Below are 71,239 nucleotides of genomic sequence, written 5' to 3'. Positions count from 1 at the left end.
CTGGTCTGGTGGTCTATAGCAGACTCCGACCACGACATCACCCTTGTTGCTCCCACTTCTCAACTTTATCCAGAGACTCTCAGGTTTTTCTGCAGTATCATACCGGAGTTCTGAGCAGTCATACTCCTCTCTTACATACAACGCAACTCCCCCACCTTTTCTGCCCTGCCTGTCCTTCCTGAACAGTTTATATCCATCCATGACAGTACTCCAGTCATGTGAGTTATCCCACCAAGTCTCTGTTATTCCAATCACATCATAGTTCCCTGACTGTGCCAGGACTTCCAGTTCTCCCTGCTTGTTTCCCAGGCTTCTTGCATTTGTGTATAGGCACTTAAGATAACTCAATGATCGTCCCTCTTTCTCAGCATGAGACAGGAGTCCTCCCCTCTTGCGCTCTCCTGCTTGCGCTTCGAGTCCCTTATCTCCACTCTCTGCTACCCCCCAACCTGACGGATTCCCCTTTTCAGCCCCCGTGGGGCCCTCCAACCTGCGCCACCCGTCCTCTCTGGGCTCTCTAAATCCCCCAGTCCCACAGTGCACTTGGTAACCCTACTCTCCTATACCCCTAATCCCCCTAGGCCCTTACCTTGGGTCCTCCTGGACACCCCAACCCCACTGTCCCGCCCCCACATATATCCCAGTCCTTCATTCACACGCTGAGCCAGTCCCTCGGGGCCCCCACTGCCCACCAAACTTCTCCATCCATGAGGCCCGGGAAGGGGGGGCAAGCTCCCAATTTGGCTGGGCTTGGTGTGTATGTGTGTGCTGGGCTCACAAAGGCGTTTTGCTCCTTTGGGGTGGGGTGTGGTTTTTGGCACAAGGTGACATGGTTTAGTAGCCCTGTGGATGCCATGTGGTGTCTGGAATGGGGCATGTGTGTTCCCATGATGCCCCTTCCCCTCTGCCTGCAGAGCTGAGGACAGACAGGTCTGAGGAGCAGAGCAGGAGTTCTGGGAAGGAGAAGAGCAATATGAAGATGGAGTCTAAGATGACATCAGGTGACTTCTGTGGAGGGAGACATGCTGGACAGTGCCAAGGACTGGGGAGACAACCAGGTGTGAGCCCAGGGCGCAGAGAGAGCTGGGGGAGGGTCTCTGTGTCTGTAACACTTCCCAGTCCTCTCTCACAGATGGAGTCCAAGAGGGATAGGAAGGAGAGGACGAGAGCCCCAGTACTAAAGAAAAATAAGGTGCATCCTAGCTGGGCCTGGGGCTCTGTGGGGTTAAGACCAGTGGAAGGGACAAGAGTCTCCTGTGCCGAGTGATTATGTTGGGTGCAGGTGCAGTGGGGTGCTTTCTAATTGTAGCTCTGACAACATCATGGGAAGGGGGTTCAGGGTAGAGCCCTGGGGTGTGGGAGATGCGAGAAGGAGAGCCTGGCCATCACGGCAGATTGTGATGATAACTTTTGTTTTTCCTTCTTGTGTTGTGTTTGGCACCAAGGGAAAAGAAGTGTGTGGTGGGGGTGGGGGACAGAGTCCGTCTCGGTGGTGAGATGGAAAGCGAGCGAGAGCGCAAGCGTTGTTGATGCCAGGCAAGACCTGTCCAGCTGGGAGCGGAGCAGCTGTCACTGTCTGTGAGATCAGTGTCTGGTTTGGTGAGGGCTCTGGTCACAGCCCCCCTGGCTCCAGGCAGGGACTTCCCATTAGCTGGGTGTGGGTTTGTTTAAAAAAAGAACAAAAAAACAAGAAAAAGGGTTTCCTGACTAGCTGTGGATTCAAGGGAGTTGATGTTGCCATTTGCGGGGGCTGTTCATCTCTCTGGCCAGTAGTGGTGTTTGCTCCCTAGCAGTAGTTGGGTTCATGAGGGTGACTCCTTGTTCTGAGTTTTGTTCCTTCCTCCTAGGTTTCTCTCTCTCTCTCTTCTCTGTGTTGGCCAACTGACACTCCAACACTCTCTCTCTCTCCTTTCATGAGCACCTGTCATGTTCAGTTGCCTGCATCCTCTTCCTCTGCGCCTCCCCTCCCCCCCCCGTCTCCTATGGACTAATCTGGGTCTATCTGCCTATCAGGGTTGGAAGAGCCCTCAGGAGGTATCTAGTTCAACTCCCTGCCTAAATCAGGCCCAATCCCCAACTAAATCATCCCAGCCAGGGCTTTGTCAACCCTGACCTTAAAAACCTCTAAGGAAGGAGATTGCACCATCTCCCTAGGTAACCCATTCCAGTGCTTCACCACCCTCCTAATGAAAAAGTTTTTCCTAATATCCAACCTAAACCTTCCCCACTGCAACTTGAGACCATTGCTCCTTGTTCTGTCATCTGCTACCACTGAGAACAGTCTAGATCCATCCTCTTTGCAACCCCCTTTCAGGTAGTTGAAAGCAGCTATCAAATCCCCCCTCATTCTTCTCTTCTGCAGACTAAACAATCCCAGTTCCCTCAGCCTCTCCTCATAAGTCATGTGCTCCAGCCCCCTATTCATTTTTGTTGCTCTCCACTGGATTCTTTCCAATTTTTCCACATCCTTCTTGTAGTGTGGGGCCCAAAACTGGACACAGTACTCCAGATGAGGCCTCACCAATGTCGAATAGAGGGGAATGATCATGTCCCTCTATCTGCTGGCAATGCCCCTACTTATACAGCCCAAAATGCCGTTAGCCTTCTCGGCAACAAGAGCACACTGCTGACTCATATCCAGCTTCTAGTCCACTGTAACCCCTAGGTCCTTTTCTGCAGAACTGCTGCCTAGCCATTCGGTCCCTAGTCTGTAGCGTTGCATGGGATTCTTCTGTCCTAAGTGCAGGACTCTGCACTTGTCCTTGTTGAACCTCATCAGATTTCTTTTGGCCCAATCCTCTAACTTGTCTAGGTCCCTCTGTATCCTATCCCTACTCTCCAGCGTATCTACCACTCCTCCCAGTTTAGTGTCATCCGCAAACTTGCTGAGGGTGCAGCCCACGCCATCCTCCAGATCATGAATGAAGACATTGAAGAAAACCGGCCCCAGGACCGTCGCTTGAGGCATGGTCTCTGCCATACTGGGAAGGATGCGTACTGCCTGCCAGGCTAAGGGGGTTGCTCTTCCCACTCCTATCTTTCTAGAGAGCCTTCCTAGCTGTAATTGGGTCACAGCGTGAGTGGCCAGTCATGTCTTTGGGGCTGTGGGATCTGAGACTGAGAGGGGTGGGCTCACGCTCATGGCTTTGGGCACAGGAGAAGTGGGGCTGGGATTAGAGATGCCTAGAACCCCCCTTATCACCTCCTAGCTCCATTACTGCATCACCCAAAAGCCTTGCTCAGGGTCCACGCCTAGTACCGGGTTTCCGATGGTGCCCTGGCCCTAGGGTGACCAGACGTCCCGATTTTATCGGGACTGTCCCGATATTTCCTTGTTTGTCCCGCGTCCCGACCGACATGCGGTCGGGACACTGGACAAACAAGGAAATGCGCCGGAGCCTGGAGCCCGGAAGTGCTCGCGCCCCCCCCCCCCACGCCCCGACTCCACCCCCTCCTCCCCCGATTGGCTCCCTCCCCGAATCCCCGCCTCTTCCCCAGGCTCACCATTCCTCCCCCCTATGCAAGCGCTGGAGGGAGGCCTGGGAGACTCAGGGGAAGCGCGGGACCAGGGTGAGTAAGAGTCCGGCCTGGCCCCGAACAGGCAGGACTCAGTCGGGTGGTAGGGAGAGGAGGGGGGCGGCCCGCGGGGCCAAGCGGCGGCTGTTGTTCTCCCCCCCGGGCAGCGGGACACAGGAGCAGCTGCTGCTGCAGCTCCTACTGCCGCGGGGGAGGAAGCGGCCATGGCGCTCGGCGGCTGCGGCGCCCCCGAACCCCCCGAGCCGGGGCCTGCTGCGGGGACCCAGCAGTGCGCACGCTGGGCCCAGCCCCTGGCCAGTCGCGTCTGGGCTGCTGCCCAGCTGGTGCTATCCCGCGGAGGCATCGGCAGCCCAGCCCCGTTCGTTCCCCTGCGGGACCCGAGCGGGACGGGGGGGCTGGGGCCTGCTGCCCCCGCTCCGGGGCCGCCGCGGGATAGCACCAGCTGGGCAGCAGCCCAGACACGACTGGCCAGGGGCTGGGCGCAGCGTGCGCGCTGCTGGGTTCCCGCAGCAGGCCCGGGCTCGGGGGCTTCGGGGGCGCCAGAGCCGCAGCCGCCAAGTGCCATGGCTGCTTCCTCCCCCGCAGCAGTGGGAGCTGCAGCAGCGGCTGCTCCCGAGTCCCGCTGCCCGGGGGTGAGAACAGCCGCCGCCTGGCCCCGCAGGCCGCCCCCCTCCTCTCCCTACCACCCGACTGAGTCCTGCCTGCTCGGGACCAGGCCGGACTCTTACCCTGGCCCCGCGCTTCCCCTGAGTCTCCCGGGCCTCCCTCCAGCACTTGCGGAGGAAGGGTTGTTTGTTTGTTTGTTTGTTTGTTTTTTGCCCCCCCCCCCGCGTCCCGATATTTGACTTGGGTGATCTGGTCACCCTACCTGGCCCTGCCCTCTCCACTTGTGATGCACCCTGAGGCCCCCCTGCCCACTGGCTCCTCCCCCCCCCGCTCGCTCCTCTCAGCTGGCCAGGCCCAGGGCTTCTCTCCGCCCCCTGCCCCCTCCTCCCCCCCCACTGCCACTGCTCGCTCCTGTCCGCCGCGGGTGGTGAACGCTATAAGGGTGAGGCTCTCTTCTCAGGCACTAGCTCTCCTAGTTCAGGACATGGGGCTCCTTCCTCTGCCCAGTCTCTCCGAACGACCTGTGTCTTGTGGACATGAGCCTGCTCCTGTCGCCAGGTGGCTGACAAAGGAGTCTCCTGCCTGGGGAGGCTCTGGCATTGTGATGCAGGCACAGTGCAGCAGGCAGTTAACACTAGGGCAGTAGTTCTTCCTTCCCAGAAACAGGAAGTACGTGCTTGCAAAAGGGGACAGCCCCCCCAGTGCAGCGCAAGGTCAGTGTATCTCAGCAGGGAGCAGCAGGAACTCCTAACCCTACATGGGCTGGGATTGATACCTGCCTGGCCTGGGCCCCTAGAGGTGTGAGAGCCACGTGAAGATTTGTTTGTGGCTTTTCCCCTTCAGGGGGCCTAAGGAGCTCTTTCTCCCAGAGCTGCATGGGAGGAAGTGAAGGCTCAGCCCTGAGCTGGAGGCTGGCAGCGATATTCTGTTCAGGGCTGGGTGGGAGAAGCAGGGCCGGCTTTAGGCCGATTCAGCCGATTCGGCTGAATTGGGCCCCGCGCCAAGAGGGCCCCGCGCCGCAGCTCTCCACCCCGCCCCCAGCTCACTTCCCCCTCCTCCCCTCCCCTGAACGCTCCGCCCCCTGCTCCTCCCCCGCCCCTGCTTCTGAAAAGAAGCAGGGGCGGGCAGGCAGCACCAGATAAGCTGGGGTGGTGGGGGGTGTGAGAAGGGTTCCGGGGAGGCGCGGCGCGGCCCAGTCCAGCCCCGGCCGAGCACCTCCAGCCCCAGCAGCTCCGACCCTGGGGCGCCGGTCCGGCCTGCTCGGCTCGGCTCCGGCCCAGGCCCCGTGGCCCGGTTCGGGCCCGGCCCGTGTCCGACCCCCCAGCTCGGCTCCGTCCCGGCCCCCGCAGCTCAGCTCGGCTCCGGCCCGGCCCGGCCTGGCTCTGCTCAACTCCAGCCCGGCCCTGGCTGAGCAGCTCGGGCCCAGCCCCCGCGGCTCGGCTCCGGGTCCGGCTCGAGCCCGGCCCCGGCTGAGCGGCTCCGGGTCCGGCCCGGCCCCCGCGGGCCCGGCCCGGCCCCCGCAGCTCGGCTCCGGGTCTGGCCCGGCTCGGGCCCGGCCCCCCAGTTCGGCTCCAGCCCGGCCCTGGCTGAACGGCTCCGGGCCAGACCCAAGCCCCACGACCCCGGCTGGAGCTCCGGCCGGAGCGGGGCCCGATTCCTGGGGGTGGGGCTTGCGGCAAGCCATGCCCCCAGGAATTGGGCCCCGCTCTTGCTAAAGCTGGCCCTGGGGGGAAGCTCCCCGCGGTGAGGCTTAGAGGCTCTCTGCTGCAATCGGGCCTGTGAGATATTAGTCTTGCAGTATTTGTTCAGTGCTGATGGATTGGCTGTAGGAGCTGTGTCTGGGGAGTCCCCACAGAACTGCCCGGCGGAAAGAGGGGGCTGTTCAGTTCTGCTGACTTTGCAGCTGGACGCAGCCTTTTGGGTCCTAGTGCCGGTGGTGTTCCCCGTCTGTGTGCTGGGAGGGGCCATCCTGTTCTCTGTACAGCAGGGAGTGCATGTGCTGGGGCGGGGTGGGGAGACTGGGGGAAATAAGCAGTAGGGAAGGAAGGGGGTGGGATGGGGAGGAGATGGGCAGTGGGGAAGGGGTATGGGATGGGGAAGAGAAGGGGATGAGGGATGCGGGGACAGGGGAGAACCGGGAGCCCAGCATGCAGCATCCCCTTGGCAGCAGCTGAGGCTCGCCCATTAAGCAGCCCCATCGAACCCTCCCCTGACTAGCCCCACCTGCCCTGCATCTGTACCACCCACCCACAGAGCCCCAGCTAGCTTCACTTGGACTCCCACCCCAATGAGCCCCACCTCCCCTGCACCCGCCCTCCCACTGAGCTCCCCACACCTAGACACCCCCTGCTGAGCCCCAAGCACCTTCACCTGGACCCCTCTACAGAGTCCCACTGCCCCATCAACCCCCAACGAGCCCCTGTGTATCCAGATCCCCCACTGAGCCACCTGCACCCCGACTGCTCCACCCAGAACCCTGTTAGCCCCACCTGGATCCCCCCACACTGAGCCCCTCCACACTTGGATCCTGACGGGCTGAGCCTGCCTCCCACACCTGGTGCACCTGGCGCAGAGGGGCAGTGCCCAAAGGTGTTTCTGGGGCAGGCCCATCCCTTACAATGTGTCAGGGTCGGGTGCAGCCTCACTGTCGAGTCCCTGTCCTGGGAAGGGAGGTGGGAGGCTGCAGGGTGATCTCCCACCTCCAGGCAGCCAGTGGCCTGGGCTCCCCCTGCCAGGCTGCAGCTTCCACGTTTATTTATTGACAAATAACATTTGCAGAATTTTAAAATAGTGCACAGAATTTTTAATGTTTTGGTGCTGAATTCCCTCAGGAATATGGAGTGCTGGGGAGTTGTGGGGGGGCTGTGAGAGAGGCACTAGGCAGTGGGGGGTGCTGGTTATAGGGCTCTGTGGGCCAGAGGGGCACTGGGCATGGGAGTTGCCAGGCATAAGGGGGAGGGGGGAATGGGCGGGGGGTAGTATGGCAGAGCACACTGACAGCTGACAGCGCACTGGCGTGGCCACATTTGCGGCACTTGCAGCAGCATTGGGAGTGGTGCATTATGGGCAGCTATCCCAGCATTCAAGTGACTGCAACGTGCTTTTCAAATGGGAGGGGTGGGGTGGAGTGTGACAGGGAGTGTGTTGTGTGTATGTGGGGGGAGAGAGAATGGGGTTTTGGGGGGCTGAGCACGTCAGCATGCTGTCTTGTAAGTTCAGACAGCAGCAGACCCCCCCCTCTCCCCTGCGTCTCTCTCTCACACAGCATTGCACAGTAACGGCTTGCATGCTGGCTGTCAGAAATGGGGCTTTGAAAGGGCATTTCCGCATTCCTACAGGAATTCAAAACAGTGACAAGAGTGGCCACTTGACTTAAGGGGATTATGGGACGCTCCGGAGGCCGATCAGAGCGCAGTAACGCAACACCTCGTTCACACTGATGCCCGGGCGTTGTAGCCAAGGCGCAGCAAACGTTATTCCTCTCACCGAGGTGGAGAACCAGGCACGCTGTAGCCACAGAGTCAGAGCGCTCTACGTGCCATGCCAGTGTGGACGGGGAGTGAGCTAGTGCACCCAGGCTCCTTTATTGCGCTGTAACTCGCAAGTGTAGCCAAGCCCTGAGTGAGCAGTCTGTGCGTCAGGGTCCGCACTTGTGAACACACCTAGCCAGCAAAGGAATTCCTGTAAGCAGGAAGTTTCCGTTTTCAACCTTCTAGGCAAAAGGTGTGTGTGTGGGCGGGGGAGGGGGGGGGAGGGGAGAAGAACCCAATCCTGCTAAAGGGAAGAATGAGTGTCCAGCCTTGAAATTGGTAGCAGCTGAGAATCTAAAAGCTAGTGTCTGTGTTGATGCAAATTACCTGGCTGGCAGGGAGAAAAAAGACTTGCTAATAGCTATTAGCACAGAGAGCCCACCCAATCAGCCAGTGAATTCTGTTAAGCAAGAAAAATCAGGGTTTGATCCTTCAGGACAAGGAGGAAAAAGAGAACTTGATTTTGCAAAGGAAAGCCACAGGTTAACCCTAAAATGCCAAAAACCCAATGGTTTTGGGCCAAAGGTGTGGCATGACAAAAATGATTGTAAATGGACACTTGCAATGGATTTGTTGTTATTGCTAATGGTAATTTTTGTAACTAATGTCTTGCTATTAGCAAGAACTGAAAAATGTACAATGTGCCTAATCTTTTGGAAAATCCCTTGAACATGTTAAGAGTAATACATAAGAACATACTTTATGTTCAAAGACCTTGTTATCCTAATGTTTCACAGTTAATGCCTGTAAACAGCATTGGAACTTTTCACAGGGGAAAAGACATTCCAGATCTGATGTGCTGTATGAAAAGGGAAACTAAGGCACACTACCATATTGCTTTCACGGCTAAATGCCAAGATTCCTATACTACGAACAACATTAATATCTACATTGGCTTGATGTTAATTGGGTTCCAAACATTTGCCAGAGCTTTTATGAATAAAGTAGCTATGTTCTTTAGCTCTTGGCAAGATCACATGAGACATACAGGAACCATGCTGCAAGAGCAGATTCAATCCACTATTGTTCTAACCAAGTTTTACCTTGAGTTTGTAAAGAGATTCAATCATGTTATTGAACATGACTTTGATAAACCATTTCTGTTATACACTGGTACGGCTTCTAACCCAAGACTAGCTGTAGTGAGACAGAACCCAGGATGGGGAGCTCTTGGGATGCAGTTAGGGATGTTTGTCATCCCTTCCTGCATCAACTTTGCATTTGGGGTGTGACGTTCTTGACATAATCTGTAACTGTATAGATCACTGTTGCAACCACTGTTATATATCTGCAGCAAATATTGTATAAAGGTTGTCGTGTAAGGGGTCTATGGAGAGGTTATGGTTTGTTGGTTATGATTATGCTGTCTATATGTGTGTTTCATTTTTGTAGTTAAAGTTATGAATATTGGCTTTATATTGTCTGTATTTCAAACTTATGCTATGCTTCTGGGAGACACCCCAGACAAGTTGGTGTCAGCTCTGCCTAGCCTGCTTGATGGCCCATTAAGGACCATCAGCTATACAACTGACCCATTGAGAGAAGGCAGATACACCTTGTGACTCAGCAAAGTATGCAGGGACTTGCCCATGTGACTCCAAACTCCATTTTGCTGTAATTTTCCACAGTAAGGACAAAGAGGTGTCCTTGCACCTGGAAGAGACTATAAAAGGCAGATGCCTCATCTCCATCTTGTCTTCAATCCTGCTTCTTACCCGTGGAGGGACTTTGCTACAAATGGAAGCTCTACACAAAGGACTGATGACCCATCCCAGCTGGGGATGTTCCAGAGACTTGATTTGAACCTGCAGTTTATTCCATCATTGCTACAAGCCTGAACCAAGAACTTTCCCATTACTGTGTGTGTAATTGATTCCATTTAACCAATTCTAGCTCTCATCTATATCTTTTTCCTTTTATGAATAAACCTTTAGATTTTAGATTCTAAAGGATTGGCAACAGCGTGATTTGTGGGTAAGCTCTGATTTGGACGTTGAGCTGGGTCTGGGGCTTGGTCCTTTGGGATTGGGAGAACTTTTTTCTTTTATTGGGGTTGTCAAGGCTGGATCCCCACTTTGAACTTTAGGGTACAAATGTAGGGGCCTGCATGAAAACTTTTAAGCTTAACTACCAGCTTAGCTCTGGTTCCGCTACCACCATTTTAATTTTTCCCTTTCTGAGAAGCCTTGAAAAACCTTCACCAATTCCCTGGTGAATACAGATCCAAACCCCTTGGATTTTAAAACAAGGAGAAATTAACCATCCCCCCTCCTTCCTCCCACCAACTCCTGGTGAACACAGATCCAATCCCCTTGGATTTAAAACAAGGAGAAATTAACCATTCCCCTCCTTCCTCCCACCAACTCCTGGTGAACACAGATCCAATCCCCTTGGATCTAAAACAAGGAGAAATTAACCATTCCCCTCCTTCCTCCCACCAACTCCTGGTGAATTAAGATCCAAACCCCTTGGATCTTAAAACAAGGAAAAATCAATCAGGTTCTTAAAAAGAAGGTTTTTAATTAAAGAAAAAGGTAAAAATTATCTTTGTAAAATTAGTATGGAAATTAACCTTACAGGGTAATTAAACTTAAAGAGCTTAGAGGACTCCCCTCTAGTCTTAGGTTCAAAGTACAGCAAACAAAGATAAACACTTTAGTAAAAGGTACATTTACAAGTTGAGAAAACAAAGGAAAACTAACACGCCTTGCCTGGCTATTTACTTACAAGTTTGAAATAGGAGAGACTTGTTTAGAAAGATGTGGAGAACCTGGATTGATGTCTGGTCCCTCTCAGTCCCGAGAACGAACACACTCCCAAACAAAGAACACAAACAACAACCTTCCCCCCCCCCCCCAAGATTTGAAAGTATCTTGTCCCCTTATTGGTCCTTTAGGTCAGATGCCAGCCAGGTTACCTGAGCTTCTTAACCCTTTACAGGGAAAAGGATTTTGGAGTCTTTGGCCAGGAGGGATTTTATAGTACTGTACACAGGACAGCTGTTACCCTTCCCTTTATAGTTATGACACGCCCCCCAAATCACAGATAGTGTTGGACATTTGGTTTCACACTGGCTGTGATTTTTTTCTGGAGTTTTAGGAGAAAACAGAGTTAATAAGACACATGTACCTTTAGACATACTACTGATTATATAAAAACTAACAATATGTTTTATTTTAAGAACAATTGTTAATCAGTTAACTCTGGGAAACTTTTCCGGGAGAGTGCATTAGCCACTTTGTTAGAAGCTCCTGAAATGTGTTGTATTTTAAAATTAAAATTTTGGAGAGCTAAACTTCACCGAAGAAGTTTTATGTTATTTCCCTTGGCGGTATGAAGCCACTGTAGCGCAGCATGGTCTGTTTGTAGTTGGAAACGCCGTTCCCAAACATATGGGCGTAGCTTTTCCAGCGCGTACACAATGGCATAGCATTTCTTTTTGCTGATTGACCAATGGCTTTCCCTCTCAGACAGTTTCTTACTGAGAAACACGACAGGATGGAATTTTTGATCCGGTCCTTCCTGCATTAAAACTGCTCCCACGCCTCGCTCAGACGCATTTGTGGTTACTAGGAACGGTTTGTTAAAGTTTGGGGCCCTTAGTACAGGGTCAGACATGAGTGTTGCCTTAAGCTGGTTAAAGGCCTTTTGACACTCATCAGTTCACTGAACTGCATTTGGCTGTTTCTTTTTGGTTAGGTCTGTCAGCGGGGCGGCGATTTGGCTGTAGTGGGGTACAAATTGCCTATAATATCCAGCCAAGCCTAAGAAGGATTGGACCTGTTTTTTAGACTTTGGAACCGGCCACTTTTGGATAGCATCCACTTTGGCCTGTAGGGGATTTATAGTTTCTTGACCCACCTGGTGCCCCAGGTAAGTTACTCTGTTTTGGCCTATTTGACACTTTTTAGCCTTAACAGTTAGTTCTGCCTGCTGGATGCGCTCGAAAACTTTTTTCAGGTGCTCCATGTGCTCTGCCCATGAATCAGAAAAAAATGGCCACATTACTGAGGTAGGCAACTGCAGATTCTCCCAATCCCGCTAGGAGACCATCTACAAGTTTTTGGAAGGTGGCGGGTGCATTTCGCAACCCGAAAGGGAGTACATTGAATTCATACACCCCTGCCTGGGTGACGAAGGCTGACCTTTCCTTAGCGGGTTCATCTAGTGGTACTTGCCAGTACCCCTTGGTTAAGTTTAAAGTAGAGATGAATTGGGCATGTCCCAATTTCTTCAATAGCTCATCTGTGCGTGGCATTGGATAGTTGTCAGGACGAGTTACAGCATTTAGCTTACGGTAGTCCACGCAAAAGCGTATTTCCCCATCTGGTTTGGGAACTAGAACCACTGGAGATGCCCATGCACTCTTAGTGGGGCGGCTTATACCCATCTGTAGCATGTCCTGGATCTCCCTTTGTATAGCAGTTTTGGCATGAGGTGACTCCCGGTAGGGTGGGGTTCTAATAGGGTGAGCATTACCTGTGTCAATGGAGTGGTATGCCCGTTCTGTCCAGCCTGGAGTGGCTGAGAAAATTGGTGCAAAGCTTGTGCACAGCTCCTTGATCTGCTGTCGCTGCAGACGTCCAAGGGTCGTGGAGAGGTTCACCTCTTCTACGCCACCATCCTTTTTTTCTTCGTAGTAGACACCTTCAGGCCACTCCACGTCATCTGTTTCCTGGGCTGTAAACTGGCAAACGTTTAATTCTCTGGAATAAAAGGGCTTAAGAGAATTAACATGGTATACCTTAGGCTTTATGTTGGAGGTGGGGGAGGCTATGAGATTGTTAACAGCTTCTAGGCGCTCCTGGACCGTGAATGGTCCTTCCCACGATGCTTCCATTTTATGGGCCTGGATTGCCTTTAAGACCATGACTTGGTCTCCTACTTTGAAGGACCGTTCTCTGGAATGTTTATCATACCAGGCCTTTTGCTCTTCCTGAGCATTCTTTAGGTTTTCTTTAGCAAGGGCTAAAGAGTGTCGGAGGGTGCTTTGTAGGTTGCTTACAAAGTCTAGAATGTTAGTTCCTGGAGAAGGCGTAAACCCCTCCCATTGCTGCTTTACCAACTGTAATGGCCCCTTAACCTCGCGGCCATACACAAGTTCAAATGGTGAAAACCCTAAACTGGGATGTGGTACAGCCCTGTAGGCAAAAAGCAACTGCTGCAACACTAGGTCCCAATCATTGGAGTGTTCATTTACGAATTTACGTATCATGGCCCCCAAAGTTCCATTAAACCTCTCCACCAGGCCATTGGTTTCATGGTGGTAAGGGGTGGCAACCAAGTGATTCACCCCATGAGCTTCCCACAGGTTTTCCATGGTCCCTGCCAGGAAATTAGTTCCCGAATCTGTAAGGATGTCGGAGGGCCAACCTACCCTGGCAAAAATGTCTGTTAATGCCTGGCACACACTTTTAGCCCTGGTGTTGCTTAAGGGTACTGCTTCCGGCCATCGGGTAGCAAAATCCATGAAAGTCAGTACGTACTGCTTTCCTCTGGGTGTCTTCTTTGGGAAAGGACCCAGAATATCCACAGCTACGCGCTGAAATGGGACCTCAATTATGCGTAGTGGCTGGAGAGGGGCTTTAACCTGGTCTTGGGGCTTTCCCACTCGTTGGCACACCTCACAAGACCGGACATATTTAGCAACGTCCTTGCCCATTCCCTCCCAGTGGAAGGACTTCCCCAACCGGTCTTTGGTTCTGTTCACCCCAGAATGGCCACTGGGATGATCGTGGGCTAAGCTCAAGAGCTTTACCCGATACTTAGTGGGAACTACCAACTGTCTTTGAGGATGCCAATCTTCCTGGTGCCCACCAGAAAGAGTCTCCTTGTATAAAAGTCCTTGTTCTACAACAAACCGGGATTGGTTCGAAGAGCTGAGAGGCGTTGGGGTGCTCCGTGCCGCCACCCAAGCTTTCTGAAGGCTGTCATCTGCTTCCTGCTCGGCCTGGAACTGTTCCCTTGATGCTGGAGACATCAGTTCCTCCTTGGACTGTGGACTGGGGCTTGGTCCCTCTGGAAGTGATGCAGGTGCTGGGGCTGTTTCCATTGACTGTGGTCCGCTGGTGCACTATGTGGTATCTCAGGCTCTGGCTGAGCCTCTTGGGTAGGGTTATCTGCTGCTTCCGCCAGGTCAGGCTCGCTGGTGCCCTCTGGCGTTGGAGTTGTAGACGGGTTTGCAAGCGCTGGACTCGGTGCTGGCAATGGTCCTGGTGCTGGTTGCGTTGCCAGTTCCGGTTCTGGGACTGGCTTTGGCTGGGTCTCTGGGATTGGATCCACTACGGCTGTTGCAGTCATTGGCAGGGGATCCTGTTCCACCATCTTTGTCTGGGTCTCTGGTAACCCAGACGGGGCCCTGGTGGACGGCTTAGGAACAGGGATGGGGGTGAAAGCTTGCTTAGCCTTGGCTAGTTCCAGTTCATGTTTCCTTTCTTTTTCTCTCTCCTCCATCTCTTTTTCTTTCAGCTCCATAGCTCTCTTGTGGGCCTCCTCTTTGGCTTTTTCTTCTTTTGTAGTCATTTTCCTGTTTTTTTGTGCTGGGTCACCCCCTCTGCAGTTGACTGAAACTGGGAAGCTCTCAGCTCTGGCTGCTGCTGAGTTAACAGAGACTTTCTAACTAGCTACTCCCGAGGATGTAAAAAGAAAAAAAAACAATTCAGCTTCTAAATTCCCTTTCCCTTTGTTTGCCCATTTGAACACTTCTCTTAACAAAGTACCTGTTAAAAAAACTTAACACCTCTGCCTTCAGGCAAGGAGAGATAAGATATGCATCTATCTACCTCCAGCTCGGCTTTCCAAGCAGCTAGAAGGAAAAAAAAATCTCACTGGCTTTTGGGTTTAAAATGATCCCACCACTCTACCACCATGTCAAGGCTGGATCCCCACTTTGAACTTTAGGGTACAAATGTAGGGACCTGCATGAAAACTTCTAAGCTTAACTACCAGCTTAGCTCTGGTTCCGCTGCCACCATTTCAATTTTTCCCTTTCTGAGAAGCCTTGAAAAACCTTCACCAATTCCCTGGTGAATACAGATCCAAACCCCTTGGATTTTAAAACAAGGAGAAATTAACCATCCCCCCTCCTTCCTCCCACCAACTCCTGGTGAACACAGATCCAATCCCCTTGGATCTAAAACAAGGAGAAATTAACCATTCCCCTCCTTCCTCCCACCAACTCCTGGTGAATCAAGATCCAAACCCCTTGGATCTTAAAACAAGGAAAAATCAATCAGGTTCTTAAAAAGAAGGTTTTTAATTAAAGAAAAAGGTAAAAATCATCTCTGTAAAATCAGTATGGAAATTAACCTTACAGGGTAATCAAACTTAAAGAGCTCAGAGGACTCCCCTCTAGTTTTAGGTTCAAAGTACAGCAAACAAAGATAAACACTCTAGTAAAAGGTACATTTACAAGTTGAGAAAACAAAGGAAAACTAACACGCCTTGCCTGGCTATTTACTTACAAGTTTGAAATAGGAGAGACTTGTTTAGAAAGATGTGGAGAACCTGGATTGATGTCTGGTCCCTCTCAGTCCCGAGAACGAACACACTCCCAAACAAAGAACACAAACAACAACCTTCCCCCCCCCAAGATTTGAAAGTATCTTGTCCCCTTATTGGTCCTTTAGGTCAGATGCCAGCCAGGTTACCTGAGCTTCTTAACCCTTTACAGGGAAAAGGATTTTGGAGTCTCTGGCCAGGAGGGATTTTATAGTGCTGTACACAGGACAGCTGTTACCCTTCCCTTTATAGTTATGACAGGGGTATTGGTTTTCATAACCATTCATCCCCATAACGAGTGGCACTGGTAGTGATACTGGGAAACTGGAGTGTCTAAGGGAATTGCTGGTGTGACTTGTGGTTAGCCAGTGGAGAAAAACCAAAGTCCTCTCTGTCTGGCTGGTTTGGTTTGCCTTAGAGGTGGGAAGACCCCAGCCCTGGGCTGTAAGTGCCCTGCTTGAAGCGATTTGTCCTGAACTGGCACTCTCCGTTGGGTCCCGCCAGAATCGCCTCGTCACAGCCTGGCTGAGAATTCCCAGCAGGAACAACTGAAGGGCAACACAGTCAGACTCCCCAATAGGCAGCGTTGGTTCTAGGAGCCCTGGCCAGGGTGTTCTCCTGGGTTCGATGGTAACCCTGCCCCACCGTGCAGGCTGGGGCAAGTCACGGAGCTCTCTGGGCTTCAGTTTCCCCAGGTGTCCAATGGGTAGAATTCCTACCTCCCAGGAGGGCGGTGGAGCTTCATTAATCAGGGGGAGTAAATGATGCCAAGAGCCTCCTACCCAGGGGACGTAGAAATGAATTCTGCCAGAGATCTCCCTAGGCCAATCTAATTCACGGGGGAGGCACTCAGGTCTGTGGGGATGGGCAACAGGATCAGAGCTTGGGAGAGACAGAGAGAAAAGTGCAAAGCCAAATTCCCAGTTTGACTTTTTCTGTACTCTCCTGCAGCTTCACCTCCTCTGACTCCACCTGGGTCTCAGCTGCTTTCTTCTTCAGGGACAAGTGCGTCCACCTTCTTGGTGAGGAAACTGTTCTCTCCTCATCGCTATCTGCCATCGAGGTGTCAGATTGGCTACAGACACAGAGTCTTTTCATGCCTGATAGGATGGTCCATGAGAATTTGCTTCTCTGGGGCTTCTCTGGCAAGGCCTGTTCTTGCTGGCTGAGGACAGAGCATGCCTCAATTGCTGCAGGTTGGACGAACACTTTGTGCACGTAGATCTCTCTCTGCAACCTAGAGGCGAGTCTTTGGAAAAAGGAACGAAGCCTGGAGTAGAAAGGAGGAAATGGGTTTTTCTGTCATTCTCTAAAGGAAGGGAATTAGTTTGCCCAGGATTCACAGATCCAAGAGACTGGTCTTTTGAATCCATCTGCGCCTCTAATAGCCAGCACTGGTTCATACAACCAAGAACATAAGCAACACAAGACCGCCCAGACTGGGTCAAACCAAAGGTCCATCTAGTCCAGTATCCTGTCTTCCGACAGTAGCCAGTGCCCCAGAGGGAATGAATGATTTAGTTGGGAATTGGTCCTGCTTTGAGCAGGGGGTTGGACTAGATGACCTCCTGAGGTCCCTTCCAACCCTGATATTCTATGATTCTATGAATGAACAGGGAATCGTCAAGTGATCCATTCCTGTTGCTCATTTCCGGCTCCTCGCAAACAGAGGTTAGGGACACCATCCCTATCCATCCAGGCTAATAGCCATTAATAGACCTCTCCTGCATAAATTTATCGAGGTCATTTTTGAAAGCTGTTATAGTCTTGGCCTTCACAACGTCCTCCAGCAAAGAGTTCCACTGGTTAACTGTGCGTCGTTTGAAAAAATACTTCCTTTTGTTTGTGTGAAACCTGCTGCTTATTAACAAAGACTTCAAAGGGGGCACTAGGATGTGAACCAAGGACCACTCGATCTGCAGTCAAACACTCTACCCCTGAACTCTACCCCAGCTGAAGGTGAAGACACATGGGACCATGGTGAAACAGGAATTCTTCTGGGGACGTTCTAGGGCCTGAGTTATGCAGGGGGTCAGACTAGATGATCAGGGCTGGCCTTAGAGCCTTTGAAACTATGAATTTATGAAGCTAAAGTTGGCTGTAACTGCTAGTGTGAAGGTTGCTGCTCCTCTCCAAGAGGAGATGCTTTGTCTGAGGTTTCCTTGGGGAGAGGCACCAGGATCCCTGTTCCCTCTTTCTCATAACCTTCCTTGGACAGAGCACATCACAGGTTCTCCCCTTTTGTTCTCTAACAGGAAACCTCCATCCACCAGATCTGTAATTCCTCCCATCCTAGCACAGTCGCTGGCTACATTTCCTAGCCTGACTCTCACCCCATGGATCTCACACCTCCTCTGCCATTGGGCAGACATTGAAACAACAAAGGTCAGTTTCTATTTTCTTTGGTCATTGCCTGAGTCTAGTTGCAAAACTGCTTCATTATTAACCCCACTCCTTTGTGCACAGAATGTTGGGACTCTGGGAACAGATAGGGCCAAGCTGAAAACCAATAAACCTCTGTTCCCAGAGAACCCAGGAAAAGGAACAAAAGATTGTCATCCAGAAGGTTTGAGGGTCTGGAAGGATGGATTAGCAGCTGCAAATATGTTGACTGATTTTAGTAGCGTGGGGAAAATAACCAGTAAACTTTAAATGTAGAACTTCCCATACTATTTATAACATCCAGTCAGAAGTTGGGCCACCAACACAATAACAAAGAAATCACACCGAGACCCATGACAAATGTAGGCTACAGTTTAGTTAAACCCCGTTCCTGGAAAGGAATTGCAGGGGGGAATTTACACATCTATTGTATATAGCCCAATGGGGGCATAGTAGAATTTGTAGAGAGTTTTGAAGTCTATCTCCATGAGATTATTTCTGAGAGAACTGCCAAGATGACAGCCAGGGGATGGGAGTGGAGCCGTATCACTTTCAATAGCTTAAGATTTCTTTCTTCTGCATTATTTGATCTCATTTATGTGTGTTTCAGTCATGTAAATTCTGAGATAGATATTGTCTCAATACACATACATTAGCCAATCATTACATGAGACAAAAGGTTTAGATTCACAACTTGAAGGCAAGGAGTGTATTGAGGCAACTCCAAGGAAAATACTATTTATGGAGATATCAATCTAAATTCTACACGAGTTTTGTTATCTTCCCTTTAGGTTCTATCCATGGAAATTCACCCATACTCGTCTGCTGAAAGATCAAATAATGGAAATCTGCCTCCAGAGAACGTGGAAGGCTAACGCAGAAGGGGAACTGAAAGATGCCCACATTCAAATCAAAACGGGATGTTGAGAACTGACTGTTGCAACGCTGGCCCCCACCAGTCCCTAGGACAGGGGTGGCCAACCTGAGCCTGAGAAGGAGCCAGAATTTACCAATGAACATTGCCAAAGAGCCACAGGAATATGTCAGCAGCCCCCCATCCACTAACCCCCTCCAGCCCCCAGCACCTCCCGCCCACCGCCAGCCCCGCCAATCACCCGCCACAATCAGCTGTTTTGCAGTGCACAGGAGGCTCTGGTGAGGAGGGGGGAGGAGCGAGGGCATGGCAGGCTCGGGGGAAGGGGCTGGGGCCTTGGGGGAAGGGGTGGGGTGGTGGCAGGACCTGGGGCAGAGCAGGGGGTTGAGCAGTGAGCACCCCGCAGCATATTGGAAAGTTAGCAGCTGTAGCTCCAGCCTCGGAGTCAGCGCCTATGCACGGAGCCACAAAGTAACCTCTGAAGAACCGCATGTGGCTCCGGAGGCACAGGTTGGTCACCCCTGCCCTAGGAAAAGGAGACACCAACCTGTCATGTGCGATCTAATGAGCAGGAAAAGAATCTGGGAGCCTAGAGCACCCACAAGGAAAAATTAGTGGGTGTTTAGCACCCACTGGCAGCGAAGCTCTGCCCTGCCCGCAGTGCATCTCGCCCGCCAGCGGCCCCACTGAGCAAGTCCTCCCGCTCCCTCCCAGCACTTCCTGCCCACTGCAAAACAGCTCTTTCATGGAATTCAGGATGGTCCGGGAGGGTAGGGGAGGAGCGGGGACATGGCATACTTGGGGGAGGAGATGGGGAAGAGGCGGGGTGGGGGTTGGGGAAAGGGGTGGAATAGAAGCGGGACGGGGTGGAGCAGGGGCAAGAAGAGAGGGGGCCGGGGGTTAGAGGAAGAGGTTAATTTGGGGGTGCGGCCGGGGCAGAGCAGGGGCGGGAAAAGGTGGGGCGGAGCTTTGGGGAAGGGGTGGAGTGGGGGCGGGGCCTGGGGCAGAGCGGGAGTTGAGCACCCACTGGCCAGAGGGGAAGTCGGTGCCTACTGAGGGGATGGACAAAGGACTGATAGAATCATAGAATATCCGGGTTGGAAGGGACCTCAGGAGGTATCTAGTCTAACCCCCTGCTCATGGCAGGACCAATCCCCAACTAAATCATCCCAGCCAGGGCTTTGTGAAGCCTGACCTTAAAAATCTCTAAGCATGGAGATTCCACCACCTCCCTAGAGAACCCAGTCCAGTGCTTCACCACCCTCCTATTAGGAAATTGTGTTTCCTAATATCCAACCTAGACCTCCCCCACTGCAACTTGAGACCATTGCTCCTTGTTCTGTCATCTGCCACCACTGAGAACAGCCGAGCTCCATCCTCTTTGGAACCCCCCTTTCAGGTAGTTGAAAGCAGCTATCAAATCCCCCCTCACTCTTCTCTTCTGTAGACTAAATAAGCCCAGTTCCCTCAGCCAATCCTCATATGTCATATGCCCCAGCCCCCTAATCATTTTCCTTCCCCTCCGCTGGACTCTCTCCAATTTGTCCACATCCTTTCTGTAGTGAGGGGCCCCAAACTGGACACAATACTCCAGGCGTGGCCTCACCAGTGCCGAATAGAGGGGAATGATCACCTCCCTCGATCTGCTGGCAATGCTCCTACTAATGCAGCCCAATATGCCGTTAGCCTTCTTGGCAACAAGGGCACACTGCTGACTCAAATCCAGCTGCTTGTGCATTGTAATCCTCAGGTCCCTTTCTGCAGAACTGCTGCTTAGCCAGTCAGTCCCCAGCCTGTAGCGGGGCATGGGATTCTTCCGTCCAAAATGCAGGACTCTGCACAACCTCATCAGATTTTTTTTGGCCCAATCCCAGTTTGTGTAGGTCACTCTGGACCCTATCCCTACCCTCCAGGGTATCTACCTCTCCCCCAAGCTTAGTGTCATCTGCGAACTTGCTGAGGGTGCAATCCATGCCATCATCCAGATCATTAATGAAGATGTTGACTAAAACCAGCCCCAGGACTGACCCATGGGAAAGCAGGGGAGGGAGTGGAGGAGAGGAGGCACAGGGTGAGCGGAAGGGACTCCACAGAGCGGCAGTGTAGTGCAGGAGAGGGGGAACTCAGCCTAGCAGCGATGGGGGCTGGGAGAAGGGGCTAAGCAGATACAGGAAGAGATGGAGCACAGGAGCTGCCCCCCCCCAGCCCTGTGCTCCTCGCCGCACCCCCGTGCCGCCCCAGCCCTGGGCTCTCCCCCCCCACACACCCTGCCACCCCAGCTCTGGGCTCCCCCCTACCCCTCCACCATTGCCCCCCACACACCTCCTGCCGCCCCAGCCCTGGGCTCTCCCCCCGCACCTGCATCTTCCTTCCGCCACAGCCCTGGGTCATTGGTAACTCGCTCCCAGGGCAGGTCATTCAGCAGGAATTTTGGATGTGCACAGAACACAGACAGGATTGGTTCCCATATGGTTACAGAACTGCAGTAAAGTGGAACAATTTTCAGCTTGTGTGATTGGAGGATATCTGGATGCATATTATAAGACTGTCCTACATAAATGAGGAAAAGTTGAGGTGCCTTTATTATTCTTCTGTTCCACTCTTTCTTTCTATGGGGAATTTGCCAATGCCATATCACTGTCTTCCTTTTAAACAAACAAACAAACAAACAAAAGGCAATGGCTGTTGAAAATAGCAATTCCAGTCCTAATAACCACTGGGAAGCATTTCTTGCTCAATTTTATCCTACTTTCTCTACAGCAAGTTACAGTGGATCAGTATATTTGATTTGGGAGAAATGAAGTAACAGCTGCCCAAACTGAGCTTGAGCACTCCTGAATTTTGAGGTATTCAAATCTGGAAGGCAGGTGCTGGGGACAGGAGAGCTGTAGCTCCACAGGGGAGCACGGCAGCATGTATGCAGCAGCGTGTCTGGCGCTGCGCTAAGCCAGACATACTGGTCTGAGTGGCACGGTAAGGGGGCTGGGGGGTTGGAGAAGGGGTAGGGGGCTCTGGGGGGGGCAGTCAAGGGACAGGGAGCGGGGGGGTTGGATGGGTTGGAGGTTTGGGGGGGCAGTCAGGGGCAGGGAGAAGGGGGGGTTAGATGGGTCAGGGGTTTGGAGGGGCAGTCAGGGGGACAGGCAGCAGTTGGATAGGCATGGGAGTCCCAGGGGTTTGTCAGGGGACAGGTAGGGGGTGGGGTCCTAGAGGGGAAGTTGGGGGGGTCTCAGGAGGGGGCAGTTGGGGACAAGGAGAAGGGAGGCTTAGATAGGGGGTAGGGTCCCGGGAGGGGGCAATCAGGGGACAAGGACCAGTGGGGTTTAGATAGGGGGTGAGGTCCTGGGGGGCAGTTGGGGCAAGGGTCGGATGGGTTGGGGTTTCTGGGGGGGCAGTTGGAGGGAGTGGATGGTGGCAAGGTGGGGCTACCTTCCCTCCCCGTGGAGTGTCCTATTTTTTGAATGTTAAAATATGGTATCCCTACTCCCAGTGCAGCTCTCCATTCATAGCAGGCTGCAGTATGAGGTCTCAGCTTCCTCACTCCCTCCCCCTCTTTCCTGTTGGTAGTGGCCAAGGGAATGCTGGGAAATGTAGTTCTTTCCCTGCTCCTGGGCTGGCTCTATAGGCAGGGAGCTAACCAAGGAACTACAGCTCCCAGGGCCCCCTGCTGGTTCTCAGCTCCCAGGCTGGCTCCCTGCCGCCCCTGCAAATGGGCTGCCCCAAGCACCTGCTTGCTTTGCTGGTGCCTAGAGCCGCCCCGGCCCGGGAGCATGTAACAATGAGTAGATTTGTTTATGATTGGCATAGTCAGGAGGATTGAATTCCCCCTGTGATCCCTGAGGGCTGATGGAAGTCTTGGTTGTTGAAGGAAGGGTCTGTCCACCGAAGTGGGTGTATCGAAGGGCCAAGCTGGTCACTGGATTTCCCACTTCAGTTCCAGGGACTGGTTAAGCAGCCAAAGCAGTTCTAGGGGTTTCTCCAGCAGCTCCTAGAAAAAGCAGAAGGAAGTGCATGCACAGCAGCAGCAATACCTGTGAGAGATCCTGCAAAGGGAAATCAACCCAGGGTCTGCTATGCCAATGGACAAAAAGAGCAGAGAAGGAGAGCGCGCCTGGGCTGTGCCGAGAAGGTTAGCCCAGGGAGAAGGGCATGAGAAAGTGTACAAGCATGGCCTAATACCAAGATGGGGACAAGAGTTCTTTGTTTTGGGTGCAGAGAAACAGGCCATATCAAAAGACAGGGCCCGCTTAGGAAATTGCTGAGTGGCAAAATGAGGGGCCAAAGCCCCAAGAAGGTAGAAAGAAAGGAGGTGTCCTCTGACACAAACCCACATGCGGCAGGCAAGGTGGAGGTGGCAGGGATGGCCGTGAACCTTGCAGACCCTCCACCAACACACCCTGTCGAGTGCTGCAAGGGGTGAAGGACGAAATGGTTGGCCCAGAGATGAAGCAGACTGAAGTAGGGACAAACACAAGGATGGAGCAGTCCATGGTGGGTTTTCAGACCCTGTGACAGGGTCTGCTTACCCCGCACTAGCCCAGACAGGGTTAAGCCCATATTATTGACAGCGGAAGTCCCGCCTCCCCGGCGAGACTGGGTGTGCTCCAAGTGCTCTAGCAGTAGAAAGGGAGGAAGCCCAGCTTATTCTGGGCTGGAGGCTGCAGGGGAATGACCTGTCTGGGAAGCTCCTGCGAAGGGCCAGCCACAGCCCCTGACTGCGCCAGGATTCAGAGCCTCCCTGGGCCCACCTGCACCCCGGCGACTGGAGGAGCCACCGGAGGTGACCAGACCCACTGACCACAGAGAACCCAGCATCTCATGGGAGATCCCAATACAGACTCTGGTAGGAAGTGACTCAGGGAGGGTGACGGAGTGGTACCTCCCACCCAGGAAACCTCAGCATGTTTCGGTAGGCTGAGTCAGTGGCAAGTCGCTATGCTACTGTTAGGGCCCTGGGTTGGTGTCTGGTGGAGTTGGGGGCCCAGGCCCCGCTTCCGGGGCCACCACAACCCTTGGTGGGTGCCCCACCATTATAGACTCTGGCCGTTAGGCCCCACTGCCCCGCACCGAAGGGCGGCTTTATAGACTCTGGCCACTAGGCCCCGCTGCCCTGCACCGAAGGGTTTCTTTATAATCTCTGTGTGGGAGATTATGTTGCCCCTCTGTGGGGAATCCCTTCCTTGCAGATGGTGTGCTTTGGTTCCTGGACTCTGCCAGGAAGCCCAGCTCCCATCCCTAGCAGCTTGGCTGTTCCCTATCATGCTGTGCACCAGGCCCTCTGCAGAGAGCTGCTCTGGGCAAGGACTGCAGAGCCAGCTATCATCCTGGCCGGTGTAGCTCCAGGTTCCATAACCCTGACCCATGGTCTCCCTCCGCTGACAGGCTCTGAAGAAGGCCTGCCCAGAGACATGGATGACATGCTGAAGAGCTTGCTGACAGCAACCCCCAGCACAGACAAACTCCAGCACATCTTGGAGATGAGCAGAATGGGCAGGGGCAGCAGGACTTTTACCTTAGCCATGGGGAGGCCCGGAAATGAGCGACTGGATGATCCATGTTTCTATTGTGTCCTGCTGCCTGAGAGCCATTGGGCCACCGTGGTCAGGGCAGTCAGTGCAGAGCAGTGTTGGGGCCCTTCCTCCTTCAGGGACAGAGGGAAGGCGCTGGTGCTTGACAACAGGTCTCTGCCTGGTTCTGTTGAGCACTAACTCCAAGGCTCCAGGCAGGCTTGCAGAGTGAGAGCATCAGACCCCTGTGAGGTCCAGGAGAAGGTCCTCAGAGAAGAGCACTGGCTCCTTCCTAGGAAGCTGCTGAGATTCTCAAGGAGGGATTCATCTCTTCTCTCCCATGGACACAGAGGATTGTAAGGAGCAGGGCGTTGTCCTTTGTCCAACAGAGACCTGTCCTCGCTCTAGCCATTGATGGACCTATCCTCTATGAACTTACCTAATTCTTTGTTGAACCCTGTTATAGTCTTGGTCTTCACAACATCCTCTGGCAAGGAGTTCCACAGGTTGACTGTGCGTTGTGTAAACAAACAAATACTTCCTTTTTTTAGTTTTAAACCTGCTGCTTATTAATTTCATTTGGTGACCCCCAGTTCTTGAATGATGAGAAGGAGTAAATAACACTTCCTTATTTACTTTCTCCACACCAGTCATCATTTTATAGACCTCTATCATATCCCCCCTTAGTCGTCTCTTTTCTAAGCTGAAAAGTCCCTGTCTTCTTAATCTTTCCTCATTTGGCCGCTGTTCCATACCCCTAATAATTTTTGTTGCCCTTTTCTGAACCCAATTCCATTATATCTTTCAAAGACGGGGAGACCACATCTGCACACAGTGGGAGTACCATGAATTTATAGAGAGGCAATATGATATTTTCTGTCTTATCTATCCCTTTCTTAATGATTCCCAACATTTTGTTCAAATTTGTTGACTGCCACTGCACACTGAGTGGATGTTTTCAGAGAACTATCCACAATGACTCCAAGATCTCTTTCTTGAGTGATAACAGCTCACAGGAGCAGCCACACTCCAGCACTCCACCTGGCAGCCTGCTGAAAATTGCTTAGCGAGGACCCATGAAGTTCAGCCCCAGTTTAAGGCTCCACTCCTGAGGTCCTATTGGAGGAGTCCCAGAGAAGCTAATTGGCCCCTGGCCCTGCTTAAGGCAGCAGCAGGAACAGGAAGCTGACTGAACACCAGGACTGCTCCCTGTTCTGGACCGTGCGCTGCCCCTTTCTGCTGCCGCTCCCCTGGCTTGATTTCCTGGCATCTGATTTGTGGTTGTGTGTATTATCCACCAGGCAAAGTATTAACAACTTCAACAGAACTTTATTTACAGTGCAAGTCTCTTCTCCAAGCTGTAGCTGCACACTCTGTAACTCTCCCAGCCTCCTCAACTCCTCCCCCCTCCTTCCTGATTCCTGTCCTTTCAGACTCCCAACAGCCAGTGCTCCCAGTTCTAATAATTACAAGCAGCATCTAAACACCACATTCCCTCCTCTCTTAAGAAACTTTCCAAATTAAAATAAACATTGTTGTTCTAACCAGAGGAACAAATATGAAACAAGACACTATACTGTTGGCAGGAATATTACACTGAAAACACTGTAGATACTACATAACATAGTCTTTAGTCCAGGCAGGTGGTCGTCTGGGTCTGACAGGCCGTCTCTCAAGCCCCGGTTCCAGTGCAATGTCTTGTTGTGTTGGTTCTACAGTGAAGTCATCCAATGCAGACTGGGTATTGGCATAATCTCCTCTTGGTGCATGGGCAGGTGCAAGATAAGAAGCATTCCATACCTGCCCATCAGAAAGTCGATAGGTGTAAGGTCCCTTCTTCTTTATGATTTTAAGAGGAGCTGTGAATTTATGGTTCCCTTTGCGTAAGATTCCAGGTTTTCGTATTCTAACGAAGGAACCACACTCAAACTTTGGTTCCTTAGCACCCCGCCGTTTGTCTGTGAAAGCCTTAGACTTTGCTTGGTTTTGTTCAATTGTCTTTCTCACATCACCCCTGTTTGGGGCATCAGGTCCAGCCTGTGAAATTGTATGCCCCAGAAAGGAGAGTTCAGTTTGTCTAAATTTGCATTTGGACCTATTGAGCTTGAGGCCTGCTTTGCTGATGCAGTTTAGTACAGACTGCAGTTTATTGTCATGCTCCTCAGTAGTATTTCCAAACACAATAATATCATCCAAATAGCACTGAACTCCATGTTGATTCTTCAGAATCAATGACATCATTTTTTGAAAGGCACTTGGGGCTCATGCGAGACCGTATGGAACACGTTTAAAACGAAATAGTCCCTCATGTGTAATAATTGCTGTGAGGTCTCTGCTACCTTCATGCAACATAACCTGGTGGTATGTTCTACTCTGCAAATCAAGAGTAGAAAACATCTTTGCTCCGCGGAGTTCTGCAAATACTTCCTCTATGTGAGGAAGAGGATGACTGTCAATCACAATAGCTTTATTTGGCTCCCTTAAGTCCACACAAAGGCGAATGTCTCCACCCTTCTTCTGCATCATTACTATAGGTGAAACCCATTCCGAGGAGTTAATCTCTTCAATAATGTCCTTTTGAACAAGTTTTCTACGTTCCTCTGAAACAGCTTCCCTGACTGAAAATGGTAAGCGCCGTAATTTCTGTCGTACAGGCAACACATTATTCCGCATTTTAACTTTATGCAGAAACCCATAAGCACAGCTGAGTTTCTCCTCAACCTGGAGTTGGGTCCCAGCTGAAACTGGTGTGTGTACCGCAAGAGTGCTTTGCTGAGGAAGATCAATTCGTCCATTAACTACCCTGAGATTTAAAGCAGCTAATAAATCTCTGCCAAGGATAGCAGTGCCTTTGTGGACAATGTAGAACTCCACAGTTACACAGCGATCACCAAAAGTAACTATTGCTGGCAGGCAGCCATGTACTGGAATATGGTTTTTCAAATAGCATACCAAGTGAAGTTTGGGTTCAGTAAGAGGCACATCTTTAAAGTAATGCAAATAGATGGAATCAGGTAGTATAGATACTGCTGAGCCAGTGTCCAACATTAGCTGAATAGAGTGTGATTTGCCTGAAGGTATGGCAGAAACATTTACAGTGCACTTGATCTGTTCTGGAATATGTGCAGTAGTGATTTTGTCTACACTCAGCACAGTAACATCTGGCATTGTAACTGCATGCACCTGTTGATTGAACTGGCTACTGCAACATACTTTAGCAAAATGCCCAATCTTTTTGCAATGATTGCACCGAGCTACTTTTGCTGGACATCCTGTGTAGCTTGCAAGATGTTATGGGGATCCACAGCGAAAGCATGCTTTTACTGTATTTTGCATTCGCTGATTCAGTGGCTTTTCATTAGTTTTCCTTTTGCAATTGTTTGTCTGCAGTGATAGTGAACTTTTCTGCAAAGGAGTCACAGCCTGGACTGGGCCTCTTGTACCCTGACTCATTATTTTGGCTTCAGCTGTAGCTGACTCAATCTGAGTAGCAATGGTTATTGCTTTTTCTAGTGTAAGTTGTGGTTCTAGAAGTAAGCGTTCTCTTACATGAAGCACTGTTGTTTTCTCAATGAGCTGGTCTCTAATCATCTCATCTGCCATATTCCCAAAGTCACAAGTTACAATCAGACTCCTCAGGGAAGCCATATACTGCATTATAGTCTCCCCTGGTTTCTGCTCACGCGGGCGAAATCTATAGCGATTAGCTACTACATTCACTTTTGGCACAAAAAAGTTCTTTAATGCAGTGAGTGCAGTCTCATATTTATCATCTGCAAGGGGAAAAGTGTAAAATATACACTGCCCTTCTGCTCCAAGGCAGTGGATTAGCAGAGCACGCTTTCTTACTTCAGAAATCTCTGTAGCACTGATTGTAAGCAGATAAGTCTCAAACATACGGATCCAGGCAGTAAAAGCAATTGGAGGCTCACCTGGGCTTTGCAGAAAGGGTGCAGGTGGGTTCAGAGGCAGAAGATCCATCCTCATCGCCAAAATGTTGTATCCACCAGGCAAAGTATTAACAACTTCAACAGAACTTTATTTACAGTGCAAGTCTCTTCTCCAAGCTGAAGCTGCACCCTCTGTAACTCTCCCAGCCTCCTCAACTCCGCCCCTCCTTCCTGTTTCCTGTCCTTTCAGACCCCCCAACAGCCAGTGCTCCCAGTTCTAATAATTACAAGCAGCATCTAAACACCACATTGTGATCACAAGTTTCTTTTGCTTCTGATCTTCCAGTATCCTGACCGAGCTGACTCTCGACTCCTGTCATGTGAGTGTGGACTCTGGCTCTGACCAGTAGGTCTGGCTGCCCTTGACCCAGCTGTGACATTGACTTTTGTACAATTTCTCCAATGCCCTTTTCTGCTCTCCAGCAAGATACACCAGTACCTTGCCTCCCAAAGTCCTAGTTGCCGGCTATTCAAGGGTGAGAGGGGTAGTGCTTGTATTTCCCCCACCCCCAGCCCAGCGGCTTTTCCTATGGGAATCTCCCTAGAGCAGAGGAGAAATGTGCTCTTCTCTTAGGATCAGTCCCAGCAGTAATTCCACCCACCCTGGCCTCAGCTCAGCTACTGTGTTTACCTGGGATCAGGGACCAATTTTGAAGCCCTTACTGTTAGAGGTGGGAGCAGAGCCTGAAGCTCCAGCAGTTTTCACCAAAGCACACCATCCAGTCTTTCTGTGGTCTGACTAGGGCTCCCCATCCATCTTGGAGCTGAACACCAGATGGGAGCTGATCAGGGCCAGCTCCAGGCACCAGCCGAGCAAGCTCGTGCTTGGGGCAGCAGATTCTAAGGGGCGGCATTCCGTCCGCCTTTTTTTTTTTTCTTTTTCGTTTTGGTTTGCCGCTCCAGCCGCCCTGTAGGGGGCGGCGGCGTGGAGGAGGGGAGTGCCCTGCAGCAAACTCGGCAGGGCAGCCCACGTCCTTCCCTCCCAGCCGACTGGAGTGGCGCAGAGCCCTCCCGGCAGGTGGCGCGGCAGGAAGGGCCGCGTGGTGAGTGCCCCGCTGAAGCCCTGGCCACCCCACTTCTGTCTCTCCCCCCCACTCCCTCTCCTTCCCCTCCCCGCTAGACCAAGCGTGCACTCTGCTGCACGTCTGCAGCACAGGGAATCCTCCTGCACCCTGGCTCCGGCTGCCCTGCCGTTTTGGGGTTTTTTTTTTCTGCTTTGCTGCTCCGGCCACCCCACAGGTGGTTTTTGTGTGTGTGTGTGTGCTTTGCCACTCTGGCCACCCTGCAGGGGTGTGTGTGGGGGCGTACGCGCTTGGCCGGTCCGCAGGTGTGGTTTTTTTTTTTTTTTTTGCTTCGCTACTCCGCCCACACACCCCCGCAGGTTTTTTTGTTTTTTGCTTGGGGTTGCAAAAAAGCCAGAGCCGGCCCTGGAGCTGATAGATTGTCCTTGGTGGGCCATGTTCTTGTGTGTGATGGTGCTGTGTGCCAGAGAGGGCCAGGAGCAGATGCACCACGCATGGCCAGGACCGGGCTAAACAGCCTGTAATGCTAGGTGAGTCAACCATGGCCACATATAGACACCTTGGGCATCCATGGGGACTGAATCTGGGTGCTTCACTGCTAAGAGCACAACTCACCCCAGTTTGAGTCATTACGGTAGTGACCCCTGCCAGCCCCTCTGAGGGGGGTCCGTATTGTCTCTCTAAGCTGGCGCACTGGGATGGAAAGCAATTGGCTGCAAGGTCACACACAAGGTCATGCCAGAGGCAGGAACGAAGCATGGTACTGATACCAGTCCAGCTCCAACCACTAGATACCACCCACTTCCAAAGCCAGAGAACCCAGGAGCCCTGACTTGGACAGCTAGGCCTTAAATGACAAGACCAACCCCCCTCCCACTCAGGAAGCCATAGAAGGGACCATCTGCTGAGCTCCCCTTTGCAATGCTGCTGTCAGAGACCATTGCTAGTGGATGCCAAGTGACTGAGCAGGGAACTCCTTGAGAGACTCCTAGAGACTTGCAGGTGTTTCACTGTGACCCTCTGGGAGCCATGGAAAGAGCGCTGCATTGAAGAGACTCTCCTGCTCTAACAAAGGGTTTCTGTTCTCCTAACTAGTCAGCCAGTGAGGCCAGTTTGCAGAATGTGGAAGAGCTGTTTGGCGATGGGTTGAAGGATTCACTGTGTAGATGGCAGCAGCTGCAGTGCCTGGGGTGTCCATGGGCCAAGCCTCCACTCCTGACACTCCAAGCTAATTTCCCACTGCTCTCAGTGGGGCTTTGGCTTTAGCTGCTGGGCCTGCGTGCCTAGACAGAAGACTCAGGTATTTCCACAGGTTGCTCAATGGCAAATGCAGCCACCCAAAGAAGTGAAGAAGAATGGAAATGAAAGAGCAAAGCTGGACCATCCGCTGAGCTGCTGCAATCAAGTGAGCAGAGCCGGGGAGAGAAGAGGGAGAACTCGAAGGTAGCTGGCAGCAGTAGGGAGGAAAAGCCAGGAGAGTAGAAATAAAGAGTTAATGATGCGGGCTTTGTCTTGTGTGGTGAAGGGTTGAAAACGGGTCTCTACTATCACACTAAACTTTGAAATAGCCGTGTGTGATGAAAGGGCAGGACTATAAAGGGAAGAGGTAACTCTAGGGGCTTGAATTCCCAGATCCTGTCGCTATTGCGTGCTTCTACCAGCCGATCTCAACCCAACAAATCCCTGAGGTGGTAGCAGTAGTGAGCTCTTGTCCTCTTTTTCTGGACTAGCCACCAGAAAAAGAACACGATACATGTGGCCAAGGAAATAGAGAGGCATGGGGGTCACTTGCAGTGTTGCCTGTTAACATGGCTCTTGTGGGGGAGCACCGCAGGTTATATTAGACTAGGTAGGAGCCACATGTCTCCAAACCTGCACATCCCGAGACTCCAGAGACCTCTCTCCAGATCCCAGAGTTTCCTCAGAGTCCTAAGGAGCCAGATGGAATCTGGCCTCTCCCCTCTCCCCCCCGCCCCCCAGCTCAGCAGTCCAGAAAAAGCTATTTGTAGACATGTTGTGTGTCCTCTGCCACACTCACCTGTTGCTGACTAATGCAGTCACAGAGTCCAGGCTCAGTGTCATGCATTCCTCTGGGCTGTGACAAGCAGGAGGACGTGAGCTGCAATGGATCCCCCTGTGCATTGGCTGAGTGGGTAACCTCTCTACTGCCATATCTGGTTTCCAGCCCACACGCACTAAGGAGGAGGGTGAGGGACTTACCCCAAAAGTGGGTGTGGGAAGAAGCAGAGTGAAGAGGTGATCAGAGAACCATCCCATAGCATTCCTCCTAGAGTCACTCCAACAACCCCCTGGCTCCTTCCTGCCGTAGGCCACAGCCCCTAGGTTCCATAGGGAATTTCTGAATTAACCCTCTAGAAAGCTGCCTCTGGCTCTACAAGCTCTCACACAGCCCTGTCACCAGAGGTAAGGAATAAGGTCCTGCCCCCCGCAACTGCTTGGCGGAATCCGCTCAGAGAAATCAGTGCAGGGCTTTATGCATCTCTACAAACAGATCACTTTGTGTGGTGTTGTCAAGAAGCTGCACACTCCTTGGCAGCTCTTTTTAGAGCAACATTAACTCCCACAGGGATTTCTGCTCTAAATGCTCTGGGCCTGAGGGAAAGATTCTGTGGAAAACAGGCCTTTCCCTTGCTCCAATCCAGGCTCTGCTGTTCTGATGCTGCAGAGCCGATAGGGAAGGTGTGAGGGTTCCTGGGCAGCATGGTTCTCTTTCTTTCCCGGTACTTTCCAATGGAGGGAAGAAAGGGAGACATGAGATGGAGTCTCTCCCTGGCTTACAGATAACCCATTCTGCAGTAACACAAGTGTGGACTCAGGGGAATGCTGTGCTGCGGAGCATGTGCCCTGCAAGATATCACTCATGAAGGGAAGCAACACTGCTCTTGGCACTGGAATCTGGGCAATAAGGAAGAGAAGTTGGAAATTCTCCCTGGGGAGGGGAAATGGGGAAACCCAGTGGGATGATGTGTATGACTGGAATGTTCGTGTCGCTGTGACGTTCCCTTCTGGTGTTATCTGGACCAGTGATATACTAGGCCACTCCAATCCTTGACTCTGGGAGCCAGCCTTACCCTGCTCTGCTGTGAAAACCCCACTCCTGGGCTTTTCACCCACAGCCTCTCGCATGTAAGCTGCTCCCAGCTACTCGCAAGCGAATGACACCAGCCAATATCTCCGGTCCCAGGCGCAACCCTAGAAACCTCCATCTTGCAGTGTCCAGTTATGCCCACTGGATGCTGCAAGGTTATATAAGTTCGTCAATTTAACAAAGAAATTGATATGCACCAGGCTTGCTATCACAAGGGGAGCCTCCGACACACTTCAAACCAAACACACTGCTTCACGTAGAATAAACAAACAGATTTATTAACTATAAGTGATTATAAGTCAAAGCATAACAAGTCAGATTTGGTCAAATGAAATAAAAGCAAAACGCTGATCTTAACACTTTCAATGTCCTTAAAAATGCTTCTCACCACAGGCTGGCTGATTACTTTTCAGTCAGGCTCTCCCCTTTGATCAACATTTCAGTTGCTTGATGGTAGTGGTGTCTGTAGATGTAGGTGGAAGAGAGAGAGCATGGCCTTTCTTTCCTTCTGACTTTGCTCCCCGTCCCCTTCAGAGTCAGGTGAGCATTACCTCATCGCAGTCCCAACCTGCCTAAAGGAACAGGGTGACTCCCTTGAGGGTCTAATAACAGATTATTTTGTTGCTGCCTGCCTAAGCCAGTTTCCATTGTTCCTGTGAGGCTGGGCTGGAGCTATCTCTAGACCAGATCCTGCATTCCTTGGGCACTCTAATTCCCTTTGGCTTTGGGAGGTGCACAAGGAAAGTAGGTGCAGGTCTGAAAAGCAAATTCATATTCCCCCAGCAACACCAAAACCACAGCAGTACTCAGAAATTCGAAAGCCACTAACAGTGGGGAAACCTCGGGAAAAGTTCCCCAAAGCCCTAGCTACAAAATAAAATATTGATCATTATTAATGCAGTTTGTTAAAGAACAAAGGCCCAGTGAGGAATCAACTGCAGGAGACATAAGCCATTCAAAACTACATAAAGTACAGTGAATATGATCCAGGCGTAAATCAACATCTCTTCATTTCCATGGCATTAGCATGATTTACACCCGCTGAGAATCTGGCCCATTATGTGTTTGCACATGTTTGATGGGAGGTTGGATTGGTAAACAAAAGCACAATGTTGTCAAGGGGGTAATAATTACTAGGAAATTACTAGTTCTAAAATACATGGCTGGCAATGTGCTCCCTTGCCTCTCTTAACAGCTGTATGGAACTAACAAATCTTAAAAAAAGGCAACATATCAGTGAAATCAGTCGGGGGGAGGGTCAAAAGTTATCCAAAAAAACTGTTTTTTGATGGAAACAGGTTTTCAACTAATAAACATTTTTCACAAAAAGGATCTGCTTTCTGTGGAAAAACTCAAATACTGCAAACTCAAAAGATTTTGGCCCAAAAACAGATGATTTGGGGCGTGGATCAAATTTTGGGAGGGGTTTCAGCTGAAAATTATCAGGTTTTGAATTTTTGCAGGAAAAAATATCAAAATTTTCTGCAAGAAGAAAACCAGCCCATTTTTCTTTCAGACAGGGCTGGCTCTGCCCAAGTGCTGGCAAAGTCCACAGTTCCCACTGACTTCAATACGACAGTGGGCACTCAACTCTGGAAAAATCAAGCCCTTAGAGCTGCTCCTAGAGCGGGGAACTGTATCTAAACCCGCTACGGTTTTCTAGCCATGTATTTTTTTAATGAGAAAATAAAAAAAATTTGCAAGGAAGGGAGCTTGCAGGGACCGCCCCACGAGCCCTGAGCTCAGCGTTACGCGGGGGCTCGCTGTCTGCCAGGGAACTGAGTCTTTGAGTTCACTTGGCTGCTGCCAGGGGGACGGGACAGCTCCTCTGCACTGGGCATCTCTGGAGCTGCAGGCGCCTGGCGTGGCCTTGGGGCTCTGGCTGCCCCTGGCTCCCGGCTCTGCCTGGCCCTGGGGCTCTGGCTGCCCCTGTGTTCTCCACACGTTGGGTGGCCCCCGCTCACCTTGAAGCCTGGCGGCTCCCGCAGGCCCCACCGGCAGGCACAGCAGCAGGATGCCCATGATGCCGGTCACCTTCCTGGCCATGGTGTTCAGTCCCCGCAGGACTGGAACCTGCCGGGCTGGGGCTGGGGCTGGGCCTGGGGCTGCTGCATTAGCAGGCGGGGCTTCCTCCTCCTTCCTGGTGCGCTGCCCGGGGCCTGAGATGGGCCAGGAGCCCGGATGCTGCGGCAGGGGGCACAGGTGATCGGCCCATGGCTCCTCCTCCCGGGACTGCTGCAGCGTCGGTGTTTGACACAGGCCATTGGAAATTGGAAAGGTGCAGGAAAGAGCCACAAATACGATCCAAGGGGCTGGAGAAAATGTCTGATGGGGAGAGATTTACAGAGCTGAATCTATTGAATATCACAAAAAGAAGATCAGAAGTGACTTGATTACAGAGCATAAATACCATCCCAGGGAGAGACTCCCGGGTACTAAAAGGCTCTTTAGCCCAGCAGAGACCACCAGAACAAAAACCAATGGCTGGAAGTTAGAGCCAGACTAATTCAAATGAGAAATAAGCATATACGCTGACTTTTATTTTTCCTGGTGGGTGCTCCATCCTCACTGCACCCCAAGGCCCCCCCACTCCACCTCCTCCCTCGAGGCCCCGCCCTCACTCTGCCTCTTCCTGCCTCTGCTCTGCCCTCTCCTCCGAGGCCCCATGCCAGCTGCCAAACAGCTGAATGGCAGCCCAGCTGTGACTGGTGGGTGTTGACCACCCCTGCTATTTTTTTCCATGGGTGCTTGAGCCCTGGAGCACCAATGGAGTCAGTGCCTATGCCTGATTCTCTTCTCACTTGTAGCCGTGTAAATCAGGAGCAACCCTAAGGAAATCAGTTAATGAACCCCAGGTTCACCAGCCTGGGAAGAGCCTAATGAGTGGCTGTGGCTCAATAACAGATATAAACCCAATCTGACAAGCCAGAGAAGGCACGTCAGACTGGCAGTGCCAGCAGGAATCTGAAACACACTTCTTGAGTTGAAGAGGGTACTCAGCAGGGGTAAGGCTGACTGGCATAGCTATACTGGCAAAGACGCTATAGTGTAAACAAGACCTGCATTAACCACGTTTTCAGGCAGTTAATTTCCCTTGTTTCCTGAGGAAGTGGTGTTAGTGAGGGGGCATGATTGGAGGGCACCTGTGGGAGGGGAATGATCTGCCACTTGAGCTACCAGCTCTGAGCAGAGCAGCTTGGCATGCACAGAATTGGGGAAAGGCAGTGGCAGTGAGGCTGCATGCCCCCCACCCCCAAACTGCACCCATGGTGGAACTCCCCATCCCCCCCCAACACTGCAGCATCACCACCCCCGCCAGGCTCCCTCTGCCTGAAACAGGACTCACCTAGTGGTGCCTGCAGTTGGCACTGGCTGGGAGCTGGAGCTTGCCCAGGAGATCTAGGTAGCAGGCGGGGCGACCCAGGGGAGCAGGGTCTCACCACTGCTGATCAGACTGGGTTTTTGCAGAGCAGAGGGAGCCTGGTGCTCCCCCCTTACCCACCTCTAACCCTAGCTGGAGCAGTGGAGCAGCTCCCTGAGGCTGCTGGAGGAGGAGCCCCACCCTCCACCGAAGTCTGACTCAGGCCTGGGTCAGCCTTTGCTGCAGCAAGCCCAGGGGGGCTACAAAAGTTGAACAGCTAATAGGTGATTAATGCAGCCATCTACCAGCTGATCGGTGGGGGTGGGGCTACTTATCCCTGGCTGGGGCTGCAGCTCTATTGCTGGTGGGTGTTAAGCACCCGCTAATTTTTTTCACTGAGTTCTCCAGCTCTGGAGCACCCATGCAGTTGGCACCTATGGAAATAAGGCCCAACATTATGACAGTGGGGGGTGATTAACCACTAGAACAACCGGCCAATGGAAGCATTTGATTACCCAGATTCTGATTCCTCCAGATCCAACCTGGAAGCCCTGCTGGAAGGTCCTTTCGCCAAACATAAGTCATTGGGTCAATATAGGGGTAACTGGGAGAAATTCTCTGACCTGTGCTATACAGGGGGTCAAAGTCAATGTTCTAATGTTCCCCTCTGGCCTTCAAATCTCTGGACCTATGAAGCTGCTGCCAGGCAGCACTAGGTATGACGGCTTGAGTGTGTGCCAGGCGCTGGGAACAGGCCTGCTCAGTGCATGGCACAGGCCCACATTGCAGAGACTGGGGTGTGGAGCTGAGAACAGAGAGAACTGTCATTGTAGGCTGTGTTCAGGATGGGATTGGAAGGGACAACAGGTGTCTGGAGTTGCCCGTGTCTGGGGTCTTGGACAGACAGCAGAGGGGAAGCTGTGTGTGGTGTACATTGCCCTGGTACAGTTTCCAGTAGCAGGGAAGGGAGAGAGATGAGGAGCCAGAGAGGGTTTCTGGAGGCAGGTTGGGTGGGGACTGTGAACCTGGGACAACAGGGGGTGTTTTCATCAGAAGGATGTGAGTTGTGTCAGGTCCTTCCAGAAAGATCCAGACTGCTGACCCCAGCTTTGTGACCTGGGATCTTTCTGTGTGGGACACAATTCCTCATTTCTCAGTCTAGTCATCTAGACATCTGAATTCCCATCACAATTAAAAACAGACTGTGTCTCCTGTTCATAGAATCATAGAAGATTGGGGTTGGAAGAGACCTCAGTAGGTCATCTAGTCCAACCCCCTGCTCAAAGCAGGACCAACACCAACTAAATCATCGGAGCCAGGGCTTTGTCAAGCCGGGCCTTAAAAACTTCTAAGGATGGAGATTCCACCACGTCCCTAGGTAACCCATTCCAGTGCTTCACCAACTTCCTAGTGAAATAGTGTTTCCTAATATCCAACCTAGACAGGCAGGAGTATAAAAAATATTGCTCGAGCATGCAGGGATGTAATCAGAAAGGCCAAAACACAACTGGAGTTGCAGCTATCATGAGATGTGAAGGGTAACAAGAAGGATTTCTACAGGTATATTAGCAACATGAAAAAGGTCAGGGAAAGTGTGGGACCCTTAATGAATGGTGGAGGCAACCTAGTGACAGATGATGTGGAAAAAGCTGAAGAACTCAATGTTTTTTTTGACTTGGTCTTAGCAGACAAGGTCAGCTCCCAGACAGCTATCCTGGGCAAAACAGTATGAGGAGGAGGTGAGCAGCCCTCAGTGGTGAAAGAACAGGTTAAGGACTATTTAGTCGATTTAGTTGGTGTTGGTCCTGCTTTGAGCAGGGGGTTGGACTAGATGACCTCCTGAGGTCTCTTCTAACCCTAATCGTCTCTGATTCTATGATTGTTTTTCTATTTTTTCCAGTCATCCTCCACCCCTTTCTAGTCAATGTCATTTTACTGGTGCCAGGGGCAGTGTCTTCATGTGACCAGACCAGGCTCCACACTGAGATTTCTGGGATTACACTCGGCTGTTTGCAGACTATGAATAGTGTCATGATACAAATCACTCACCTATATTACCATCATAACTGGAACTGGTATCACAGATCCTAGTGAGTGCTCCTTCCTGGCTACCCGCTAAGGCTGCTGTCAGGGCCGGCTCCAGGTTTTTTGCTGCCCCAAGCAAAAAAAAAAAAACAAAACAACCGGAGAGCCACCGCCGAAGCAAAAAAAAAAAAAAAAAAAAATCTACACAAAAACCCCCGGAATGCCGCCCCTTGAAAAGTGCCGCCCCAAGCACATGCTTGGAATGCTGGTGCCTAGAGCCGGCCCTGGCTCTGTATTCCCAGGGGTGTTTCAAGCTCATGGAGCATGAGCAGAGTCCAATCACACCCCCAGTTTTGGGGTCCTTGGCGCAGTCTCTTGCCACTTAGGACTTGGTCAGATAAAAGAAAGACTTGGAAGCTTCTCCATTCTGATTCTCCTTCCATATGTTTGTGTCCTTCCAGCATCCAGCGAGTCTCCTTTTGAGCCTCCAAGGAGAGGCATGTGTGTAGTAAAGGTTGGCTTTTCAGCCTGGATTATCACACACACATCGCCAGAGGAGCAGAGGGGAGTGAAAAAGTCAACAGACAGATTGGAAACATTGTTTGTTGATGTTTTTTAACTCTCATGGTTTGTGGGGCCAATCTGATGGTTTTTTAGGATCTGACTCATGATTTTTGATCTCTGAGGCTGACAGTCCTGCCCCAGTGTGTCAGAAGTGAGTGAAATCTGCTCTCTAAAGCAGGAGTAAAGGAAGAAAATGGCCAGAGTGGTGAGTGAGTGGGGACAGTGGCGACTCAGGGTGGAGAGCTGTGGGAGCTGCAGCAGGAGGAGGCAGAGTCGTGTCTCAGCGCAGCACTGCAGTCCCTAGTGCAAACGGCTCTGCGACAGAAATGTGATTGTGGCAAATCAGGCAGCTGGTCTTGCTGGAAGCAGAGATTTGAGCAATTCCAGACGACTGCTGGTTTAATAGAGGAAGCCCAAGAATACCAGGTAAATGCCTGGCCATTTGCCATGGGTGATGCTGCTGATGACATCCTGTGTGCCAGACTCCTCACTCTGAGGAGAGGAAAGACTACGCCAAAGGGAAAGAGGTGTTTAAGGCCCATTTCCTGGGCACATAGAATGTTATCTAGGAAAAGGCCAGTTTGAATAGCAGGTGCCAGGAACCAGAGGAAACAGCTGAGATTTTCATTACTGCAGTTCATAGTCTGGCTGAACGTTGGAAATATGGAACATTTAAAGATGAACTAATAGGAGATGGGCTAGTTATAGGGTGACCAGACGTCCCGATTTTATCGGGACCGTCCCGATATTTCCTTGTTTGTCCCGCGTCCCGACCGACATGCGGTCGGGACAACCGGACAAACAAGGAAATGCGCCGGAGCCTGGAGCCCGGAAGTGCTCGCGCCCCCCCCCGCCCCGACTCCGCCCCCTCCTCCCCCGATTGGCTCCCTCCCCGAATCCCCGCCTCTTCCCCAGGCTCACCATTCCTCCCCCCTACGCAAGCGCTGGAGGGAGGCCCGGGAGACGCAGGGGAAGCGCGGGACCAGGGTGAGTAAGAGTCCGGCCTGGCCCCGAGCAGGCAGGACTCAGTCGGGTGGTAGGGAGAGGAGGGGGGGCGGCCCGCGGAGCCAGGCGGCGGCTGTTGTTCTCCCCCCCCCCCGCAGCGGGACTCGGGAGCAGCCGCTGCTGCAGCTCCCACTGCCGCGGGGGGAGGAAGCGGCCATGGCGCTCGGCGGCTGCGGCTCTGGCGCCCCCGAACCCCCCGAGCCGGGGTCTGCTGAGGGGACCCAGCAGCGCGCACGCTGCGCCCAGCCCCTGGCCAGTCGCGTCTGGGCTGCTGCCCAGCTGGTGCTATCCCGCGGCGGCCCCGGGGCGGAGGCATCGGCAGCCCAGCCCCGTTCGTTCCCCTGCGGGACCCGAGCGGGACGGGGGGGCTGGGGCCTGCTGCTCCCGCTCTGGGGCCGCCGCGGGATAGCACCAGCTGGGCAGCAGCCCAGACGCGACTGGCCAGGGGCTGGGCGCAGCGTGCGCGCTGCTGGGTCCCCGCAGCAGGCCCGGGCTCGGGGGCTTCAGGGGCGCCAGAGCCGCAGCCACCAAGCGCCATGGCCGCTTCCTCCCCCCGCGGCAGTGGGAGCTGCAGCAGCGGCTGCTCCCGAGTCCCGCTGCCCGGGGGGGGAGAACAACAGCCGCCGCCTGGCCCCGCGGGCCGCCCCCCTCCTCTCCCTACCACCCGACTGAGTCCTGCCTGCTCGGGGCCAGGCCGGACTCTCACTACCCCGGCCCCGCGCTTCCCCTGAGTCTCCCGGGCCTCCCTCCAGCGCTTGCGGAGGAAGGGTTTTTTTTTTTTTTTTGGCCCCGCCCCCCGCCACGCCCCGCCCACGTCACCCCCCACCCCCCCGCGGCCCGATATTTGTCTTTGGTGATCTGGTCACCCTAGCTAGTTATAAGAGACACTGACTGATCAACACAGCTTCAGTTAGACCCAGACTGCACACCAGCAAGTGTGATAGCAAAAGTGAGAATGGTGATGTAAGCAGAGTCTGAATGAATGAGCTCTTCTCTGATTTCTAGTGATGAGCTGGAACAGGAGTAGTCAATTATTTTTTGTCAAGGGCCAAATTTCTTGGTCAAGGTATAGTCAAGGTCCAGACTCCGGAGAAAATAATAAAGACATTATAACAACAATGATAATTATAAGATTTTGGGTCTGTTCAAAAACATCTGGTGGTCCGGATTTGGCCCGCCATCATCTGCCCATTGACTGCTCCTGGGGGGAAAAGACTTCAGGAGCAGATTGTATTTGCACAGACACACCTACACTGCCTAGGCATGCAGCAGAGGGAGCTGCTCTGCCAAAATGATCAGTTTTGGCTGGTTTTGGGTTACAAATCACTCTAGTATTTGAGTGGAAGGGCAATGAAATGTTGTTATCCTGAGTGTGTGAGCAAAGGGCATCAGAACTGTGATTTGCAGGCCCCTGACTGAGTGGGTCACGCAGGGATTCTCACTTGCTAAGCAGGGGGTAGAGTTGCCAAATCCCAGTGAAAGAGAGACAAGGGTGGAGGCGGGAATTCTTTTCTGGTGGTGTGGGCTCTGGCTAAGAGTGGTCTCTCCCTTGTTTAAAGACAGAGCTGGTTAGTCTCAGTGGTGAGCCCTTGTTTTGTTCCGTGGTCACTACCCCTGCAATCACTGCTAACCAGCTGTAGGTGCTGAGCCTTAGACCTGGTGTGGGGCCATGTTACAGTGAAAGGGACTGTCCAGCCTGCACCAGCAGGGAGGTTCCCCACTACTGGCTGAAATCCCTGAGAGCTGGGTAAGTGACAGAACCTCCGAATGTGGCAGCGGAGAAAGTGGTGGCAGCAGCGGGCCATGACAAAAATGGGTGGAGCAGCAGAGTGAACAACAGCAGTGGTGGGTGACAGCAGCGAGTGAATGCTAGCAACTGTGAGCCAATTGCAGAGGCAGCAGCTGAAGCATTGCTCAATGCCTCCCCCCACACCCATGGTGGGAGGTTGTAACGGGGTCCCTGAGGTGTAACGTGGACTGTGGGACTGCTGAGCCCTCCAACCCCACCTGCCTGGGCCGTCCCTCACACTGCGGTGCTAATGTCAAGCTACAAGCCTCGGACAGGCCCTGCACTCACACAGCCATCCACAGGCAGGGACACACCTGTTACCCGAAATTGGGTCAGCTAGTGAGCTTAGGGAGGACTAATGACCCACCAGAGTTTGGCAGAAAGCAGTACGTTTATTATATTGATAGCTAAGCTCAAAATAGAGGGTGGTGTCACATTCACACTTGCATACTCATGCTCCCAGGACAGACATGGCACTGGAGATGTCAGGATCCTTCAACGTAAGTGTCCCACAGCATAGCGATGGATTGTGCGATGAAGTTAAGTCTTCCCGAGGCATGATGGAATGCAATGCGGTGAACCACTGGCCAGGCAGTCCGGGCGAAGGGCCTTCACGGGAGGTACAAGCTTGTGAGTGCACTGCTGAGCACATGGCCCCTTCCCCTTTTAAGGACCTGCTCCTCATGGCCTGTGACTAGAGATGACTTGGCTGCATCTGGTTGGTCACACTCCACCTCAGCCAGTGTCCATGCAGTGTCCATGCATTGGGTGTGTGAACGCTGCCTAATTAGAGTCCCAGACACCTTGTGGAGCTTGGGGGCGGAGGCTCGACTGATTAGGGGGCCTATAAAAGCGGCCGCCCAGCCAGGCAGTGGCACAGCTGTGAGCAGCGGCACAGGAGGCTGCTAACAGGGGAGTTTGAGTGGGAGTCTCATTGGAGGAGAAGGTATCTGTACTTGTGTCTGTCTTTGTAGTGCTTGTGTGTGTAGAGGCCTGTAGGGGCACTGTGCTGGGAGGGCAGCCGAGCCCTGAGTAGGGGGCGGAGCTTGGCTGATTAGGGGGCCTATAAAAGCAGCCGCCCAGCCAGGCAGTGGCACAGGAGGCAGTGAACAGGGCTGCTAACTGGGGAGTTTGAGTGGGAGTTTGCAGGGGGAGGTGGAAGGGGAGGCAGGAGGGCGCGGTGTCCCGTGTGCTCTATTTCCCCAGGTGCACTGGGCAGAGACTACAGCGGCCATGAGCCAAGCAGCAGGGGACACAATGCAGATGATTGCATGTGGAAGCTGCGGTATGTACATGGTACTAGAAGGGGGAAGCCTAAACAGAGGTATGTCTGTATGAAGTGCCGTCTAATAGAGCTGCTGGAAGAAAAGATCCGAGGGTTGGAGATGCAGGTAGATACCCGGGTAGAGTTTAGAAGGGGGTTCGAGCAGCTGATGGAGGAAAGGCAAGGAGGGGCTGAAGGGGAATGCTCAGGGGTTCAGGTGGAAGCAGGGGCTAAGGTCTGTGAGGGGGGAATATCTGAGGGAGAACAAGGGCAGTGGAAGCATGTGACCATGAGAAGCAGGCCAAGGAAAAGGAGGGCTAGTGAAGGGGAAATAGAACTCAGGAACAGGTTTGGGTGTTTGGATAGCGAGGAGGGGGGGCAGCAGGTGGTAACTGAAGGTGGGAGGGTGAGGAAGAAGAGAAGAGCAGCTAGCCCAATAGAGAGAGGGGAGGAGTTGATGGAGACAGCACCAAATCTGGGCCCCGGGAGGATACAGGATGGCACAAGGGGGAGTATAAAGGAAAATAGGAACGGACACGGGTTACGACTAGAGGGAACAGAGGATAGATTAGTAGATCGCACTGTCGCCAGGCAAAGGCAGGTTTACGTGATTGGGGACTCCTTACTGAGGAGGTTAGAAAGGCCTGTGACCAGGGCGGACCCAGAGAACAGAAGGGTGTGCTGTCTACCGGGTGCTAAGATACGGGATGTGGACCTGCGGTTGAAAAGGATCCTAAAAGGAGCAGGTAAGAACCCCTTGATAATCCTTCACGTAGGAACAAATGACACAGCTAGGTTCTCGTTAGAGAGAATCAAGGGAGATTATGCCAGACTGGGGAAGACGCTCAAGGAAATCGAGGCTCAGATCATCTTCAGTGGGATTCTGCCTGTTCCTAGAGAAGGGCAGCAAAGGGCTGACAGGATTGTGAGGATAAATAGCTGGCTAAGGGAGTAGTGCTATAAGGAGGGCTTTGGGATGTATGGTCACTGGGAGGCTTTCGGGGACAGACAACTGTTCTCACGGGATGGACTTCACCTGAGTAGGGAAGGAAATAGACTTCTGGGAGGGACGCTGGCTCATCTCATCAAAAGAGCTTTAAACTAGGAATCTGGGGGAGACGGTTGGGAGATGTCCAGTTAATCTCCACGCCAGATTCCAACATTGAAAAGGAGGGTGATGAGATAAGAACAGATATGTCCAAACCCTTCCCCCCGGCTATAAGAAGGAGAGGGGGGATGAACAGCAAGGGGTCCGTACCAAATTGCATAACTGATGGGAGACAGGCTAAACGGCATACATTAAGATGTTTATACACCAATGTGAGAAGCCTAGGTAACAAAATGGAGGAATTGGAGCTCCTGGTCCGAGAAATGAAACCGGATATCGTAGGAATAACCGAAACCTGGTGGAACAGTAGTCATGACTGGAGTACAGATATGGAAGGGTATGTGCTGTTTAGGAACGATAGGAACAAAGGTAAAGGTGTGGGGGGGTAGCATTGTATGAGGTAAACTGTAAAGAAATAATAACTGATGGAATGGATAAGACGGAGTCTGTCTGGGCAATACTCACACTGGGTAAAAGAACTACTAGAGCCTCCCCGGGATAGTGCTTGGGGTGTGCTATAGACCGCCGGGACTACCCTGGATATGGACAGAGAACTATTTAATGTTTTTAGGGAAGTAAATACTAATAGGAACTGTGTAATCATGGGAGACTTTAACTTCCCGGATATAGATTGGGGGACAAATGCTAGCAACAATAATAGGGCTCAGATGTTGCTAGACGTGCTAGCTGATGAATTCCTTCATCAAGTAGTAGCTGAACCGACGAGGGGGGAGGCCATTTTAGATTTGGTTTTGGTGAGTAGTGAGGACCTCGTTGAGGAAATGGTTGTAGGGGACAACCTTGGCTTGAGTGATCATGAGCTAATTCGATTTAAACTAAATGGAAAGATTAACAGAATTATATCAGAGACTAGGGTTTACAATTTCAAAAAGGCTAATTTTAATAAATTAAGGGGACTGGTAAGGGAAGTGGATTGGGCTAACATATTTATGGATCTAAAGGCGGATGGCGCCTGGGATTATTTTAAGTTGAAGTTGCAGGAGCTGTCGGAGGCCTGTATCCCGAGAAAGGGAAAACGGTTAGTAGGAAAGAGATTTAGACCAAACTCGGGGGTGGTACCGTTGGACTGGAGAATAGCTAATGTGGTTCCTATTTTCAAGAAAGGGAAAAAAAGTGACCTGGGTAACTACAGGCCTGTTAGTTTAACATCTGTAGTATGTAAGGTCCTGGAAAAAATTTTGAAGGAGAAAGTAGTTAAGGACCTTGAGGTCAATGGCAATTGCGACAAATTACAACATGGTTTTACGAAAGGCAGATCGTGCCAAACCAGCCTGATCTCCTTCTTTGAGAAAGTAACAGACTTTTTAGATAAGGAAAATGCAGTGGACCTAATATACCTCGATTTCAGTAAAGCGTTTGATACGGTACCGCACGAGGAATTATTGGTTAAATTGGAAAAGATGGAGATCAATATGAAAATCCAGAGGTGGATAAGGAACTGGTTAAAGGGGAGACTGCAGTGGGTCATACTGAAAGGTGAACTGTCAGGTTGGAGGGAGGTCACCAGTGGAGTTCCTCAAGGTTCGGTTTTGGGTCCCATTTTATTTAATCTATTTATTACTGACCTCGGAACCAAATGTAGGAGTGGGCTGATAAAGTTTGCGGATGACACAAAGTTGGGAGGTATTGCCAATTCGGAGAAGGATTGGGATATTCTGCAGGGAGACTTGGATGACCTTGTAAATTGGAGTAATAGAAATAGGATGAAATTTAATAGTGAAAAGTGTAAGGTGATGCATTTAGGGATGACTAACAAGAATTTTAGTTATAAGCTGGGGACGCATCGGTTGGAAGTAACGGAGGAGGAGAAAGACCTCGGAGTCCTGGTTGACCGCAGGATGACTATGAGTCGGCAATGTGACGTGGCCGTGAAAAAAGCTAATGCAGTCTTGAGATGCATTAGGCGAGGTATATCTGGTAGGGATAAGGAGGTGCTGCTTCCGTTATACAAGGCACTGGTGAGACCTCATTTGGAGTACTGTGTGCAAGTTCTTGTCTCCCATGTTTAAAAGGGAACTCAAACTGGAATGGGTACAGAGAAGGGCCACTAGGATGATCAGAGGAATGGAAACCTGTCGTATGAAAGGAGACTCGAGGAGCTCGGTTTGTTTACCCTAACCAAAAGAAGGCTGAGGGGGGATATGATTGCTCTCTTTAAATATATCACAGGGATAAATTCCAGGGAGGGAGAGGAATTATTTCAGCTCAGTACTAATGTGGACACGAGAAGGAATGGATATAAACTGGTGGTGGGGAAGTTTAGGCTTGAAATTAGACAAAGGTTTCTAACCATCAGAGGGGTGAAATTTTGGAACAGCCTTCCGAGGGAAACAGTGGGGGAGAAAGACCTCTTTGGCTTTAAGATGAAGCTTGATAAGTTTATGGAGGGGATGGTTTGATGGGATAACATGATTTTAGTCAATTAATCAACAGCGTGCCATCACTGGTAAATAGTATCAATGGTCAATGAGGGTCTGGCTAGAGAATCTTGCCTGCATGCTTGGGGTTCTACTGATTGCCATATTTGGGGTCGGGAAGGAATTTTCCTCCAGGGTAGATTGGCAGAGGCCCTGGAGGTTTTTCGCCTTCCTCCGCAGCATGGGGCGGGGGTCGCTAGCTGGAGGATTCTCTGCGACTTGAAGTCCTTAAATCACAGGATTCGGGGACTTCAACAGCTGAGTCAAGGGAAAGGGGGTGGGTCAGCTTTTGTGGCCTGCATCATGCGGGAGGTCAGACTAGATGATCATACTGGTCCCTTCTGACCTTAAAGTCTATGAGTCTACCTGGGAGCTCTCCTGATCTTCCAGCTGTTCAACCAATCCATTCATCCCACAAGCATTCCAGGAGGGAGGGGTGGGGGAAAGTGTAACAGACCTTTTGAGCATACAGGTTATACATAGCATACAGATCACTGCTGCTCCTACAACAACACCCAACTGCATTACATGAATACTCTCCCAGCCACTCATGAGCCATAGTAGGGAGGCTCCAGTCAATTCCCCCCAGCTCCCCAGCCTTGCACCCCAGGATTGTACCATTGTGCACTTGTCAGCAGCCTAGCCAGTGTAAGCTCATTACCTAGTTCACCACACCCTCAGTGTGGAATGGACACACATCAGCCTTTGTAGTCTGAGCTGCAATTCCCCAAGCACTTCAAACAAAACACACTGTTTGAGGTAACATATCAAACAGGTTTATTAACTACAGAACAGTTGATTTAAGTGATTATAAGTAGCAGATGCAGAGGTCTTAATTCTAACTTAAAGAGGCTAAGCAAGATTTGAATCAAGCAGTGTCTCACCCTAAGAGCTGGTACAAGCAGCTTCCAGTTCTCCAATACACAGACTGAACCCCTTTCCAGCTTGGGACCAAACTCCCTCCTTCAAAGTCTTCGGCTACACTACGGACCTTACAGCGGCACAGCTGTACCGCTACAGATGTGCCGCTGTAAGGTCTCCCATGTAGCCACGCTTTGCTGATAGGAGAGAGTTCTCCTGCTGGCATGATTAAACCACCCCCAATGAGCGGCGTTAGCTATTTCTGCAGGAGAGCCTCTACTGCCAACATAGCGCTGTCCATATCAGCACTTCTGTCTGTGACAGTTGTCTGTCAGGGCTTTCTTTTTTCGCACCCCTGACCGACAGAAATTTTACCAACAGAAGTGGTGTTGACAAAGCCTTTGTCTTTCAGACAATCTTCCAGGTGTTGAGCTGAGTGGGGAGAGAGGCCAAGTAATGATGTCACTCTTCCTCTTTTATACTTTTTTCCGGCTGCTCGAAAGATTCTTGCTGTGACGTGGGTTAGCGTATCCCCATGGCATACGTGCCTTCTCCGAAAAGTCTCTGGGATAGTGGATTGAGTGTTGATGAGCCCTTAACTCCTGTCTGGCCACTGATGGCTGCTCCTTTGTCCCTACTGAAAGGCTGGCTTTGGGCATCTCCCAACCCCATGACATATTTCAGTAACACAAAAGGCAATACCTCATAACTTCACACACAATGATAGCAGAGACAATCCAACAGGATATTACGGTTCAACAGATCATAAAGTAATCGTTCTAGATTACTACATTTTTAATTGACTGAAACAAAGACATTATTTTAAATTAATCAGTCACAGAGGTTTAGTATGTTCATAACAATGTTCATTGCTTTTAGAAAAAGGGAACACTAATTTATTTTGTGTTATCTCCATAACCAGACATGTTTATGAAATTTCACCAACTTTATGTTTCCAAAGATTTTAGGCATAACAAAGGATTTTAAATCTTACTAAGGTACTGATTGTGCTGGAGGGTTCTCTTAAAACTAGTTCATCAAATAGTTCAGAGGTAAAGAAAGGGAAACTTGTTTGTCCAGCTATCTGGAAGGAAAGCGTTGTCCCTTTAAGGGCTAGCCTCTCTTCAACAGGGGGGTGAAGGGAGAAAGGGATGGACAGAAAGGACAGGGAGACTTTGGAAGCAAGTTTTTTGTACTATAGTAACTAAAATTAAAATATGTATTTTAGATAAGAGTGGTCTTTTGAAGGATTTATTTTAAAAACTATATGTCTGAAGAGCCAAGCATGTGAGGCTAAAGGTGAATACTCAGATCGTGGATCTAAAACTGTATGCAAGGATTTTTTAGAGATGTGATTTCATAATCTTCAGCAATCTTCTAATGAAATAGTTTAAAATTTGCTTTAAAAATAAGGTCCCGTAGACTAACATATTCTGAGTAAATATTACAGTAATGCACAACTGTTTTTGTCAGTAAATTCAGAAACTGAGACCTGGTCCACACTAACCCCCCCACTTCGGACTAAGGTACGCTAATAACGTAGCTGAATTCGAAGTACCTTAGTCCGAACTTACCGCGGGTCCAGACGCGGCAGGCAGGCTCCCCTGTCGATGCCACGTACTCCTCTCGCCGAGCTGGAGTACCGGCGTCGACGGCAAGCACTTCCGGGATCGATCCCAGAAGATCGATCGCTTACATCCGGACCAGGAAGTAAGTATAGACGTACCCTGACAGCATATACCTAGGGGTTGGCAAATGCCTGTTAAATGGCTTCATTACCACTCGAATGGCTCTTTAACAGTTTCAATGTTGTGCTAATAGGATTGGCAGGCTGGAGGCTTTTTCACTTTTAAGTTACTAGCTCCCTTCCGGAGTAAGAGACACCAGGCTGCAGCAGCCAGCTGTGGGAGCCTGCAGGAAGGGTCAGAACAGGGATAGGAAGGTGGGGGGTGGACACTAAGACCCAGGAGGTGCCCCGAATTTTCCGGTGCCCTACACAGCTGTGTATGCTGAGTATGCCTAAGGACGGCCCTGGGTGAATGTCACCCCCGTCCCTCCATCTCAGGGACCCAGTCTGAGCTGGGAGTTCATCTGAAAGAAAGGACGGATTCTCTCCCCAGCGAAGGAGGCCTCAGTGAAAGTGAAGATCGGGGCCTCATTATCAGCACTGAAAAATGCCACCTGCCCCTGTTCATAGTCCAGACAGACCCGAACCTGCCGGTGCCAGCTGCTCTGGGGCAGGGTGCTCTGAGGGGCAGGTTGAACCTTAGACACCCATCCCCACCAATTCATGGCCCAGATCCCCTCCTCAGGGGAAATGCCGATCCAGCCTTTCCTCCAAACAGACTCCCTGGCCACCCCGATGGCCCAGAATTCCTCATCCCCCACCTCCACCTCCCAGTACCAACTCCCCGTGGTGAACCCTGGAGAGCCCAGCACACAGTGCCAACGATCAAATCGCTCAGGATTGTTGGGCAGGTCCTGCCGTGTGTCTCCCCATCTCCCACCCCGCCGATCCTCAGACAGGATGAGTTCAGGATGAGCGGTGTCTGGATCCAGAGTCACATGCACTGTGGGGAATTCAAGGGAATGGGTTAAAAAACCTCGGGACAGGAAGGGGGACAGCAGCTGAAGGGGGGGGTAGGGAGTGGGGGGAAGGGGAAGGACTGCAGTAGAGGACAGTAGGAGCTGAAATAGGGGGCAGAGAATGGGGAGGGGATAGGTAATTTTAAGTTGAAAAGATCGTAAATGTGTTATAAGACTGAAAACTATTATAACTGTACTTGTAATGAACCCCCCTTTCAGTGACAGGTGGGTCCCCCTTGCCGTCCCTTCATTCCCCATATTCGTCTTCTCACCAAGGGGTGAAGGCAGAAACCCCCCCTCCCTTCAACCCCCGTTGTGATAACTGTCCCTACAGGCTGACCCTGACTGTGAGCGCCGCTGGCAGACGTGAGTGAGAGCTCATCAAAAGTCACAGTAACCCATGGTAATAAATGTTGAAAGTAGGGTGACCAGAGAGCAAATGTGAAAAACGGGACCAGGGGTGGGGGGTAATAGGAGCCTATATAAGAAAATGTCCCAAAAATCAGGACTGTCCCTATAAAATCGGGACATCTGGTCACCCTAGTTGAGAGGAAAGGGGTTGAAAGGGGAGTGAAACAGACTGAAATAGCTCAGACAGAGACCTCCTGCTATAACTCAAGGATTGAGTTAAGCTCATGCCTGGTGAACAAGCGACGTGTGGGACTGGTACTAAGGAGACCAAAATTGGTGTGTCAGAAACTGGGTGTAATTGGTGGACAATATAATGAGTGAACAGAGCTATTCCACCTTTCCCTTCCCTGTGGGGTTCTTGAAAGAAAAGCCTGTGGCAGGAGAGTCTGAGACTCACTGCTGATGGGGGGAGGGGTGACTGAATGGAGTGAGCTGCATCATCATGGCTGCCACCCCCACTGTCCCCTGGAACCCCGGGATCCCCCATGACACCGTTGGATCTTTGTCATCCTGAGCCTGAAAGGCACCTGACCAGACCAGGCCAGAATGTGGGACCCAGATGACATCACTACCTCCATTGGGTCTGGCTAAAACCCACCACCACCTGGGATGTGAGACTTTGCCCCTCACTTCCTGTGTCCTCTTCCTCCCTCACGTCTTCTCTTTCCTATAGCCAGGGCTGCCTGGGGGGGCAAGTGGGGCAATTTGCCCCAGGCCCCGCAGGGGCCCCCACGAGAACATCATAGGCTCCCCCCCGCCTCTGCCTTCCCCCATCCCCCAGCGCCACGGCGCGCCGCATCCAGGAGCAGCCCTGGACAGCGCTGCAGCGGCATGGCTCGGGCGGGGCCTGAGCTCCTCCCGCTCAGAGCCGCGAGGTAAGGGGCGGGATTGCGAGTTGCGGCCGAGCGGCGGGAGCTCAGGCCCTGCTGGAGCCACGCCGCTGCAGCACTGTCCAGGGCTGGGCTGTGTTTCTCCAGCAAGGGTCACACTCCACTTCTGAGCATCTCTCATTGCCTAGTTTGTGTGAATCACATTCATAGGCCTCACGTCTCCCCACACATGGTATCAGGGGCCTAGGGGCCTGACTGAGGCTTTGTAGATGCCACGGGGGGGGAGGGGAGGGGCTAGCTGAAAGTTAGGCATAGTGCCCAAGTTCCTTTGTGGATCTGGGCCTGAGTGCAGAAGGCTCTGGGTGTGTTATATTTCACCCAAACCCACAGGGCTGCACTAATGATAATTCTTTAAACTTATCCCAGACCTTTTTCCCACCATCCTGTTTGTTTCCTACAGCAGTCTGAGGTGCACTCAGAGTTTGCTTCTGAGCTTCAAAGTGAACTTAGTGCCAGAGATAAAAGGAGGATTCAAACTCCTTTGAAATCCCTGGGTATAATAATAAATAATCTCAGAACAACAGTTTCTTCCACCAACAAAGCAGATCTCTGGAAGGGCAATGTCTAGAGAAAGGTTTCTCTCCCTAGCTGATTTAGCCAATATTCTGCAAATCAGTCAGATACACCTCTACCTCGATATAATGCTGTCCTCGGGAGCGAAAAAAATCTTACCGCGTTATAGGTGAAACCGCGTTATATCGAACTTGCTTTGATCTGCCGGAGTGTGCAGCCCCCTTTCCCCCCGGAGCACAAGGGGGAATGATGTTAGCTAAGGTGATGGAAGCACTCTTCCACTGGCCTGGAAGACTTTCATACCCCTGACCAATGTAGCTACACTGATAGAATTTTCATGTGTAGACCAAGCCTTAGCTAGACTCTTATTTTAAGCTCTTAAGTGGTGCTATATATATAGCTATACTTTTTCCAGTTCATTGTAGAAAAAGTGGAACTATGCTTTTCATTCATCTCTTCAATCTCTCACACATTTAAAAAACATAACAATGAATACATTTCAAATATTGCTATATTTGAAAACAAAACAGCTTGTGGAGGTGTCAGCAAGAAGAGGTGTCAGCAAACATTTCTAACAAGACCTTTTAACTTATTTATTTCTAGTTTTTTAATCAGATTCTTAAATGTGTAGAAATAAAATGTTAAGGTTCCACATTAAAAACAATTTTCAAAAGATCATACAACTCCCATCCCTTAGTGGGAGGTGTTTCTCTGTACTCCAGGTAGAAGGAACAGGGAAAATGGAACTTACCAGATTTAGCAAGAATTTCCTCTAAAAGACAAATAAAGAAAAATAAATAATGTATGAAAATGATGATAGTTGTTAAGATGTTTCATAATAGAGGTATTTTTTCTCCCCTGTCCTTTTTTGTATTTTTGCAAAGTCAAATGGTCAAATATGGATCAGTAATAGAAACCTGTGTTCCCAGGAGCCACATCATATGTCAGGGCAATCCAAGGAACCACGCTGATTTTAGAGCAGTTAGGAAAGACCAGCTTCAAACACAGGCCTGATCTAAACCTTAACTCTGGCAGGGCTGTCACCTTTATATGTTTAATACTTCATATACCTTAGAGAATATTTATGAAAATACTTATGTACCTTAATATTTAATACTCATTGGCCCAGAAAGCAAGTGTAGGCTCTGTAGGGTAGGGATTAGGAGGGTCACTGGGGAGGGGTGAGCTCCTGGGTTTCAGTCTCTGTGCCTAAGACTATTTAATGATTTATACCACCTAGAACAGCTTCGACAGAGAGATTGAGAGAGACCCACTTAGAATAGCCAGCAGCCCTGCAGTTAGGGCACTCGCCTAGGAAAGGGGAGAGCAGGGATTCAAAGCTGGGCCGCCGCAGTTTGTCTGAGTGACTTAATAACTGGGCTATCGGTGATCAGAGGGACATCATCTCTGCAGTGCTGTACATGTAGACAAGCCATGACGCATCATTCGAAAAACTAAGGAGGTGCTCCTTAGTTTTTAGAATGACGCGTCATGGCTTGTCTACATGTACAGCACTGCAGAGATGAAGAAGCTCTCTCGTCAACAAAGCGCTGTCTACACCAGGGTTAGGTCGGTATAATTTTTCACATCCCTGAGTGACGTAGTTATACCGAGATGTTTGTGGTGTAGATCTGGCCTAAGGCACCTTGTGAAACCTAACAACATAGGACTGGAAGGAACCACCTGAATCATTGAGCCAGTCCCCTGCTATCACTGACCACCTCTTTAAATCTAGCCCTTCATTTCCAAACTGACTTAGCTTTTAATTTAAACAATGTTTTCAAAAGCCCCAAATCACAATGAAATAGTTTTGAAGTTTTTATAACTACCAGACAAACAAAAAAATCAATTATTTCAACAGCTCTTTCTCTGACTCTGTCATTCACCAACCAGTCTGCCTGCACAGACCAGGGAGCAGAGGCGTTAAGTTGGAGAGGTTGTAGCTGATAGACTTTTTGACCTTTGTTACATCTGAATACCTCAGCTCTTTGACTAAGCAATGGCACTGTTATAAAATAACTGTGCTCTCTGATGCTCAACCATTGCTATTCTCCTGAATTTCAAAAGGTGTGAAGTAAACTTTCTTGTCTGAAATTACAGCACGTTGCTTTGAATATACAGCAGGGAAACAGATTTCCTCCATTCGATGGAAAATTTTCTCTCTTCCACTGTCTGACTGAAAACGACAACATGTACTCAGTAAATCCATTGTACCCTGCTTTGCTGCTATTTGAAATGACAGCTGTGTCAGAGATGATGGTGCACACCTTGGGCTGGACTGTACACTGCGCTAACACCTCTGAAATCCAGGAAATACAAAGTTAAGTTACATGCCACCTGTTCAAAGCATCCTTAGTTCTGCCCCTTTTAAGCTGTGTCCCACCATGTCCACAACATACCATTCCCATCAGGCAGAGCAGTTTTCAATCAGTTTTAGCTCAGTGAGAAAAGTTATCTTTTAAACTGCGAGTCTCAATCCTAACTACAGCAGAGTTGCTGCTCCATTATCAGACTTCACTGTTAGCTACATCCATGCAGCCTACCTTGATATACACCTGGACCTTTTCCCTAGTGAAGCCTGCACTTACTCCAGTCCCCTGCTCTCACAGACAGCTCCTGTGGCACTTTGTACCTCAAAGCAGCCCCCTGAAATCCCTATATTCACCCCATCATATAATTATGAGATGTTTCCTACAAAGTATCCATTGTAAAGTATCATTTTAAAATTCTTGATCTGTTTAACATTAATATCCTGTTGGATTGTATGTGCTATGATTGTATGTGAAGTTATGAAGTTTTGCTAGGTGTGTGTTACTGAAATATGTTGTGAGGTTGGAAACATCCACAACCAGCCTTTCAGGTGCAACAATGGAGTAGCCAGATGTGCTGATGGGCCATTAAAGGGAATTCACTTTCCCAGCAGCCATCCCAGAAGATTTCTCAGAGAGGTCACGTAGACAATGGAGATTACTTGACCAATGGAGGCAGACCCCCACCTCGCAAGCATAGATCTTTGCAGCAAACTGGAAGAAACTATAAAAGAAGGGATGTGACATCGTGATTGGCTTCACTCCTGCCACAACTCAACACCTGGAAGAAACATCTAGCGGACAAAGACTTTGAACTGTGGAGGGTGGTCCGGTGCTGGAGGAGAGACCCAGCCACTGTATTGAAGATCTGTGACCTGTTTGTACCATCTGTCAGGGTGAGACACTGCTTGATTCAAATCCTGTTTAGTTTATAGAACTCAGATTGCAAATTTACTTTTCTTTCTTAGGTAACCAACTTTGATCTCTATGTCTGCTACTTATAATAACTTAAAATCTATCTTTCTGTAGTTATTAAATCTGTTTTATATTTTACATAAAATAGTTGAAGTGCTTGGAAAATCTCAGCTCAGGATACAAAGGTTAGTGTGTGTCCTCTCCACATTGAGGGAGGGGCAGACTGGGTAATGAACTTACATTGCTCAGGCTTCTGACCAGCGCAAGACACTTCAGCTCTGGGGTCCTAGGCTGGGGAGCTGTGAGGATTGGCTGGAGCCTCTCTGCTGACGATTCATGAGTGGCTGGGAGAAGCATTCATGTAACTCAGCTAGGTGTGTCCCTTCCTGTGGATATCCGTGTAAATGCAGAACCTGCCAGAGGTCTGTAGCTTGCCAACAACCACCCAGTGGTGGGACAGAGGGCTCAGCAGTCCCCCAGTCCAGGTGACATCCTGGGATCCCCATCACAGCCCCTTCATAAAATCCTATTAAAAAACTTAGCAAGTTCCATTTTAACATTAGTTCTGTTTCATAGATTCATAGATTCTAGGACTGGAAGGGACCTCGAGAGGTCATCGAGTCCAGTCCCCTGCCCGCATGGCAGGACCAAATACTGTCTAGACCATCCCTGATAGACATTTATCTAACCTACTCTTAAATAGCTCCAGAGATGGAGATTCCACAACCTCCCTCGGCAATTTATTCCAGTGTTTAACCACCCTGACCGTTAGGAACTTTTTCCTCGTGTCCAACCTAGACCTCCCTTGCTGCAGTTTAAACCCATTGCTTCTTGTTCTATCCTTAGAGTCTAAGGTGAACAAGTTTTCTCCCTCCTCCTTATGACACCCTTTTAAATACCTGAAAATACCTTTAAATACCTGTTGTTTTCTCTCACAACACTTCCTGGCAGTCTGCTCCAGAACCTCACTCCTCTGATGGGTAGAAACCTTTAGTTCCCAGCCTGAATTGAATTCAAGGCCAGATAATCCCCATTTCTTCTTGGTCGATTTGATTGTTAGCTTCAACAGTTCATCTCTCTCCATGTTGTTTACTCCCCTGATGCATTCGCAAAGAGCAATCACATCCCCTCTCAGCCTTCCCTTTGCTACCCAAAACAAGCTCAGTTTTTTTAGTCTCCTCTCTTACGGCAGGCCCTCCATGACCCTGATCATCCTGGGAGCCCATCTCTGAACCTGAAATTCATCCACCTCTGGCTGAGGTTGTGGGACACCCCACAGATGCCAGGACAGGAGAGCAGCCCCTCTTACAAAATATCCAGCTCCTGGGTGCTGATCCTTGGCATTGAGGAGAAGCTACAATTTGCTGCAGAAGTAGAAGAGGAGCCAGGGGAGGGATTTGAGTAGGGAGCGGACGACATGGTTGGAGAACAATTGAGGCAGCTGATTTTGCTGGCACAATGTTCGATCAGGCTCTTCATTTCTCTGGTGGGAGAGAAGAGCTTGAGAAGCAACAAAAGCACCTGGTGCCAGGGCTGAGACCCAACCAGAGTCCCCCTGACCACAGGGGAACCAGCCCCATGTAACCTCCTTGCCCAGCCACATGGCGATGGGGGAAATGACAGCAGGAAAACTTAGAGGTGTTCCAAGCCCCTGCAGCCAGGATTCCTCCAGCAGTAGCCGGCAAAGCAGCAATAGCCTGCTGCCCAGACAGCCTCTGGCCTTTTCAGTTTGCTGGTTTCCTCTTTGCTCTGCTCCGCTCCCTGCCTCCCTCTGCCCTCCATGGTCCTAGGCAGGACCTGAATTGCTAATATATTGAACAATCACATTCTAAAAAACAGTGTTTCAGCCCTACTTCTTTCATCTTAAAGGAAGAGCAGAAGCTGTGTTTATTTCCCCTTTGCTAGTCTTTTGAATACACCCCACTGGTCCCAGAAATTACCTTTGTCTTTCTTCATTTCAGATCGCAAGGTTGCTAGAAGGAGAAAAAGGCAAATTATGAGCTTTCGTTCTGCCATGGTTATGGTGATATTCCAACGGTTGAACACAATGTGTTGTGCTTGTGAAAGAGAGGGACAGATTTACAGTCAGTGGTTTAAAACACACCTGTCTCAAATGCACCGTGGGGTCAAGTGGGGTCAAGTGAAGGCAGGGAGGAGTCGGCTATGTGGGATGAGGATAGAACTTGGGGGCAGAGAGGTGTGATGATCTGGCAGAATTGGGAGGGGAAAGATGAGGAAAGGAAGGAGATGTAGGACTGTTGTTTTTTTGGGGGGATGCACAGGTCAGGAAAGCCTCATCCCTTAGTGGGAGAGGTTTCAGGGGACTCCAGAAACAAGGAATAGGAAAAATTGAACTTACCAAGTTCAGCAAGAATTTCTTCTAAAAGACAAAAAAGAGGAATTAATAATGTGTAATAGCTGTTAAAAATTTTAGTACAGTGGTTCTCTCCCCACCCCTGCTACCTTCATCCATTTTGTTATGTTTTCAAAGTCAAACACAGGCAGTTTTTGTTTTTTTGTTTCCTGTTTTGGGCATGCTCGCTTGTGACATTTTTTATCACTAGAGTTGGGCAACATTTTTCAGCTGAAATCATCATCATCGGCAGTTCCTTGGTTCGTGGATGATCTCTACCACAGATTTACTTATGGGTCCTGAGATATCTCAGGAGTCCAATCCTGGAACCACAGATCTGCCCGCAGTAGGTACAGACATTTCCTAGCGGGTCAGCTCCCCATTGTGAGAAAGTTCTTTTTCCTTCCTTCAGCTTTGAGGGAAAGGCGCTTCTCCTCGAAGCGGGCCACTACCTGATGGAGGCTGACCACTGAGGTCAGTTGGTGGCTTGCTCCTCCCAGCTTGTGATGTCCACATCAGTTTTCTTGAGATACATTTTCAGTGTCTATTTGTAGCGTTTCCTCTGACCACCACGGGATCTCTGACCATGGGTGATCTGAGAGTAGATGGCTTGTTTTGGGAGGCGAGAGTATGGCATCCACACACAATGTTCAGCCCAATGAAGCTGGTTCATGAGAATCATTGCTTAGTGCTGGTGACTTGGCTTCAGTGAGGATGCTGGCGTTAGCGTAGCAATCTTCCCATTTGATGCGAAGGATCTTCCAGAAGCATTGTCGGTGGTACCTCTCCAGACAGTTGGGTTTGCATCCCTAAAGGAGTGTAGGAGTCATATTTGTCTTATGGGTTATGTAAAAGGCCTGAGGCAGACTGATGGAGCACTTTAGTCTTCCGAATATTGAGTCAGAGTCCTAGGCTTCGATGAGCTTGTGCAAAAAAATCCAGTGTGGACTGAAGGTCAGTCTTAGTGTGCACGAGGATGTCATCAGCATCTGGCCCTGCTGCCTTGCTGTTCTTCATTTGCATGATGGATCATGTTACTTCTTCGAGGGCAGGAGGATCAGCAAGAGATTCTCTTTCATGTCACTGAGGTATAGATTCGATGGTGGCATTAGAGACGGTTGACTCACGATTCAGGAGTGACTCAAAATGCTCCTTCCATCTGGCTTTGATGGCTTCATTGTCCTTAAAATATGTCAACCCGTCTTAGGCTCGGAGTGGTGTAGGACCATGGGATCATGGATTGTAGACTTGTTCATTTAAATTGCACAGATTACAGCTAATAGCCTTTTTGACTATTGGTACATCTGAATCAGGGCCGGCTCCAGGCACCAGCTTCTCAAGCAGGTGCTTGGGGCGGCCGTTCCGGACAGGGGCGGCAGTTCCAGGTATTCGGCGGCAATTCGGTGGAGGGTCCGTCACTCCGCCTGGGAGTGAAGGACCTCCCGCCGAATTGCCGCCGCAGATCGCGATTGCGGCTTTTGTTTTTGTTTTTTTTTTTTTTTTGGTACAAAGGCCCATGGTTCAGAAATCCCTTTCCTAGGCCAGTGTTCTCGACTCGGCTGACACATTGTCCCTGAAAGGGTCAGTTGAGAACTCAGCGTGCGCACAGCAAGCTGGAAATCTGCACAGTGTGTGGAGCGTGTGTATGTGACTTGGAGCTTGGCAGGGCAGCAGCACTGGTTCGTGGGGTTAAGGCAGCTGGGCTGTGCAGGAGCACTCCACAAAGCAGGGTGGCAGACATGGGGTCTGCAGCTGGGAGTGTGTCTGAGAGGCCCAGAAGCACATGGGATCCTGGGGTTAGGCCCACCCACAGCAGACTGGCGTCAGTCCAGAGAGGGGGTGACACAGGGCCTTGAAGTGATTTAATTAGCTAGCAAAACACCCCTACCTTGGACCCATGAGCAGCCTTTGCCATGGGAATCACAGCGTGAGAGCGGTGAGTCGGGGATCCTTTGCAATCTTCACAAAGAGCTTTGGCAATCTCCTTACAGAACCATGTGAGCTCCTTGCCATGTTCCCCACAGACATTCCCTTCCCTCCCCCTTTTTCCTGGTTTTAACCCCAGTTGTTTGATGAACTCTGCTATGCTGTCCAGCTGAGTGTTGGAAAGGTCTTTTCCAGAATGTGCATTTGGATGTTTAAAAGCGCGCTGGCGCAGCTTACTGACTCGCTCAGACCTCAGCGAAAAGAATATCCCCATTGTTATTGCTGCTTGCTGTGCACTCCACAATATCTGTGAGAGTAAGGGGGAGACATTTATGTCGGAGTGAGAGATTGAGGCAAATCGCCTGGCTGCTGATTACGTGCAGCCAGACACCAGGATGGTTAGAAGAGCACAGCAGGGCGCGGTGCGCATCAGAGAAGCTTTGAAAATGAGTTTTGTGACTGGCCAGGCTACGGAGTGAAACTTCTGTTTGTTTCTCCTTGATGAACCGTCCGCCCCTACCCCACCCGGTTCACTCTACTTCCCTGTAAACCAACCACCCCACCCTCCCCTCCCACCCTCGAGCAGCACATGCAGAGGCAATAAAGTCATGGTTACTTCACATTCATGCATTCTTTATGAATTCATCACACAACTAGGGGGATAATTGCCAAGGTAGCCCGGGATGGGTGGGGGAGTAGGGAAGGAAAAGGACACACTACAGTTTAAAACTTTAACTCTTATTGAAGGCCAACCTTCTGATGCTCGGGCAATCATCTGGGGTGGAGTGACTGGGTGGCCGGAGGCCCCCCCCCCACCGTGTTCTTGGGCGTCTGGTTGAGGAGGCTATGGAACTTGGGGAGGTGGGCTGTTGGTTACACAGGGGCTGTAGCGGCGGTCTCTGCTCCTGCTGCCTTTCCTGCAGCTCAACCATACGCTGGAGCACATCAGTTTGATGCTCCAGTAGACGGAGCATTGACTCTTGCCTTCTGTCTGCAAGCTGACGCCACCTATCATCTTCAGCCCGCCACTTGCTCTGTTCATCCCGCGATTCAGCCCGCCACCTCTCCTCTCGTTCATATTGTGCTTTTCTGTAGTCTGACATTGACTGCCTCCATGCGTTCTGCTGTGCTCTGTCAGCGTGGGAGGACATCTGGAGCTCCGAGAACATATCATCCCGAGTCTGCCGTTTTCTCCTTCTAATCTTCACTAGCCTCTGTGAAGGAGAAACATTTGCAGCTGGTGGAGGAGAAGGGAGAGGTGGTTAAAAAAGACACATTTTAGAGAACAATGGGTACACTCTTTCACGTTAAATTTTGCTGTTCACATTACACAGCACATGTACTTTCGTTACAAGGTCACATTTTTCCTCTTATATTGAGGGCCTGCCGGTTTGGTGTGAGAGATCACTCACGCAGTGCCAGGCAACAGATTTCGGCTTGCAGGCAGCCATGGTAAGCCACAGTCTTTTGGCTTTTTTAACCTTCTTAACATGTGGGAATGGTTTCAAACAGTAGCACCCTCCTTTCCCATACCAAGCACCCGTTGGGTTGGCCATTTAAAAGGGGCTGCGGTTTCCGGGTTAACATGCAGCACAAACCCAACTAACACCCCCCCCCCAAATCTCTGGGATGATCACTTCACCCCTCCCCCCCACGGCGTGGCTAACAGTGGGGAACATTTCTGTTCAGCAGAGCAGGAACGGGCACCTCTGAATGTCCCCTTAATAAAATCGCCCCATTTCAACCAGGTGACCGTGAATGATATCACTCTCCTGAGGATAACAAAGAGCGATAAGGAATGGATGTTGTCTGCATGCCAGCAAACACCGAGAACATATGCTGCCATGCTTTGTTATGCAATGATTCCAGACTATGTGCTACTGGCCTGGCGTGGTAAAGTGTCCTACCATGGCGGACGGGATAAGGCAGCCCTCCCCAAAAAACCTTTTGCAAAGGCTTTGGGAGTACATGAAGGAGAGCTTTCTGGAGATGTCCCTGGAGGATTTCCGCTCCATCCTCATACACGTTAACAGACTTTTCCAGTAGCTGTACTGGCCGCGATTGCCAGGGCAAATTAATCATTAAACACGCTTGCTTTTAAACCATGTGTAATATTTACAAAGGTACACTCACCAGAGGTCCCCTGTGTGCCCTCAGGGTCTGGGACCACGCCTTGGGTGAGTTCGGGGGTTACTGGTTCCAGGTCCAGGGTGATAAACATATCCTGGCTGTTGGGGAAACCGGTTTCTCCGCTTCCTTGCTGCTGTGAGCTATCTACATTATCTTCATCCTCATCTTCCTCATAGCCCGAACCTGCTTACCTGTGTGTTTCTCCATTGAAGGAGTCAAAGCACATGGTTGGGGTAGTGGTGGCTGCACCCCCTAGCATGGCATGCAGCTCTGCGTAGAAGCGGCATGTTTGCGGCTCTGCCCCGGACCTTCTGTTTGCCTCTCTGGCTTTGTGGTAGGCTTGTCTTAGCTCCTTAATTTTCACGCGGCACTGCTGTGCATCCCTGTTATGGCCTCTGTCCTTCATGGCCTTGGAGACCTTTTCTAATATTTTGCCATTTCGTTTACTGCTACGGAGTTCAGCTAGCACTGATTCATCTCCCCATATGGCGAGCAGATCCCGTACCTCCCGTTCGGTCCATGATGGAGCTCTTTTGCGATCCTAGGACTCCATCCATGGTTACCTGTGCTGATGAGCTCTGCGTGGTCACCTGTGTTCTCCACACTGGGCAAACAGGAAATGAAATTCAAACATTCGCGGGGCTTTTCCTATCTACCTGGTCAGTGCATCTGAGTTGAGAGTGCTGTCCAGAGCAGTCACAATGAAGCACTGTGGGATAGCTCCTGGAGGCCAATAACGTCGAATTCCGTTCACACTACCCCAATTCCGACCTGCTAAGGCCGATTTTATTGCTAATCCCCTCGTTGGAGGTGGAGTAAAGAAATCGGTTTAAAGGGCCCTTTAAGTCGAAAAAAGGGACTTAGCCGTGTGAACGTGTCCAGGCTTAATTCAATTTAACGCTACTAAATTCGACCTAAACTCGTAGTGTAGACCAGGCCTCACTCCTGTTGTGTCTGTTGTGTAGATTGTGAGCTCTCTGGGCCAGGGAGTCTCTTGTTACACATCTGTGACTGGGGTTCCTAGGCACTAACACACCATCACTGATACTGATAACCATTAACAGCGAACAGGGGAATAAACAAATGTGCTGACTATACTGTGACCTTCATCGCTCCTTCATCACTAACCCACCTCAGAGTAATACAGCACCACCCACCCCTCCTGAACTTCCCAGAGAGGGGCCACCAGTACAGATGTGGACAAGGGAGCGGGGTTGGGCAGAGGGAAGGTATTAGAGGGAATTACTGGAGACAGGCCCATCCAGCTCAGCATATCGGGGGGACCAGTAAAGGGCAGGGAGCCATTAGCTCAGCTGTAAATAGGGCCAGAGATCTCCTGCTGTTACCACTGGGCCTGCTGCCTCTGCCTAATCCTTTCTAGCAAAGTTACACAGACAACACACATGGTGACAGCCCAGCCTGGCACACCCACTCTGGCTGCCACCCCTTCCCCCACACACTGCTCGGCCTCGCTCCTATTGAATGTGGCAGTTGCGTTATAGACACATGTTACAGCTTAGCAATATCGCCTGTGTGCCCAGCACCACGTGTCCCTGCTGGGCTCCCCACTCAGCCCCTCTCCCTTCCCTTCCACTGTTCTCTGCTGCCCTTGGCTTGCCCAGCATCGCCTCGGGTTAGAAGCAAAACGAGGTCTGCATGAAGCATGGTCTGAGTATGCCTCTGCCCCACCCAGAGACCAGGGTGAAGCCCTGCCAGTCAGGTTTACTGGACCCTGCTTTAGCGCAGGGGGCTGGACTTGGTGACTTCTCCAGGGCCTATCCAGCCTGACATTTCTATCCATGAGCTCTGCTCTGTTTGAGATGCTCTGGGACTTGGAGCCTGACCAATTGCAATCAATGGTGAGATTCCCATTGGCTGCTGGGTTTGTCCCTAGGGCACATCTCATCACCCTGTGTATTGCAGTGTGTGTTGTTAGGGTCCTAGAGACCCCTGGGTTATTGTTATGGGGGCCACTGAGCTGAGCTCACAGAGTTCTGTCTCCTCTGTGACATCTCCTCTGGGTTTTGCTATCCTGCCCCTGAAAATGAAATTGTCAGAAAGTAACAACATAGATCAATGTATTTGACAAACGTATTTAGCAACTATTTATGATCAGTTCTTGGGCAGCTGACAAACCAGAATGGAGGTTGAGCTCACTGGACACATCACATGCTGCACATTATTCCCCCAGCTCTGCTTTTCAGCCCTTCTGTCCCTCCCCCACAATCCCCCCTGCCCCCCCCCCCACACATACACTCTCTGGGTCTTGGTCTCCTGACTTGTATTTACCCCTTAGCTCTGCCTGAGGAATTACTAGGGTTACTCCCATGTTATTTCTGTAGCCCCCTCAGTGCCCTGGGCATGTTCTATGGTTCCTGCCCTGGGAGCTTCCAGGCTGGGCTGGGTTTAGGGGCTCACTAATGGGTGTAAGCAGGGAGGAGGAGGAGACGTCTGCAGGCCCAGGGCAGTAGGTCAGGGTGGGTGTTCCAGGCATGGAGGAAGATGCAAAGATAGAAGGACATTGGGCAGGGGCAGGCAAGAGGCTGGCATGGACTAACACATAGGGTGAGGGGCAAAAAGCTTCCTGGGTTCTTTCCTCTATCCCCTTCCCCTGGCCCAGCTACCAGATTCCCTTCCCCAGCTCTCCCCATTCCCCATCCCCTTTCTATTGTGCTGGGACCAACTCCCCTCACACGGCTGAGTCTGCAGCACAGAGCAGACCATCTATTCGACACTGGTGACGCCGCACCTGGAGTATTGTGTCCAGTTTTGGTCCCTCCACTACAGAAGAGATGTGGACAAATTGGAGACAGTCCAGCGGAGGGCAATGAAAATGATTAGGGTGCTAGTGCACATGACTTATGAGGAGAGGCTGAGGGAACTGGGCTTGTTTAGTCTGCAGAAGAGAAGAGTGAGGGGGGATTTGATAGCAGCCTTCAACTATCTGAAGGGGGGTTCCATAGAGAATGGAGCTAGGCTGTTCTCAATGGTGGCAGATGACAGAACAAGAAGCAATGGTCTCAAGTTGCAGTGGGGGAGGTCTGGGTTGGATATTAGGAAACACTATTTCACTAGGAGGGTGGTGAAGCACTGGACTGGGTTATCTAGGGAGATGGTGGAATCTCCATCTGTCAGGGTTCCCTCCCCACGCTGAACTCTAGGGGACAGACATGGGGACCCGCATGAAGACCCCCTAAGCTTATTTCTACCAGCTTAGGTTAAAAACTCCCCAAGGCACAAATCCTTCCTTGTACCTTGGATTAGGTAACGCTGCCACCACCAAGTGATTTAAACAAAGATTTAGGGAGGGCCACTTGGAGACCTACCTTCCCCAAATATCTCCCCAAGCCCCTACACCCCTTTTCCTGGGCAGGCTTGAGAATATATCCTCACCAATTGGTACAGGTGAACACAGACCCAAACCCTAGGATCTTAAAACAATGAAAAATCAATCAGGTTCTTAAAAGAAGGATTTTAATTAAAGAAAAGGTAAAAGAATTACCTCTGTAAAATCAGGATGGTAAGTACTTTACAGAATAACAAAAGACTCAAGAACACAGAGGATCTCCCCTCTAAGCAAAACCTTAAAGTTACAAAACCAGGCATAGTATCAGAGGGGTAGCCGTGTTAGTCTGAATCTGTAAAAAGCAACAGAGGGTCCTGTGGCACCTTTGAGACTAACAGAAGTATTGGGAGCATAAGCTTTCGTGGGTAAGAACCTCACTTCTTCAGATGCAAAACCAGGCATAAACCTCCTCTTACACAAAGGAAAACACAAGCCAAAATAAAAGTAAACTAACACATTTCCTTGCTAAATACTTACTAACTCTATAGGAGTTGGATTGCTTGCTTCCTTGATCTGACTCCAGCAAGCACACAGAACAGACAGACAAAGCCTTCCCCCCCACCCAGATTTGAAAGTATCTTGTCCCTTTATTGATCCTTTTGGTCAGGTGCCAGCTTGAGCTTCTTAACCCTTTACAGGTAAGAGGATTTTGTGCCTCTGGCCAGGAGGGACCCCATAGCACTGTATACAGAAAGGTGGTTCCCTTTATATGCATGACACCATCCTTTTAAGGCCCAGCTTGACAAAGCCTTGGCTGGGATGATTTATTTGGTGTTGGTCCTATTTTGAGCAGGGGGTTGGACTAGATGACTTCCTGAGGTCTCTTCCAACCCTGATATTCTATGATTCCATGATGGGTACAGCAACGCTTTGGTGGTCTCAGTCCTGCTCCCTGTGGCTGTTTCACTCCTCCTCATGAGCAAAGAGTCCCTAGGGCAGTAAATGGCAGGACGTTCCCTAACACTCACTGGCCACGTCGCACTCACTGGGCCCCCGGGACTGGCTTCCTTTGGGAGTGGCCCTGAGGGAATCTGGGAATCCCCCTGACTTGGAGCTGATGTCACTGGGATGCTCTTGGAGATTGTGTGGGAGGTGCTAAAATGAGGGGCCCTAGGCCCCAGGACATTCTGAAATCCTGCTGCAATTCTCTGAATTTTATACGATTTAAAAAAAAATTGAGGACAAAAATTGCAAGTGCCCATGTGGGACTCTGTGAGTGTGTGTGTGGGGGGGCAGCCTGCGTTGAGCTGGCCTAGTCGTTCTTGTTCTGAAAGGGCCTCACCACTGTACCGAGTCCCTTACAATGGACAGTGTCAGTGTTATGGAGGCCCCGAGAGTTTGTGGCTTGGTCTACAGATAAATGTTGTGTTGGCAAAGCTAGCTTGCTTAGGAGTTTGAACCCGCCTCACCCCCAGCCCACATAGGTATGCCAGAAAAAGCCGCCCTGTGGCCCTTTTGTTGGTACAATTTGTTCCCGTCAGGGAGCTGGTGTCATCTCTCCTGGGGAAAGCATTCTCTGCTACTATCCGCTGCATCTCCACTTGGCAGGAGGGGCTGCTGCTCATCTTGCTGCATAGACGAGGCTGAACCATCTCCTCAGCCCACAGCCTCCCAGCCTACCCATTGCAGCAGCTGCCCCCCACAGGCGCTCCCTTGCATACAGGTACATGGGGCTCCCTGCGCAGCTCCAATCCACAGCCAGGCCGTGTCAGCAACTAGCACACGATGTTCTCACGGTGATGTGATTCTGGACAGTCTGGAACCTGTCCCTTGATAATACAGGAAGCTCCATCCCTCCACCACGCTGCTCTTCCCACATCCTGGGGCTGAACAGTTGATCAGGGCTGCCACAGGAAGAGCTCCCCTTCCCCTCCCCCAGCATCCCGAAGCCGTTCTCACGGGAGGGGAGCTGCCGCCTCTGACATTACAAGAGGGTGACACAAGAGGCGATACAAGAGGCTGCTGATCTGGGCCAGGGTTACTGACCAGTGTGTGCTCTAGGGGGCCCAGAGACATTGGGGTCCCATACAGCCCCGCGGTACCAGTACAACCCTTGCCCTCCTCACATGACATACACACACCACACACACACACTGCATTTGGGGCCAGCAAATGAGTGAGGGCCAACACCTGAATGAGAAGCAGGAGGCAGTGGGATTTCGGGGAGGGGAGAGATATAATACCTTTGTGTCACATGTGGATTCTTCAGCCACCCCCTCTCCTGCCTGCAGCCACTGCCCCCTCTCCTCCCCACCCAGAGAAGGGCCGTAGGCCTGGCTGCTTCCCCCCAGCCTGGCTGGCCAAACTCGGCAGTACAGCCAGTGTAGACATGCCCCAGAGCCAGGCAGGCCTGGAGTTATTGCCTGGGCAGATTCCTGGCACATGGCTCTGCTGGCTTCTGCCTTCAGCCACCCCCACGCCCCCACAGATTCCCTGCAGCAGTGGATCCTTCCCAGAGATCTCCTGCTCTAACTACTGGGCCTGCTGCCTCTGCCTAATCCCTTTCTAGCAAGGTCTCACCGAAAATGCACATGGTGACAGCCCAGCCTGGCACACCAACTCTGGCTGCCCCCTCCCCCCCCACCACACACACACACACCCCTCTTCCCCTGTGCTATACTCTGCCTTGCTCCTATTGAATGTGGCAGCTGCATTATAGACAAACACGTTACATCTCAGCAATAGTACCTGTGTGCCCAGCACCCCATGTCCCTGCTGGGCTCCCTGCTGAGTCCCTCTCCCTTCCCTCCTGCTGTTCTCTGCTGCCCTCGGCTTACCCAGCATTGCCTCCTGTGAGCAGCAAAATGAGGTCTGCACAAAGCCTTGTCTGAGGATGCCCCTCCCCCACTGCACCCAGAGACAAGGGTGAACCCCTGTCAGTTTATTGGACCTTGCCTCAGTGCAGGGGGCTGGACTTGGCAGGGCCACCCGGGGTGGGGGAGAAGTGGGGCAATTTGCCCCAGGCCCTGCAAGGGCCCCGCGAGCCCTGGCCCGGTGGTGGTCCAGGTCTTTGGTGGCATTTCGGCGGTGGGGGGTCCTTCAGTGCTGCCGAAGACGCGGAGCGACTGAAGGGCCCCCCGCCGCCGAAATGCCACTGAAGACCCGGACCGCCGCCGGGTGAGTACAAGTGCTGCAGCTCCCCCGCTTTGCCCAAGGCTCCCTGAATCCTCTGGGCGGCCCTGGGACTTGTTGACATCTCCAGGGCCCTTCCAATCCCACATTTGGAACTAGTGGTCACCAAATGAAATTAATAGGCAGCAGGTTTAAAACTAATATAAGGAAGTATTTCTTCACACAATGCACAATCAACCTGTGGAACTCCTTGCCAGAGGATATTGTAAAGGCCAAGACTATAACAGGGTTCAGAAAAGAACTAGATAAGTTAATGGAGGATAGATCCATCAATGGCTATTAGCCAGGGTGGGCAGGGATACAAAACCATGCTCTTGAAGTGTCCCTAGCCTCTGTTTGCCAGAGGCTGGGAATGGGCAACAGGGGATGGATCACTTGATGATTACCTGTTCTGTTCATTCGCTCTGGGACACCTGGCATTGGCCACTGTTGGAAGACAGGATACTGGGCTAGATGGACCACCGGTCTGACCCAAAGTGGCCAGTTTTATGTTCTTATGACATTTCTTATCAGTGGGCTCTGACGTATCTGAGACTCTCTGGGCCTTGGAACTGACCCTAGCGCACAGCTCATCACCTGTGTATTGCTATGTGCATTGTTAGGGTCCTAGCAACCCCTGGGCTATTGTTACAGGGGGGCACTGAGCTGAGCTCACAAAGTTCTGTCTCCTCTGTGAAATCTCCTCTGGGTTTCCGCCACCCTGTCCCTGAAAATGAAAATGTCAGAAAGTAACAACAGCCCTTGCGCTGACCCGAGTGATTCTGCAGGGACACAGTGGTCCAGAGTCTGACGTTCACAGCCCAGCCCAATCCAGGCTCAGATAAGACTCAGGTGCAGCTTTCACTTTGAATGTGGCAAACCCCAAGTTCCTGAAGAGGAAGGAGCAAAGAGAAACTAACAATGTGATTTTATCAGCTGTTCTTTTATGTGGCCATATTATTGTTTCCAAGGAAAGAGGTGAGAATGGGAGAGAAAAATCCTATTTAAAAATTAAGGGGAAAAGCTATCAAGACACCCTAGTTACTGTCCAACTGTTCCCGATCATTACTCAGGGTATTCTCCCCTCCCCCATCATTTACAATCCAGCTGAGATGATGACCTTGGGTAACAGCAGCAGAAAGGGGCAAGTGACGAGCATCAGGGACAAAGGGTAACAATAAGCATCAGTTGATTGAGCTGCAGAGGGGAGCGATGTCCAGTGGGAGCCTCTGGGGGTCAGAGTCTCCTTTTTTATTGCACATCATTGAACTCTTATCTGACAGAGAGGCCCTGAGTTGGGGTAATAGCAAGGCTGAGCCCATGTGCTCCAGAAAACACTGATAGGAAATGATAATTAAACACTCCACTGCCTGTGCTGACAGAGCTCAGGGGCTCTGAGATGCTTCAGGTGCAGCTCTGAAAGAAGTTCCAGTGTCAGGCTGCACAATTCCTTGCCCTGCTACAGACGCCCTGGGTGGCCTTAGGCAAGTCACTTGGGCCCAAAGTTTCAAAGGTGTTTTGATGTCTAAAGATGCAGATAGGTATCTAGTGGGATTTTCAAAGGTGTCTGGGCACTGAGCTTCCAATGGGAGTTAGGCACCTTGATGCTGTTGAAAATCCCACTAGACACCCAACTGCATCTTTAGGTGCCCACAGACCTTCCAAACTCTGCCCTTAGTCTCTGTCCCAGGTTTGTAAAGCTATTTAGGCACTTAAAGATTCAGACAGAAGCCGAGTGGTATTTTCAAGAGTGCCTGTGTGAGTGAGGTGCCTGGCTCCCATGAACTCCCTTCAGCTGTGATCCTGCCCCTTCTCTATTCGCCCCAGGTATAATCAGTCGAAGGCGCTTCCTGGTAGGAATGGCCATGCAAACCAGGGATTTCTGCTGAATGTTATAAAATATTCATGGGAAGCAATGTTTGAAAATTAAGGCCCTAATCTAACAAGCATATGCATAACTCTCACAATGCAAGGAAACCCACCAAAGCCTGAATCACAAATATTTGCACCAAAATCCTGTTTATAAGAATTAAATTCATCCATTCAGGACTCAGAAACAATCCCATGTGACCTGTGTGTCCAATCAGAACTAACCCATGCAGATCAATGTATTTGACAAACGTATTTAGCAAATATTTTTGAATAACAAATAAATCTGAAAAAATTGTGGTCAGTTTGTGGGCAGCTGAGAAACTGGAACAGAAGCTGAGCTCACTGGATACAACACATGCAGTACATTATTTCCCCCAGCTCCGCTTTCAGCCCTTCTGTCTCTCCCCCACCCCCACACTCTCTGGGTCTTGGTTTATTTACCCCTTTGCTCTGTCTGAAGAATTACTGGGGTTACTCCCATGTTATTTCTGTAGCCCCCTCAGTGCCCTGGGCATGTCGTATGGTCCCTGTCCTGGGAGCTTCCAGGCTGGGCTGGGTTTAGGGGCTCACTAATGGGTGTAAGCAAGGAGGAGGAGGAGAAGTCTGCAGGCCTGGGGCAGTAGGTCAGGGTGGGCGTTCCAGGCATGGAGGAAGGTGCAAAGATAGAAGGGGTAGGCAAGAGGCTGGGGTGGAGCTAACATGGAGAGGGGCAAAAAGCTGCATGGCTCCTTCCTGTGAGTGGGTTTCCTTCACCCAGCCAGGGCCTATTGCTCACACAGTCCTGGGGCAGGGGTCTCACTCCCCTTCCCCTGGCCCAGCTACCAGATCCCCTTCCCCAGCTCTCCCCATTCCCCCTCCATAGGGTTACCATATTTCAGCAAGCAAAAAAGAGGACGGGAGGAGCCCCGCCCTAGCCCCTCCCACTTCCCACCCCCCCAGAACCCTCAACCCTCCCCCCGTTCCTTGTCCCCTGACTGCCCCCTCCTGGGACCTCTGCCCCTAACTGCACCCCAGGACTCCACCCCCTATCTAAGCCTCCCTGCCTCTTGTCCCCTGACTGCCCCAACCCTTATCCACACCCCCACCCCCAGACAGACCCCTGGGACTCCCACGCCCCATCCAACCACTCCCCACCCCCTGACAGCCCCCCCCAGAACTCCCAACCCATCTAAACCCCTCTGCTCCCTGTCCCCTGACTGCTCCGATCCCTCTCCTCACTCCTGCTCCCTGACAGCTCCCCCCCAGAACTCCCAACCCCCCACCCCTCCCGCTCCTTGTCCCCTGACTGCCCCCTCCTGGGACCCCTGCTCCTAACTGCCCTCCAGAACCCCACCTCCTACCTAAGCCTCCCTGTTCCTTATCCCCTAACTGCTCCTTCCTAAGACCCCCCCCAACTGCCCCCCAGGACCCTACCCCCTACCTGTACCCTGACTGCCCAAAACTTTCTCCACTCCCCCCAAAAAGCCCCCCCCGAACTCCCGACCCCCCCGTTTCTTGACTGCCCCCTCCAGAACCTCCCTGCCCCTTCTCCTGCCCCCTGGCCCCCTTACCCTGCTGCTCAGAACAGGGTGTTGGGCTCTGTGCGAGCCGGACATGTGGCTGCGCTCCCCAGCACAACACACAACACGGTCCCTGGCCCTGCACAGTGCTGCTGGAGCCGGGCGCGGGGCTGCCGGGGAGGAGCTGCCGGCTCAGAATGCAGGGAGGGAGGGAGGAGGAGGAGCTCCTCTACAGCTGCTCCGGAGTCCAGCCCGTGACTTTCCTGCAGCCCTACCAGCCGCTCGCTCTGCTCTGCCGGGGGGGGGGGGGGAAATCCCGGACATTTTGAGTGATTTACAAATTCCCCCCGGACGCTATTTTTAGCACAAAAAGGAGGACATGTCCGGGTAAATCCGGATGAATGGTAACCCTAGCCGACCCAGGCTGGAGACGCGCCTCCTCCCCCCACACCCTCCTTACCTGCTTCAGGCTTCCCGTGAATCAAATATTCGTGGGAAGCAGGGGAGGGGGCGGAGTTGGGGCGGGGACTTTGGAGAAGGGGCGGACTTGGGGCGGGGGGGGGCATGGGCGGGGCCCCGTGGAGTGTCCTCCTTTTGGAGGCTCAAAATATGGTAACCCTAGACCGGGTCGGCCCGCCCAGCACTGCCAGTCCCCGGCCCAGCCCCCGGCCGAGCACCTCCGGCCCGCCCAGCACTGCCGGCCCCCGGGCCCCCGGCCGAGCACCCGCGGCCCAGCCTCGCCGACCGCCGGCCCCCGAGCCCCCGGCCTGGCACCGCCGGCCCCCAAGCCCCCGGCCCGGCCCGGCCGACCTCCGTCCCCCGAGCCCCCGAGCCGCCGGCCCCCGAGTCCCCGGCCCGGCACCGCTGGCTCCCGAGCCCCCGAGCCCCCGGCCCGGCACCGCTGACCGCCGGCCGCCGGCCCGCATGTCCCGATTTTCCCAGACATGTC

At 51.3% G+C, this 71,239-nt stretch overlaps 1 long non-coding RNA gene across 1 annotated transcript; it reads right to left on the bottom strand.

Moving 5' to 3' along the window:
• Window positions 1-32,252: 32,252 nt before the first annotated feature.
• LOC135977892 (uncharacterized) lies at window positions 32,253-59,925 on the bottom strand. The gene is made up of 4 exons (XR_010595329.1): window positions 59,086-59,925; window positions 56,413-56,433; window positions 55,994-56,026; window positions 32,253-34,368 (listed from the first exon to the last, which is right to left on the bottom strand). It is a non-coding gene; the product is annotated as an uncharacterized LOC135977892 (long non-coding RNA).
• Window positions 59,926-71,239: the final 11,314 nt, after the last annotated feature.

Source organism: Chrysemys picta, unplaced genomic scaffold, assembly GCF_011386835.1.
Source record: "Chrysemys picta bellii isolate R12L10 unplaced genomic scaffold, ASM1138683v2 scaf65, whole genome shotgun sequence".
NCBI lineage: Eukaryota > Metazoa > Chordata > Testudines > Emydidae > Chrysemys > Chrysemys picta.
The sequence above is the reverse complement of the archived record's forward strand: the minus strand, read 5'-3'. Positions and strand labels throughout refer to the sequence as shown.